At 41.8% G+C, this 71,867-nt stretch overlaps 1 protein-coding gene across 1 annotated transcript, besides 5 other annotated features; it reads left to right on the top strand.

Annotated features, from left to right (window-relative positions):
• Window positions 26,077-26,371: a silencer, noted in NCBI's record as "tiled region #8938; K562 Repressive non-DNase unmatched - State 22:ReprW". NCBI's record gives its function as "represses a minimal TATA promoter and a strong SV40 promoter by Sharpr-MPRA in K562 cells {active_cell/tissue: K562}" and the evidence as "EXISTENCE:reporter gene assay evidence [ECO:0000049][PMID:27701403]".
• Window positions 43,172-43,704: an enhancer, noted in NCBI's record as "H3K4me1 hESC enhancer chr6:137817156-137817688 (GRCh37/hg19 assembly coordinates)". NCBI's record gives its function as "activates a minimal SCP1, AML or CMV promoter by ChIP-STARR-seq in naive H9 embryonic stem cells {active_cell/tissue: H9 hESC(naive)}" and the evidence as "EXISTENCE:reporter gene assay evidence [ECO:0000049][PMID:30033119]".
• Window positions 43,705-44,238: an enhancer, noted in NCBI's record as "H3K4me1 hESC enhancer chr6:137816622-137817155 (GRCh37/hg19 assembly coordinates)". NCBI's record gives its function as "activates a minimal SCP1, AML or CMV promoter by ChIP-STARR-seq in naive H9 embryonic stem cells {active_cell/tissue: H9 hESC(naive)}" and the evidence as "EXISTENCE:reporter gene assay evidence [ECO:0000049][PMID:30033119]".
• On the top strand, window positions 45,329-47,524 carry OLIG3 (oligodendrocyte transcription factor 3). The gene has a single exon (NM_175747.2). It carries the CDS (start codon window positions 45,553-45,555, stop codon window positions 46,369-46,371), a length of 819 nt encoding a protein of 272 aa, NP_786923.1. The 5' UTR covers window positions 45,329-45,552; the 3' UTR covers window positions 46,372-47,524.
• Window positions 45,920-46,419: an enhancer, noted in NCBI's record as "H3K27ac-H3K4me1 hESC enhancer chr6:137814441-137814940 (GRCh37/hg19 assembly coordinates)". NCBI's record gives its function as "activates a minimal SCP1, AML or CMV promoter by ChIP-STARR-seq in naive H9 embryonic stem cells {active_cell/tissue: H9 hESC(naive)}" and the evidence as "EXISTENCE:reporter gene assay evidence [ECO:0000049][PMID:30033119]".
• Window positions 51,662-52,337: an enhancer, noted in NCBI's record as "H3K4me1 hESC enhancer chr6:137808523-137809198 (GRCh37/hg19 assembly coordinates)". NCBI's record gives its function as "activates a minimal SCP1, AML or CMV promoter by ChIP-STARR-seq in naive H9 embryonic stem cells {active_cell/tissue: H9 hESC(naive)}" and the evidence as "EXISTENCE:reporter gene assay evidence [ECO:0000049][PMID:30033119]".

The following is a 71,867-nucleotide window of genomic DNA, read 5'->3' as shown; positions in this document are numbered from 1 at the left end:
CTATAATGTTAGCTACCTACGTTACCAAAATGGGATTGTTCCTCCACAATTTAAAGATGTAGATCAAGTAAATACAATGCTTCTTTGTTAGTGGCAGGAGATATGAGGCACAACTACTGATACTCTATCTTACAGGGATTATCCCAGCATATCCAAGAGCCCTTGACCACTAATATTAAAATATTATATTACATGTCAGCCCCTGAAGCTTCATTGGATTTATCTTCTATTCTATAACTTTACTAGGATATATCTGGCATTTGCCACTCTCTTCTTAACAGGTCCAATTTGCAGTATGTCATCAGTATAATGGCCTAACATAATACTATGTGGACTGTGAAGGACTGGGGGCCTTGAAGACTGTATCATGATGGCAAGCAGGAGAATTAACTGTGCCCTGGAAAAACAGAGTGAACATGTACGGCTGCCATTGTTAGAGAAAGGTCAACTTTTTTTGATCCTCCCTGCTGATAAAATAAAAAATAATGCATTCAACAGGTCAATATGCTGTGTTGATCTATTGCTCTAAAAATACCACGTTTGTAATAGCATCTGCATTGTCCCCTTCAAAAATCAGATAGATCATAGCAAATTATCATAGTGATCCACCATCATTTGCTATGAGCTATCTGTTGTTTTTTTTTTTTGACGGAGTCTCGCTCTGTTGCCCAGGCTGGAGTACAGTGGCATGATCTCGGCTCACCATAACCTCTGCCTCCCGGGTTCAAGCGATTCTCCTGCCTCAGCCTCCCAAGTAGCTGGGACTACAGATGCACACCACCATGCTTGGCTAATTTTTGTATTTTTAGTAGAGATTTGTATTTTTAGTAGAGATGGGGTTTCACCATGTTGGCCAGGCTGGTCTCATGATCCGCCCGCCTCAGCCTCCCAAAGTGCTGGGATTACAGGCGTGAGCCACCGCTCCCAGCAGATACATCTGATTTTTGAAGGAGACAGAGTGACTACCAGCATTCCTTGACTTGTAGCTGCATCATTCCAATCTCTGCCTTTGTAATCACATTGCCTCTTCCTTTTATATGTGTAATCTGAAGTGCTACCTAAAAGTGGCTGGTAAGCTGGAAAATACTAAGTACTATATAAATGAAAGTTGCTACTATTATAAATATTTGGTGCTCAGGATACAGCAGATAAGCTGGCAGTCAAAAAGATCAGCCCTCATGTTCACATTCTAGTAGGAGAAATAGCTATGAGCAGATAAATAAGGTAATCTACACTGTAAAAGATTGGCTGGGCACGGTGGCTCATGCCCATAATCCCAGCACTTTGGGAGGCCAAGGCGGGTAGATCACTTGAGGTTAGGAGTTCAAGACCAGCCTGGCCAAAATGGTGAAAGTCCATCTCTACTAAAAATACAAAAATTAGTTGGGGATGGTGGCGCACGCCTGTAATCTCAGCTACTCAGGAGGCTGAGACATGAGAATTGCCTTGAATCTGAGAGGCGAAGGTTGCAGTGAGCCAAGACTGTGCCACTGCACTCCAGCCTGGGTGACAGAGCGAGACCCTGTCTTAAAAAACAAACAAACAAACAAACAAAAACTTGTGATAAGTGGGAAGGAGGAAAAAAATCAGATAAGGAAAATACAAAAATGTCCAGGAGGAATGTGTTAAAATGATAGACTTGATAGCCAGAGAAGCTCTCATAGACAAGACCAGTTTTGAATAAAAATCTGAAGGAAGTAAAGAAATCAACCCATGCAGACATATGGGAGAAAAGAGCTCTGGGAAGAGAAACTGCAAGTACAATGGCTGTGATGCAGAAGTGTGCCTGATACAACTTAGGAATAGCAAGGAGGACAATGTGACTGGAGCTGAGTGAATAAGGGCAAATATAGCAAGAGGAGAGTTCAGAGATGTCATGTGGTAGAGTAGAGATAGGTCAGTTGTAGAGAAATTGTTTTTAATTCTGAATCGGATGGGAAGCCACTAAAAGGTTTTTAGAAATCTCTCTTTATTAAAATGTAATCTATATAAAGAGAAACACACAGATCATGGTATGAGTTTTGGAGGGAGAAAACTCATTACTTATATTTTAACAGGTTCACTGTGATTGGTATGTTGACAATAAATAGTCCAAGGGGAAATGGTGGCTTGCACTAGGGCAGTAAGAGGGCAACAGTACGAAGGGGTCGCATTCTGGATGGACTGAAGCAGAGCTTACATGATTTGCTAATAAATTGGATGTGGGAAGAGAGAAATCAGAGACAATTCCAAGTTATGACTTAAGTAACTAGAGGAATAAAGTTTCTATTATTTACAAAATAGAAGTTTTTCCTTATTGAGAAGGGGACAAATGACAAGGAACAGGTTTTGAGTTGAAGTCAAGGATTGCATCTGGGGCATATTAAATTTGCAATGTCTATGACACATCCAGGGCAGATGTCAAATAGGCAGATGTGCTTACAGCTCTGCAGCTAAAGAACCGCGAAGCAACTGAGGTGATGAATGAAACAAGCTTGGATGGCCTAAACCAGTAATCCAAGGAATGCCTCCAGGTTCTTTGAAATTTTAGAGGGAGGAATGGTGAACAGGAACCAGGGAAATGACCTGAGAAGGAGCAACTAATGAGGTGGGAGAAAAACCCAGGAGATGGTGGTATCCTGAAGCCAACTTTGAAATGCATTTCAGTGAAAGAGGGTGATCAGCTTGGTTAAAGGTTGCTTATGAGGTCAGGAAAGGTTAAGATTAAGAATAGACCATGGATGTAGCAATGTAAAAGGCATTGTGATATTGATAACAGTACTTTTGGTGAAGCTGAAGGACAAAAACTTGACTGGAGTGTATTAAAGAGAAAAATTGATGTTGGGGAGAGAGGAGACAACAACGACAGAACGATCTTTCAAGGATTTTCGCTGTAAGGAAAAGAAAAAATCAACAGGCAGTAACTGAAAGAGGGAATGGGTCAAAGAGGGTCTTTTTTTCCCTGAAAGAAAAGAGAAATAATAATGTGTTTGCTCCTCATGGAGTGATTCAGTAGAGAGAAAAACAAGGATGAAGAGGAAGGGGAGAAGATTGCAGGAGTAATATTCCAAGCAGATAAGAGCAGATGAGATCTCGTGCCCCTGTGGAAGGGTTAGCCTAAGACAGGAAAGAGCAGACAGAATCTACCCTTCATAACAGGAAGGATGGGAGGGCACTTGGGCCCACAGACACGCAAATGGGTAGAGGTTATGGTGAGGGCTTTGCAGCCTTCTTTTCTGAATGTTTCGTTTTAGCTCAGTGAAGAAAGCTGAGAGTGAAGATGAGAAAAATGAAGATGTTGGAGATCTGAGGACAGTTGAGAAAATATGTGATAAAGGTCTAGGAAAGCTGAATAGACTAAAGAAAAATAGACTTGCCAGGCTACCTTAAAGTCTCCTGTAAGATTGGCAATTACTACTGCCTGGAAGAGTCCTCATTATGGCTGAGGCGTCTTCGCCAGTCACGCTGAACTTCACTGGTCTCTGATGAAGCCACAGAACAGGCAACACATTTTAGTCATTGCAGAATATTTCTGATATTCATTCCCAGTTTCTTTTCTGGTTATTAGAAGTTAAAAATTTGTAACAGGCTGGGCACTGTGGCTTATGTTTATAATCCCAGCACTTTGTGAGGCCAAGGTGGGAGGATAACTTGAGGCCAGGAGATCAAGACCCAGGCTGGGTAACATAGTGAGACCCGGTCTCTGCTTAAAATATATATATTTTAAATAGCCAGTCGTGGTGGTGTGTGCCTGTAGTCCCAGCTATCTGGGAGGCTGAGGTATATCTTGAGTTCAGGAGTTCAAGGCTGCAGTGAGCTATGATTATTACGCAACTGCACTCCAGCCTGGGAGACAGAACAAGACCCAGAAAAAGTCTCAACAAAAGCCCAAAACCAAAAAACCCTTTTAGCCAATTCTATAAACACTAGTTGGTCAGAATTTCTCTCTCATTCTCATTTCTGAAGTTCTCCTGACTGTCTTAAGTGTGTCCCTACAATTTTATCCCACTGTGAACTTCCTTAGAGTTGCATCTTTAGGTGATCCACAGATGGTAATGTACTAAGAAGGAAGACAGGAGAGGGACTGAGGAGACAATGACATAGTAAGTTTTGGAAATGGTAAATTTGAGATGCCTATGAAATATCTAGCTGGAGATGCTGATGAGATAACAGGATAGATGAATTCAAAGTTCAGGAGAAAGTCCTGGGGCGGAGAGAAAAGTTAAAATATTTCCCTGGTACCTATTTGCGGTAGTTGAATCCATGAGACTATACTCACAGTTGCTGAAGGCAACAGGTCCATGAGAAAAATAAAGAAGCCACGGCTGGGGATGTCTCTTGGGGATACTACTATGATAGGGGGAGATAAGGAAGGAGAAGAGCTCAAGGAGAAGAGATGGAATAATTAGAGCACCATGAGAAGAGTGGTGAAGAGTTTTGCAGAAGGGGGTGAAGTAAAGAGTTTCAAAGGGAGGGAGAAATCAACAGTCCAAACACAGCAGAAGACCCATGCAAAAGGTGGAGAAATGTTCACAGCATTCAGCTTGATTTCTGCTTATAAGAGTAGCTTTCAGATTGGCCTGAGCTCAAAATGGCATCTTCTACTCGGGAGGCTAAGGTGGGAGGATCGTTTAAGCCCAGTAGTTCAAATCAAGCCTTTGCAATATAGTGAGTCCCTGTCTCTAAAAAACATTTAAAAATTTTTAAAAAGTAACCTCAGTTCTATGAAATATATCTGTTTTTTTCATTCATTCATTCAATAAATATGTATTAAGTAATTAAGTGCATACTAAGTACCAAGCACTGGTCTAGGTGTGTGTTTAATTATAATTAAACTTTATGTTCCATGAGAAGGGAACACATCAGGGGTGTTATGGGAGTAGGGCCAGCATGCAAGGGTGCACTCCAGGGAAAAGCTGTGATTTGGAACTTGGAGCAGGTGAGAAGGGCTCTATGAGAATGAGACCCTGGGGCAGAAGCAGACCCTGCCAGTTTTAAAGAGCAGCAGGAAGGGAGAGAGGGCCAGGTCATTTAGGATTGCATGGGCCTTTTCCAGGATGTAGACTTTTACACCAAGTGATGATTGCAAGCTTTTATGTAGAAATTTTCTGATTTTAGAAATACCAGCTGGTGTGTTGAACATTCAGCATTTTGCCCCTTTACAAGCTAGACAAATGATCTTTCCTGATGGGCGGTTTCCTTGTGTGCACCACTCTTTTTTCCAAGTCTATTCTCAACCATTTCCTAGTTTCCTTTGGGCATCTTCCTCCAGAGCCTGGTTGGCCCTGATGTCTCACTGCTCTGGAACTTGGTTCTCAGGCTCACCTTACTTAAACTCAGTGTCTCCCTTTTTGGCTCAGCCCAATGACAGTTCTACTTTTGCTCAGTCTTAAGATAGATGGAAAAACTATAAAATACTCAGATTCTCCTGAGTCTCTTGAGCATTTAGTTTTTGTTGACCTGTGTCACACAGAGACGCTATAGTAGCACAAATTAGGTCAATGGCTTTCTTTCAGAAGTGCTTGTGTTAATTTCCACATATAAAAATGCGCATTGTGTGGTCATATAGCCCACATTTTATTACAACAATCTTATAGCAGTTTGCAAATATTAGGTGCACCAAAGTTTTATTTGACTTACAACCTGTACAAAGTTATGTACTGATTGAATACTCTCCCCTACATAAATATCCTCAACAACTTCTCTATTTTTCATAAATACATAGATAGAATGCTCTGTTCCCACAGTTCTGGCGAATATTATTTAGACTTTTGGGAATTACAATGGCAGAAAATATTGCTGATAACCTATTTCTACCGTGGCAGAAGACTGAAGTATGTTTTACTGGAAATACTCAGCTTGCGGGTCTGAAGTCTCACTTTTATGTTCCTTTTCCTATATTTAAAAGTTACATTTAAGCAGTATTAGTAAAATGTAAAATAAAGTGTGAGTGATGTTATTCTTTTCTTTAAAACAAAACACATGATAAGTTATAGCATCTTTCAGCTATAAAATATTGGGACCCCCCATAGGTATATCTATTTTTACATAAATTGAAGACACAAATATTTGAACAATTGATTTATTCAATAAACTTTTTTTTTTTTTTTGAGATGGAGTCTCACTCTGTTGCCCAGGCTGGAGTGCAGTGGTGCGGTCTCGGCTCACTGCAACCTCTGCCTCCTGGGTTCAAACGATTATCCTGCCTCAGCCTCCTGAGTAGCTGGGATTACAGGCACCTACCACCACATCTGGCTAATTTTTTGTATTTTTAGTAGAGACAGGGTTTCACCATGTTGGCCAGGCTGGTCTCAAACTCCTGACATCGTGATCAGCCCGCCTTGGCCTCCCAAAGTGCTGGGATTACAGGTGTGAGCCACCGCACCCGGCCTCAATAAACATTTTTAAAGTAGCAACATGTCTAAAGCAATGTGTTGGACATCACAAGGGACACAAAGATAGATAGGATATAAGATTTTTCCCTTAAGAGCTCATAATACAGTAGATTCATGTACAAACACAAATAACATGCAAAAGTAAAAATAAAATGGACACATTGTAAATACTCAATTCAAGAAAATGCCCTAACTTGGGTTTAGGAAGTCAGAGAGATATCTCAGATATCTCTTTCTCACACACAACGTAATGATATGAACAACCACAACAACAACAAAAAATAGATAAAGTCCATAGAAAAGTAGACCATCAGAGATCAAACCTTCGGAGAAGGTCCTGGTAACCAACAAAATTGTGAGATAGAACTTTCCAGAAATGTACCCTGCTAGGCTTGTTACTGTCTCATTAACAACAAACTTCATCAATCACAGGATTGGGATTAAGAGCTCTGATTTGTTGAAATCTAGACAAATCTTACTAATAACCTACAACTTAGAGAAAGCTAGGAAAGAGAAAGTAGGCCACCAAAGAAGAAGGTTTAGAAATTGCTAGTAGACGTATAGGACCCTCTCCCCAGCCACCTTTATGTTTGCTTGGAGACAGAAAAGAAAAGGAAAAAACAACAACAACAAACAAACAAAAAACAAAACACTGCAGTTCAACATTTTGTTACTTTGTGGAGGGAAGGCAGAGGGTTAATATTATTCACTGTTTGGGGCAATGAGTAGAAATTTAGTTTAAAAAAAGACACAATTTGAGGGAACAGATATTGGGAAAACTGTCCCTGTCCTGTTAATCCTATAAATAGGAACTGCCCCCTACCCCCTACCCTACCCCCGCCACACACACACCATTACCACCACTAATTACCTTTTCTAGACCCTTTCTTGGGGCTGGAGAGTAGGTAGTTGGGGAAAAAGAGATGAAACCAAGAAAGTGAAAAGCTTAGATTCTTCCCCAGAGCCACCCGCACCATCTCAGAGTAAAGGCACCAAGCCATATGACTTGAGAGAGTGAGCTAAAGACTGACAAAGACCCTGGGCTCATATGGCATCTTCTCTATGCAAGAAAATTTAACAAAACTTCAGAGGAGGAAATGCAATCACCTTTGCAAAAATTATGACAATGAGAAAAATTAGACATAGGAAAATTACGACAGTGAAAGAAATCTGACCTAACCACCACACCTTGCTTTTAACTGCCAAGCTGCCCTTGTTCATTTCTAGGCATAGGCTGAGCTAACTTTAGTAGGAATTTAGTTTACAGTTTAACTTTGAAACTAAGATGATAACAGCCCCTTCCCCAAACAAATCCTCTTCTTGCCTAGGGACCAGACCACCTTCGTACAACTAACAAATTAGCCACAAGATTAGAAACTATGGTGCAGAAGTGATGCAGCCAGAGGCCCCGAGATTCCTACGGATAACATCCATAGGATTGCTCCCCAATTGTGCATATGGATGACATCACCATTGTTAAACCTAAGATTGGTGTTCGAGATATTTTTCAGACTTTGCTTTCTGATAGACCATCTGGTGCCACCCAGACCAGTAGATGAGCTCAACTAGTTCTGTGATCCCACTCAGGAACTGAAGACAGCAAGAAGAACTCACTTTCACCCTCTGTGATTTCATCCCAGACAGAATCAATCATCATTCCCCACTCCCTAGTCCCCTGTCCACCAAACTATCCTTGACAAACTCTAACCTCTGAGCCTTCAGGGGGATTGATTTGAGTGATAACTTCAGTTCTCCCACGTGGCCAGCCTTTTTCTTTACTGAAATACCACGTTGTCAGTGAATTGATTTTGCCTCTGCAGCAAGCGGGAAGAACCTGTCTGGTGATCAAAGAAAACCCAGGCCTACCAACCAGATGAGGTGAAAAGGAATTCAAGCAGAAGATCAGAACTGTGTTGTCAATATTAAGAACTGGCAAGTAAAGAAAAAAGACAGACATGGCCTCCTTGTATCCATGTATTCACTTTTTGCTTCTGGTAGCAGGAGACAGAGAATACACTGACAGATAAATATAATCCAAGTCAGCCAGGAATAAGTGAGATGGAGAAAAGTGAAGCAGACCCCAAGGAATATAAATCATTCTATTATAAAGATACATGCACACATATGTTCATTGCAGCACTATTCACAATAGCAAAGACATGGAATCAACCCACATGCCCATCAATGATAGATTGGATAAACAAAATGTGGTACATATACATTGTGGAATACCATGCAGCCATAAAAAGTAATGAGATCATGTCCTTTGCAGGGACATGGATGGAGCTAGAAGCCATTATCCTCGGAAAACTAACACAGGAACAGAAAACCAAACACCACATGTTCTCACTTGTAAGTGGGAGCTGAATGATGAGAATGCATGGACACAGGGAGGGGGACAATACACACTGGGGTCTGTCAGGGGAATGGGGGGTGGGAGAGCATCAGAATAAATTGCTAATGCATGCTGGGTTTACTATCTAGGTGATGGATTGATAGCAAACCACCATGGCACAGGTTTACCTATGTAACAAACCTGCATATCCTGCACATGTATCCCAGAACATAAAATAAAATTAAATTTAATTGAAAAAAAAAAAAGTGAAGCAGAGGAGATGGATGGAGAAGATGGAGTAAAGTGCTGCTTCGTGAAGAGTTTTCAGGGAAGGCCTCTCTGCAAGGTGACTTTGGAAGAGACTGGGCCATGCAGCCACCTGGGAGGAAGAGCACTCCTGGTGGAGGAAACAGCAGGTGAAGAGGGAACATGCTAGACATGTTTCCAAGAACTGCCATGGGGAGCAGAATTAGCAAGAGGAGAGTGGGAGAGAATGAGCTGGGAGGTATCAGGCAATCAGCTCTACTAGTGATGGGAGGGATACTGGTTAAGGACCTTGCCTTTTACTCTGAGAAGCCACTGAGGGTTGCACAGAGGAATACCATGACCTGTTTCCAGCTGCTCTATTAAAGGAGCAGGAGTGGAAGCAAGAAGACAAATTTATGAAGCCACTGCAATAGTCTAGGTCAGAGGTCAGCAAACCTTTTCTTTAAAGAGCCAGCTAGTAAATATTTTTGGCTTTGCAAACCATGTGGTTGCTGTGACAAATACTCAACTCTTCCATTGTAGCAGGAAAGCAGCCACAGACAATAAGTAAACAAATGGGTGTCGCCAGACTTGTCTCTCCTATGGCCCTGGCTATATAGTTTGCAGACTCCCAATCCAAATGATGGGGGCTTAGAACAGAATGGTAGCTATACAGGTGTTAAGATGTAGTTGGATCCTGGGTATTTTTGAAATAACAACAAACAGGATCTAACAATAGGTCCCATTTAGGACATGAAAGAATGAAAAATGTCATGGATGATTCCAAGATTTTTGCCCTAAGACAACAAACAAACAAAGAATAGAGCTATCTTAGTACAGTTGTTCAGGCTGTATGCTGCACAGAGCAACACATTAAAGAGGACCCTGATTACATTATAGACACGCTCATTTGTATATTTATTATTATATTTTTCTATCAAATAGCACTAAAGTGTTTTTTCTAATAAAATATATATCACAATAATTTTCTAAAAGATGGAAATAAAGTACCTTGAGGTACACTACTACTACGGCAGCCAGAAAGTGTTAATACTCACTTTAGAAGTGAGGATACTAAAAAGCACATGTGCCACGGACTAATGTGGAACCAAACTTTTCACTTTAATACATTTTCTTTTCAAATTAAAATTAAAAAAACAAAATGAGTTGTATCATTCTATAACTTATGGAACTTAATTCTTGGGCGACCAGAGAAACCAAACTCTTTCTCTGTTCCTGTTTGCTGAGTTTTCTTTGTGTGTTTTTGTTTTTTGTTTCCTTTGTAGTGTCAAGTCAACAAGGTTGTATCTTTAGGATAATGTATATCTATCTGGAGTTTTATAAAATTATTTAGCACGTAGTACTACTAAAATCTGTTTCTATAGCCTCTTTTAAAGAAGAACACTTGTAAAAAATTTTTTTAAAGAAAGCATGTTATCTCATAAAAGGGAAAATGTGAGAGTGTAAACATATAAAGTATTATCAATAAACCAAAGACAAAAATGCTTGACTGATTCATTTTTCATCTAATATTTAAATTTAGCGAGAGTTGGTATGACTAGGTTATGTCACTATCTACAAAATAGAAGAAAATGTCTTTCTGCAAAACACACACACATCACACACATCCTCTTATTCTGCATGTCATGAAATGTTCTTGTTTTCTTGAGAGGGGGAAATTATTGCCTTAATGTGGTGTATGAAATCTGTATACATTATATGACACCCTCCCCCTAAAAAATCTAGAAAAAAGATGCCGTTTATGTGACTAATAGCTTTCAAATGGAAGTATGAAATCAGTGAGCTACTTATTTTTATACTTATTTGCAAGTTATATTAGCATTCATCGAAATATTTGGGTAGGTAAATCAGTTTTCTTCGAAAACGTTACTTGGAAACTTCCTGACTTCAGAATGTTTCATTTTCAAGATTAATGGTGGATTTCTAACCTATTAAATGGTGTAAATAAAAACTGCTTTCTGACATAACAATGATATCTTAATATTGTCATACTTGAAAAAAATTCCAGGGCAAGGCACAGTGAGTGGCTCACACCTGTAATGGAGGCCAAGGTGGGTGAATCACTTAAGTCCAGCCTGGCCAACATGGCAAAACCCTGTCTTTACTAAAAATACAAAAATTAGCTGGGCATGGTGGCACACACATGCCCGTAGTCTCAGCTACTTGGGAAGGTGGCTTAAACCTGGGAGGCAGAGGTTGCAGTGATCTGAGATTATGTGACTGCACTCCAGCCTGGGAGACAGCATGAAGCTCTGTCGAAAGAGAGCAAGAGAGAAAGAAAGAGAGAGAGACAGAGAGAGAAAGAAAAAAAGAAAGAAAGAAGGAAAGAGAGAGGAAAGAAAGAGAGAGAGAAAGAAAGAGAAAGAAAGAAAGAAAAAGAAAGAAAGAGAAAGAAAGAGAAAGAAAGAAAGAAAGAAAGAAAGAAAGAAAGAAAGAAAGAAAGAGAGAGAAAGAACGAAAGATTCCATTGGACTTTGTATTTCCACTAGTGGCTTCCTGCCAGGAAGAGCAGGGCATGACCTGGGAAAGCAGGTCATGGCTTTCCCTGGCTGGGAAAGCAGGAGTTGGGAAGTAGTTTCTGGTCAGCCTCTACACACTTCATTGTACCAATTTCTTTGGGATGAGATTCAGGTGGGAATTTGGTAAAAGTTCTATATTTTTCCTGATTAAAAACTAAATTAGATGAATATCCTAAAAGAGAGATTAAGAAAATTCCATTTATGTTAGTATAAAAAGAATTAAATACTTAGCAATAAATTTAACAAGGAGGTGAGACTTGTGCAACTACAGAATATTGCTGAAAGAAAACGAAGGTACCAATAAATGGAAAGACATTCCATGTTCATAGATTGGAAGAAATATTGTTGTCACTACTACCCAAAATGATCTAAAAATTCAATGCAATCCTTATCAAAATCCCAATTATGTTTTCTGTAAAAAATAGAAAAATCCAATCTAAAATTCATGTGGAATCTCAAGGGATCTCAAATAGTCAAAACTATCTAGAAAAAAAAAAACAGAGATTTCACACTTTCTGAGTTCAAAACTTACTACAAAGCTATGGTTATCAAAACAATGTGGTACTGGCATAAAGACAGACATATAGACCAATGTAATAGGATAGAAATCCCAGAAATAAACCCTTGTATATATGGCTGAATAATTTTTGACAAGGGTGCCAAGGTCATTCAATAGAAAAAGAATAGTCTTCAAAACTGGTATTGGGAAAACTGGATATCTACATGCCCCTGTCCCCCTGCCAAATAAAAAAAAAAATGAAGTTGGACCCTTACCTTATACCACATAGAAAAATTAACTCAAAATAAATCAAAGATCTAAATGTAAGTGCTAAACTATAAAACTCTTAAAAGAAAATATAGGGGGAAAGCTTTATGACAGTGAATTTGGTAATTATTTCTTGGATATGACATCAAAAGCAGAGACAATAAAAGAAAACTAGAAAAATTGGACTTCATCAAAATTAAAATATTTTGTGTATCAAAAGACAGTATCAACAGAATGAAAAGGAAACCCATGAAATGGGAGAAGTCATATGCAAATTACGTATCTAAGAAGGGGTTAATATTCAGAATATTTAAGGAACTCCTATAACTTAACAAAAGAAAAACAACTCAATTCAAAAATGGACAAAGGACTTGAATAGATATTTCTCCAAAGAAGATATATAGATGGCCAATAAATACATGAAAAGATACTCAACATCACCAATTATCTGGCAAACGCATTTTTTTCTTTTTTAAATTTTACCTTAGGTTCTGGGATACATGCACAGAACGTGCAGCTTTGTTACATTGTATACATGTGCCATGGTGGTTTGCTGCACCTATCAACCTGTCATCTAGGTTTTTAAGCCCTACAAGCATTAGGTATTTGTCCTAATGCTCTTGCTCCCCTTGCGCCCCACCCCCCAAGAGGCCCTGGTGTGTGATGTTCCCCTCCCTGTGTCCATGTGTTCTCATTGTTCAACTCCCACTTATGAGTGAGAACATGTGGTGTATTGTTTTCTGTTCCTGTGTTAGTTTGCTGAGAATGATGGCTTCCCGCTTTATCCATGTCCCTGCAAAGGACATGATTTTTGATGACTACATAGTATTCCATAGTGTATATGTGCCATATTTTCTTTATGGGAAACGCATATTAAAACCACAGTGAGATACCATTCACACCTATTAGGATGGTTAGCTTCAAAAAAGTGTTGGCAAGAATAAGGAGAAATTGGAACCCTTGTACATTGCTGGTCAGAATGTGAGACCACTGTGAAAAACAGTATTTTAGTACCACAAAAGATTAAACATAGAATTATGGTATGATCTAGCAATTCCCCTCTGGATATATACCCAGAAGAAAAGAAAGTATAAACTCAAAGAGATATTTGTGCATCCATGTTTATAGCAGCATAATTCACAAGAATCAAAAGATGGAAGCAACCCTATTGTCCATTAATAGATCAACGAATAAACAAAATCTGGTACATAAATACTATATTAGTCCATTATAATGCTGCTATAAAGAACTATCTGAGGCTGGGTAATTTATAAAGAGGCTTAATTGGCTCACAGTTCTGCAGTCTGCACAGCAAGCATGGCTGGGGAGGCCTCAGGAAATTTACAATCAAGGTGGAATATGAAGGGGAAGCAAGCATATCTTCAAATGACCAGTAGGAGAGAGAGAGTGAAGAAGGAGGTGCTACACACTTTTAAACAACCAGAACTCATTCAAGAGATCAGCAAGGGGGAACTCAGCCCCCATGATCCCAGGTCCTTCCACCACCAGGTCCCTCCCACCAGGTCCTTCCCACAACATTAAAGATTACAATTCAATCTGAGATTTGGTTGGAGACACAGAGCCAAGCCATATCACATATAGATAAATACTTTTGAGCCTTAAAAGGGAAGGAAATTCTGACATACACTACAACATGGATAAACCCTGAGGACATTGTGCTAAGTGAAATTAGCCAGTCAGAAAAGGATAAATATTGTATAATTCTACTTATTTAAGGTATCTAGAGTAGTCAAGTTTATAATGTTGGGGCTAGAGCATGATACCCCAAAGTATGGCACCTTGGCATGCTGAATGCTTTGAACAAAAGGAGGTTGAAAGGTCTCAGAAACAGTCTCTCTGACCCTCTCCCATCCTCCTGTTTCTCGCCTCTCTTTCTCCCATAAAGTGAGTCATAGAAACCAGAATTCCTCTTTCCCAAGGTGGGTCATAGAAACTAGAACCTCTTTTCCCCCAAGCAAGCCATAACCTAGAAAGGTCACTCTCTCTTAAAGACCTTCATTCCACAGGGGTCCTACCCAAGCCCAGGATGAAGGCAGACTACACAGAGAGACCAAGAAGAATCTGAACAGGCAGGCCTTGCTGGGTTTCCCCCTCAGCCTATCACCATTAGATCATACCCTTTGGTCCAGTGACATTTCTACATGGCTGTTCATTCTTCATTGATCCTAAGCATAAAAATAGGCAGTTTTTCCTGGATCTTTGGGTCTTCATTTCTGATGTTTCTCATGTCACATAAAACTTTGATTAAATAAATTTGTTGTACTTTTCTCTTGTTAACCTATCTTTTGTTACAGGAGTGTTGACGGTGACTCTTATGATGGGTGAGAAAAGGTACCACACTTTTCTGCCCCTTCAATAGATATAGAAGGTAGAATGGTGGTTGCCAGGAGCTGGGGGGAGGGGGGAACAAGAATTATTATTATTATTTTTTAGACAGAGTTTCACTCTTGTTGCCCAGGCTGGAGTGCAATGGCATGATCTCAGCTCACTGCAACTTCTGCCTCCCCAGTTCAAGCAATTCTCCTGCCTCAGCCTCCCAAGTAGCTGGGGTTACAGGTGTCCACCACCACACCCAGCTAATGTTTTGTATTTTTAGTAGAGATGGGGTTTCACGATGTTGGCCAGGCTGGTCTCGAACTCCTGACCTCAGGTAATCCACTGGCCTTGGCCTACCAGAGTGCTGGGATTACAGCATGAGCTGCCATGCCCAGCCAAGAAATTGTTTAATGGAGACAGAGTTTCAGATGAGGAAGATGAAAAAGTTCTGGAGATAAATAGTGGTGATAGTTCTACAATGATATGAATGTACTTAATACCATTGAGCTGTACATTTAAAAATGGTTAAAGTGGTAAGTTTCATGCCATGTAAACATGCCACTTAAAAATGGCTAAAATGGCCAGGAACAGTGGCTCACCCCTGTAATCCCAGCACTTTGGGAGGCCGAGGCGGGTGGATCACCTGAGATCAGGAGTTCGAGACGAGCCTGATCAACATGGAGAAACCCCGTCTCTACTAAAAATACAAAATTAGCCAGGCGCGGTGGCACATGCCTGTAATCCCAGCTACCCAGGAGGCTGAGACAGGAGAATCGTTTAAACCCGGGAGGCAGAGGTTGCGGTAAGCCGAGATCACGCCATTGCACTCCAGCCTGGGCAAGAGAGCAAAACTCTGTCTCAAAAAAAAAAAGGGCTAAAATGTGGCTGGGCAGAAGGCTCACACCTGTAATCCCAGCACTTTGAGACAGAAGTATCCCCTGAGCCCAGGAGTTCAACCAGTCCAGGCAACATGGTGAGACCTTGTCTCCACAAAATTTAAAAAAATTAGCTGGGCATGGTGGTGTGCACTTGTCCCCAGGAGTTAGAGGCTGTTGTAAGCCGTGATCGCACCACTGCACTCCAGCTTGGATGACAGAGTGAGATCTTGTCTCTAAGAAAAAAATTAAAAATAAAAATAAGAAAATGGCAAAAGTTTCATGCCAATGTATATTTTACTACAATAAAAAGAAAATGAAAAAAGCTGTATTAAAAGATCGAGTGTTTCTCTTTCTTAGCTGAAAACTGTAGGAGAAAAGAATGGTGGAACTTAGAAGTCACAAGAAATGTTCAGGAAAAAAATATGACTAAAAGCCTATGGTTTTGAAGCCAGCCAAAATGCAGGCTCCTTTCCAAGATTGGAGTTAGAGATAATTTCTTCCATAACTCTTGCTTCCTGGCATAGACTGCATAGTTGGGCCAAGTGCAGGAGATGGGGGCGGGGGGATGCAACTTCTTTCTTCTGCCAATGCTAATGGCTCTCCCACAGCTGTAGAAAAGTGATTAAGAATATAATACCATTTCCAATCAGCTTTCCTAAGTAACCTGCACTTAAAGAACAGTAAAAATTAAACGGAGCCAGTAAAACACTGGCTGAAAACAAAAGAGGGGAGCTGGTGTTTGGCTGGTAAGAAAGTGTTGCAGCCAAAAGCAATTTGACCAAACTAACCTGAGCCAGTCTTTTCTTTGTGATTCATTTTTGTTGTTATCTTCTGAATTCCACAGAACTGTGAGCCTGTCCCCTTCTTTCATTGCGCTCCCACCATATAGCAAAGCCCTCCCTTTTTGCCAGGTTGGATGGCCTCATTGGTGTGGCCATGACAATGGATGTTCATTTCACCACTATAAAAGGGTTTAATGATTAAAAGGCCACACCATAGCACTGGACCACAAAACTCTCTGGATCCCATGAAGCCCCTTTGATTCAAAATGTTCTTTTGACAGGATCAAGAGCAGTTCTCATTCTACTGGGCTGCAGAAACATCTGCATTTTTTATCTGCTACCTTCTACTCAGTGCACATAGTTAATGTGTAATTGATGAAACACCCTTTCTCCGAGTGACATACAATCAAGCCAGAGCTCCCACCAACCTCGCGCTGGCTCCAATAGAGCGGGCTGCCTTTGTATCCTTGTACCCTCATTCAGAGCTGGTAAGAAAACCGGTCACAGGCTTATCTAGCCAGCTTACGTCTTAATCTTTTTTTTTTTCCCCTCTCTTTCTCCTCCCTCTTCTGTTTCCTGGTGGTGGTAAGGTGGGGGCGGGGGTAGGGGGGCAGCAAGGGAATGACCAAAAAAAGTGAGTTTGGGGGAACAGAAGAAAAAAAACCCACACAGGAACAACTACTGACCTTTTCTTTCTCTGACATTATTGGGAGGGGGTGAACCAAACACATAAAAATATCAAAGCTGGATGAGGAGAGAGCTGAAACACAGCAGAGGAAAGAGAGAGAGAAGGAGGAAGAGAAGGAGGGATTAAAGGAGGGAGGGGGAAGGAAGGAAGGGAGGGAGGGAGGCAGGAAGGAAGGAAGGAAAGAAAGATGGCAGGGAGGGAGGGAGGAGATAGGGAAGGAAGGAAGGGAGGGATGAAAAGGAAAAGGAAACCCATTCTAACATTTATTTGATTTAAAAAGAGTAGAAAGAATTTTAAGGCCGACGTAGGCAGACAGCTAGTACAGGCAGCCAGTGTGGCTCAGGGTTATGCAACCATTGCAATATTTCTATTGTGTTACCAGACCAGGGGCTCTAGCAGTGACTGGTGACTCAAGAGATCTGATGACAAAATTATATTAGAGCCTCTTTAAGCATTTGCACAGACTTGACAGTAGGTAGAATTGGAAAGGAGGTATCCCACTGAACATCCTTACTGGAATGCACCTGAATTAGTGCTTCCCTTGAGTGTGACAGGTTTGTTATCTTAGCCCATGTGCACTGTGTCTCTTTTAAGCAGCTTTAAATTTGGATTATTTGAGAATATTCACAATTATCTCCTAGAAGTTGTTGAATAACAGCCTTTGAAAGTTAAATGCTTTTCTAAGATACATTGTGTAACCCTGTTTTGTGACAGGCTAGTCAAATGAACATGTTTTCATTTGGAAATGCTGAGGGAATTGTATGTGAAAATAAATGAGTTTGACTTTATTTCTAGGTCACATAGCAATTTAAAACCCAGCCCCTGCAACTGTAAAGAGCTTTCTTTTTGACTCTTCTGACCTAGACTGAGAGAATCTCATTAAACACTGAGTACTTAGAATATTCAATTGAACTAGAAAGAGTTGCAGTGTCTTGATATTCCATTTAATATTTAAATATTTCCTCCACTTAAATATTTTTATTTTGAAGTGAACCAACAATCAGAAAACAACATAAATGAGTCATGTATATATTTGATTCTGCAGTAGGGCTTAAGGGCTATCCATGCCTTCATTTTTTCTATAACTTAGCTGAGACTGGGTACCATTTGCTATTCTACTGTCTGAGAAGCTTCCAGCAAGTCCGTATGCCAAGGGGCAAATGGGAATCCCTTAAGTTCTACGGTCCTTAAATGGCTTTACAACACCAGCAAATGCCTCTACTAGAAACTGCAACCTAAAAAAAAAAATCACCAATCTCCCTTTAATTATAACGAAATATGATGGCAAATGCTGTGTATGTTCTCTTTACCAGTTGTGAAATCTCAGTAAACATCTTTCTGAAATAAGGCTGTTTCACCTGCAAAGTGAGACTAATAGCATTCGTAAAGGATTTAGGTGGTATTATACAAATGCAAAATATTGTTGAGTCTTTTCCTTAGTAAGGAAAACCTCCAAAGAATACCCTGGAAGAATGGAGCATTATTGCTATTTGATCTGAATATTTTTTAACACCAGGGCTCAGCAAAGGTTTATAACAGTCTGTATTTAATGGTCAGTGCTCTATTTGACTCTGGAATAGCGTTTAGTCTAAATTTCTTTTGTGACCGGGTAGGAATTTTTCTTTCTTTGAATCAAGTAACTTGCCTAAATTTCCTGGGCTAGGGTTTTCTCATCTGATACCTAGTTGATAAAAAATGGTTGACGTCCATCAGAATATACTCACTGTGTTTTAACAGTGGGTTCAAATTACTACAATGGAGCTATGAAGACATCAAAATCTACATACATTCATCCTACAGCTTAGACAATAGTAAATGATTCCTTATTCCACAAATATACTTTACACATCCAGAGCCACAAAAGTTATTGTCAACTTCCTGTTTATGACTTGCAAAGAAAAAAGGAATCGCCAGGGACCTTATATTATATTAATCCCTGAGCAATGTCATAAGTAAATTGTATTGATATATTGAAAAGCAAATTGCTTTGGGGATAAGGCACTTTTTTTTTTTTTAGTTGAAAGTGCTGTGACTAGCTTTGGAAAATGAATAATCAGCAGAATTTATTGGTGTGCTTTAAAATAATTGATGATGGTCACTCCACGAGTAACCGGATTTCTTAAAATACTGGGAAGCTTTTACTCCCATGGTTCTAATCTAAGCACTGCCTGCGAGAAAATAAAAATAGACTCACTAATTTAATATTCTAGTATGCTTGATATGAAGAAACTCTGTCTCCACAAGTCACCTGTCAGACTATTACTTGTTTATTTAATATGTTAATTAAGATAATTTGATATTATTTAGGCCTGATGTCAACCTTATCTAAACCAGCCTTCTTTGGCTGGGCCCGGTGGCTCATGCCTGTAATCCCAGCACTTTGGGAGGCCAAGGCGAGCAGATCACGAGGTCAGGAGATCGAGACAAGCCTGGCTAACATGGTGAAACCCCGTCTGTACTAAAAAAATACAAAACATTATCCTGGCGTGGTGGTGGGCGCCTGTATTCCCAGCTACTCGGGAGGCTGAGGCAGGAGAATGGCGTGAACCCAGGAGGCGGAGCTTGCAGTGAACCGAGATGCGCCACTGCACTCCAGCCTGGGCGACAGAGCGAGACTCCGTCTCAAATAAATAAATAAATAAATAAACCAGCCTTCTTATTTTTCAACCAAAACCAAAAAAAGGAGAGTTGGGTGGGGACATACAATCCCAGATTTCAGGCTCTTGTAAACTCACACACAACTGACACCCTCATGCTATCTGGGGAGAGCTGATACTGAAACCTTCTTGAATCACAGAGCATCTTCCCAGTTGGCCAAACTGAAACTCCTCATTGCCAAGCCGAGATTAGCCTACATTCTGAGGTACCCAAATAAAGAACGAAAGGAAAGCTTCAAAAGAAACTTCTTACCCTTGATTCCAATGCATACGAAGGTCAGGAGAGGATACAATGTTTGTAGAGGGGATTAACCCCCTGCTGGTTTCTCTACATCTGAGAACACTGAGCCCCACACCCCCACTCCCACCATGGCAGGGGCGGGGGGGCGGGGGTGGACAGGACCCTTCCAGAGCTGAAATTTTGCCAGAATAATTCAGAATAATTTCCTGGCAACAAATGCTGAAAGCACAGAAGTACCGTTGAGGTGTAATGTCTGTAAGCTCTACGTTCCTCCAAAGGTTTCTTCTCAGACAGAAAAATAAAAGCAGAGGTTGGGGTGGATAGGGCAGGGGGTGTTTCTCTGAGAAAGTAAAACGGTCAGGACAGTGCAGCCTTTAAAACAAAACTAATGACAAAACAACTTCACCCTTATATAAATCTTATAGTCATTGACTTATGGGTTCGTCTAGATAAAATGATAAAACAACTTCACCCTTATATAAATCTTACAGTCATTGACTTATGGGTTTGTTTAGATAAAACTGTGGTCTCAGAGCCTAGGATCCCTGGAATTAACTAAATACAATTGATAAAAACTGAATTCTTCAATTCTTCCTCTAGAAAAGGGGGGAGGGGTGCAGAAATATGCTTCTTTTTGGTCTTTTTTAAAAAAACAAACCAAAAAACCCAACCAAACAAACAACAAAAAACAGCGGTAGAAACTGACTTCAGGTGCTTGATGAATATTAAAAGGGCTTCTCCTGTACCACTGTCTGCAAAGCACTGGAACTACAGTGAGCTAGTTTAACTCACTATATATATAGTTTAACTAGTAATATGTTTGTCTCTGCTGCCCCTTCCTTTTAGGTTATAAAACCTCAGAAGGTCAAAGACTGTGTCTGTTTACCATGCTTGGTGTTGTATTAAACACAGCACTATACACAGATGAATGCCAGGTAAGTGCTTGCACACAGTTGAGATGTGGCGCTGATGGAGGTGGCTGAAGTTTGTTTTGTTCCAGTTGGCCAGTCTTGTGTTGAGTAGGCCATGCCTAAGCAACCACCAGCTTAAACCTAAAGCTGATCAACTTACAAGTTTCCCCTAAGGTGAGCTAGTTACTTGCTTTTCAGGCCCCCAACGACGTCATAGGTTTGGCTCTTGCATACGAAAGCCAGAGAGAGTCAATCATTAGCAAGTGTGAATGATGCCCAAATAACACCACCAGATTGTGTTTATCTAAAGTGCCAAAGTGAATTGTTCATTAGCATTTCTGAGAAATACCCGAATAACACCAACAAGGGGTGTTAAACCATTCCAGATTGCTGGTGAGTTTTTGCTTAAGGAGAAAAAAAAAGTGGGGGGGGTTTCTTGGATGACGGCCAGTGTCTCCTTCATTCTTACAGGCACAACCAAAACAAAATGTTGGAAAGAGAGCAACGGGATTAGGAGAGCCTCAACTTCCCTGTGAGTTCATTTTCTTCTGTCTACATGTAAGGAGCTTGGAGGAGGGAAAATGAATGCCCAGTGGCTTTTAATTTCATTTCCTTCATTAAAATGTCATATTTTTCTTCCTTTAGATGTATTTTTACATAGGTAATGATGAGCTTTCAGCTTTACGTTATTTGTATTAAGTCTCTTAATTTGCCAAAGAATTTTGTTCCCTAAATTGTACATTATTAATAATGTAAAACACAAAAAATGTACTTCCTTGATACATTCTGAAGGAAAAAAGGCCAAGTATGTAGTATTAGAGCCACAAATTGGGAACTTATTTTGCTTCAAGGTGCTTTGAAACATATGATTATGAACGTAACTCTGCTTTTGAACTTGTCCTCATGAACTCAGTAATTAGCAAGATATTGTTTGATCTTGGAATTTATTAGCATTGCAGCTGGAAAACTGCTTCACTTCTAACACAACCACAATCACTTTTAACACAGCAGAATCAACAATTAAGGTGATAACAAACAAATCAATGTAACTTTCCTGCTTATTACATCTTTCCAAGGCTGCACTGTGCCCAATTAGACAGTGTTTTATATTAGAAATGCTTTTGTTTTTAAGATAGCATTATCACATTTATTTTAACATAAAGGCAGAGTAAACTTCAGCTTAGAAAAATTCTGTCACCACTTAAGTTATAGGGAGGGTTCTAGAGCTAAGGTCCTTTCCTCATCTGCTCAACATGCAGTGCTGCTTGCAAAGTGCAAGGATGAGAAAAAGTTGGGAGCCGGCAGGTGGATTTCAGAGAGCTCCTTCCCGCCTTTAAATTCTCAAAGCAACTCCTCCATATTCTAGAATTCCATTCAAAACACCACGTGCAGTCGGGTGCGTCTCAGTTCTAGTCTAGTACTTGGCAAATAACTTCAACTCCAAAACTCCTCTCATTAATGGAACAACTTTGACGATTCTTGCCGCTTCCGCTATTTGTTGCAAGAGTGAATTTAGCTCATTCAGAAACTCATTTTCTCGTTTTGTTTCAGGGTCAATTTTTTTTTTCATTTTACTCATTTTTGTTTGTCAATTTCTGGCACTGTTAAAAACCTCATGTATGTTCTGTGAAAGAATGTTAGAACTCAGGCCAGATTTCCATCAGGAAAGCCGAGTTTTGAGTTAAAGCTACAATGTACTTTCTTCTGAAAGTCAAGTTCGGCCCATCAAAGGGTTCCCTCTGTGAGCTCTGTGCCAAGAATTGTTCAGTTCTTTCTGATTGAGAAAGCATGCTACCTGCCACAGCAATTTTCCTTTTTATCTTTTTTAAGTTTTGAGCTGTTAAACATTTCTTCTAAAATTGACTTGATAAAGTTGTTTTTTTCCACCCATTGTACGCAGATTCTTCTAATATTTAATGATATAAATTATGCTCTCTGATGAATACTATTCTGCAGAGTACTATCTGCTGGGTTCCGTGACATAGCTTTCAGTTTTTCCAAATTCTGGAGGCTCCCTCCTGGGCCAGTTCTGCCTGTCAATGCCTTCTTCAGATGCGGTGGCAATGCTAAGCATAGAGTTTTACCCTGGGGCTGATCAGTTTATGAAGGAAGTTACTATCCCCTCCCTAGTTCTGAACATCATATACATCTATTGATAGAGTCTGACTGCACTTGTTTTAAGGAATGTCTTAGCCAAGATTGTCCTAGGAAACAGATCTGAGATAAGAGCTTGTACATAGATAAGAGGTTGTGTGCAGATGTTGTATTTGGGGGAAGTAGAACCAAAACAAAATGGGAATAAGCAATGAAAAGAATAAAACAGAATAAAGAACAGCCAATACAGGTGTAGGAGAGGAAAAAAAAATGCTTCTTTCTACCCTTCTACGTTGTTTGGCTGATTTGTGATTAAATTAATATGAGACAGGTTAACAGGAGAAAAACCCAAAAATAAGACGCTGAAAGAAGTAGCTGGATGATTGAGGCTCAAATATTATCCTGAGCTACCGAAAGGAATTGGGGCTTAGGCTTCTAAGACGTGGTGGGGGCAAATTATGGGAGGATGAGGGAGGAAATATAGGATAAATAAAGGTTGCCTGGTTACAAAGACAAAAGTCTCTCAGATGATAAAAGTTGTCTTGGAGCAGCTCTCTTCCTGGTAGATATTTTTACTAACAAAAGTTTCCTTATAGATGTGTTAAATCAAGTTTAGCCTAAAGCTGCCTCCTTACATATTTTAAGCTTGGCATAAAGGTTTCTCTGTACATCATGAACTATAACAAGTGGAGATGTAAACAGACCTTAGCCTACACTTGTGCCAATCACCAAATTTTGGCCAATCAAATGTAGCCAACTGTTCTAACCATGTTCAAATTGCCAAGTTATAACCAATCCAGCTGTTTCTGTATCTCACTTCCATTTTCCGTTTGTCATTTTCCTCTTTCTGTCCATAAATCTTCCACCACATGGCTGCACTGGAGTCTCTGAGCCTACTCGGGCTTGGGAGCTGCTCAATTCACAAATCGTTCATTTCTCAGTTAAATTCTTTTGAACATAATTCGGCTGAAGTTTTCTTTTATCAGATATAAATTTCTCTTATGAAAGGGTAACTTTTCAGTTACTCTTGTGTCTGCAGTTCCTCCAAATAGCCAGCTCAAAATAATCAATATGTCTAAGAGGTATATTTTGAGGTAGCCTATTCTGGTCTTCTGCAGCCATATTTTGGGGTGGTAAGTCCTGAGCTCCAACACAAGGATGCAAAGTCCAGCTGGCCACTACTGTGGATCCCAGGGGTTCTGTCTGGCCAGGATCCTCTGAAGAGTTGTATAGAATGCACCTCGAAATCCTTTGCCAGGGAACAGAAGAGGAGCACAGGTATCCACTGGATCCCACACCTCATTGATCCAGGGTTAGCCCAGGGGGTGTCAAGTCCCTTCCATGTCCATGCATGAGCAAAACCATTTCTGCCATTACAGGAGCTTTGGTGCAAAACACAAGATATGAGAGGTATGGGATACCCCAGGTGTGAAGCTGCCTACCAACAGCAACAGCTTAAGGAGAAGGTGGCCTGAGAGGAGGTGAAGAAGGACAAAAGGTGTCAGGCTGAGGTAACTGAATCCCGAGGATAAGTCATATTTAACTTGCTGTATACACTAACCCCATGAGCTCTTTATTTATGGACTGCTTGGTTTATTGTTGTTATCTGAAATTACATAAGTTCTAGAATCACAAATATTTTTGGGATAGACTGGACCTTCAAGATTATTTTAGACATGAGGAAACTGAGGCACAGACTGAGGAAACAGCTCTCCCAAGGTCACAAATCTATTCTAAATAACTACCTCAATTTTCTACTCTGCTTTGTGGAAATCTTTCATAATACTCATTGAGAAATATTCATTAGGTCTGTCGGACATACAGCACTAAACGGGATTTAAATTTCATCAATCTTATTAGAAATTTCTTCTTGGAGTTTTGTTCTGCCAAATCAGGTAGAAAGCTTTCTAGCTCACTGAATTTCATGTTTGTGCTCGAATTTGCTGCCAGGAGATGCAAGCCAATCATTGTCTTGATTCTGCTTTTCTTTATCTCTCAACAAACTACCTTAAAAATGCATTTTACGTTCGTTTGGGTTTTCTCATTGCTGTAAATTTGACATCTAGCAACCTAGATAGCCACGTCTTCAGAGTGGGTGTCTCAAGAACAGAGGCAGCTGGGAGAGAGGCCAGGAGTGAGGACTGTAGACGCTGGGATGCCTTCCAGTGTGGCTCAGGGGCCACGTGCCTGGGGCAAGTAACCAAGTCCCTTCAAGTCCCTTTTTCCTCATCTGTAAATGGAGGCAATGACAGCACCCACCCTATAGGGCTATTATGATGCTTCAATATTTGTAAGTTCCTTAGAATAGTGCCTGATACATAACAAGTTTCGTTAAGTAAAATAATTAGGATCCTTAATATCTGTCTTTTTGAGGGAGGGTTGTTTGTTTGTTTCACATCAACAAAGCAACGTTTTTCATTCAAAACTTTGTTCTCTCAGGTGTGGAAGGAGGATACTTTTGTGGTTGCTTATTTTATATATTTAGATTGTATTATATTGCATACTCTATTTCATTTACATTTATGGCACCACTAACCTTCTAGTTCAGTATTAAGTACAGTCAGGCTATTTCCCTAAGAGGACCTGGGTTTTGAAAATAATGTTTGCCTAAAATGTTTTGCATAGTTTTAAATAGCAATTAATATTTTATAAAACAAACAAATAACAAATGAACAACGAACATGAGTTGAACAAAATAGAAGAAATAAATATGTTTGAATTGTAGCACCTGATACAACTTTAAGTTGTACTAACCACCTGGATGGGGTATTGTGTTGATGGTTCTTTTAAAATATGTCAGGCATATTTGGGTTGAAAAATGTATGCTTTCAGATCAGTGAACTTTCTTTAATATAATTATGATATCTTTTCCATCAAATGGAGATTGCAGTATTTACATCATCTTTTTCACAGGGCTTGTAAAACTGGAAATGCTTTTTGAAAAATGTAACTCTTATACTGTTAATCAGCACTCAGCCCTTGTAACATGATTCAAAAACCGGTATTAAATATTCCACAAACTTTAAAATACTCTGTTTGCAAAAGTTATTATTTGTGAATGGATGGATTCACGCATTCTTCACTAGGAGGAGAATGCGGCCACATTTCCTTTAGAAAGTTCAAAAGCTGCGGTGCCTCCTTACGGACAATTGCAACCAGGATGGTCAGAGTCTCACAAGTTGCCTCAGCAAAACGGAGTAATTTAGAAACTCACTGTGTATCTCCTGCTTCTATTTGAAAAGTCTTGACAAGATAGAGTCTGTAGGATTATTTTATGTCTTGGTTTTTCTACTGAAATTTCCGCCACTCTTTCCCTTCCTGTTTGAGAGGGAGCAACGGCTCAGAAATCCGTAAACAGGCCGGCTGTCTTAAAGGAAATTCTGCAGCATAATGAAGCCCTCACGTCGTCGGGCCCCGGCCTGCTGGGCTCAGGCCACTGAAAGCAGCCGCTGGGTGAATTTCCCAGCCTTTGGAAACTGTCTCAGTTCTGTTAAGTTTGCTCAAGTGTACCAAGGCTGTTTGCAAGGGAGGACTCCAGCTGGGTGGGTTTGTTCTCCTCCCAGGAGCTCAGAAAAGGTGAGAGGGCTCCTTCATATGTTCCCTTGAGCCTCGGTCCCCCCTCTTTTTCCTTGAACTGACACAATAGCTTCTTCAGCAGGTCCCTCTGCCAGGGAGCTCTCCCTCTCGCATCTCTCACACTGGGACATTTTTCCACATTTCCAGGATTATGGCCACTTTTACTTAGATCTATGTGTGCTGCCTCCACATACAAAGAAGCACTTGGGGACAGGATTAGTAGGATTAGAAGAGATTCACATATGTCCAGTTCAAGCAATTGGTATTCAAAGCTTTACACGTTCAAATGCCACCAAGAGAGAGAAAAGGAGTAGGGAGCTTGCTTTGCATTTCAGCACCTTCAAGAGAGGAACAGTGCTTTTTATTGGTGTTTAAAGCAGAGGGGATAAACAGATTCCTCTTCTGGTTTAATCCAGTCCAACATACCACTGCCTGTAATCTGGGTAACCAAATAGCGGTGCTCCCAGGCTCTAAAATCACAAACTTCTGCATTTTGGTGATTGCTATTGTTCCAAATGACATAAAACAGAGCACACGTCTCCAGCAAGTTTCTTTCCCAGTTGTGATTTACTATTTTGTATACAGACATTCTTGCAGGATCTCCCTTGCAAAATATTCACAACTTGATTTGCATGGGAGAAACAATGAAACTCAGCTTCTTGGCACTGACTTAGAACAGAGGTTTGATTTGGTAGTGGTGGAGGGGGCGTGTTAAGGGGCTTAATGGGTAATAAAAAGTGAAGGAAAATATAGTAGCATTACACTTGAAATCTGAAAAACAGTTGTTGAAATAGTGGAATTGCTTTTTACACTTGATGTAGAGGCATAAGTACACACCTTCTTCTTATTCATGCAACATAATTATTTTTCTTATCAATCACTTCTGTTCTCAGGTTATGAAGCAACCCATTTCTTTCTCCCTTAATCTCCCATTTCTATAAAGGCCTATTTTCCTTCATCAAGCAACAGAGCATCTATGGAAAACAATGGCTGTATTTTTAGGTCATATTGTATTACCACTGATTCCATAACTCCCATTAGCTAACACATAAGAGAAGTTTTGCTAGAGATGATAACAAATTTTTTATTTTATTAATATTTAGCAACAGGAAACCTTAATTATAAAGTTATATTTTGATGTATTTTGATTGTTTTTTGTCATCTTTCCCAATGCTGTGGATTTTTTTGAAGTTAACTTCTCATAAACTCCAGAATATTACCTTCAGTAAAAAGATGGTGCTAAAAATTTTATTGTTTCTTATGGTTAAGTGTCTCTTTTAAAATTCTTTTGATTAATGAAAAAGATATTTACATGAGTTGTTATTGGACTGGAGGCCCAGTCCCTCTGTCATTAACTAGCTGTTAACCTTAAGTGAGTCACTCATTTTCTCTTGGCCTGAAATTCCTCACGTATGAAATAAAGGGGTTGGAGTAAAATATTAATAGCTTCGGCCGGGTGCGGTGGCTCACGCCTGTAATCCCAGCACTCTGGGAGGCCGAGGTGGGCGGATCACGAGGTCAGGAGATCGAGACCATCCTGGCTAACACGGTGAAACCCCATCTCTACTAAAAATACAAAAAATTAGCTGGGCGTGGTGGCGGGCGCCTGTAGTCCCAGCTACTCGGCAGGCTGAGGCAGGAGAATGGCGTGAATCCGGGAGGCAGAGCTTGCAGTGAGCCGAGATAGTGCTGCTGCACTCCAGCCTGGGCGACACAGCAAGACCCCATCTCAAAAAAAAAAAAAAAATAATAGCTTCCATTCCTAGCACTGTACAATTTACAAACTGCTTTTACATACTTTTAAAAAGTATTTTAGAACCTAAACATTCTGTTTCACTTTGTAATCATTTTGAAGGAAAGACATTTATATTATGTCTTCCATAGAACAGTCACACCTTTACAAGAAAAAAAAATGTTACCATTAAACAATTTAACTGCAATAGCTCTGGAACAGGAATTATTTAGGAAGTGACATTTTATGATGAGGCACCATCCCTATAAGATGTGATCTCAAGTGTTTGGTGCCAAATTACATTTCACCCAATGTAATCATTGTTTGCTCAGTCTGTTTTCTCTCTTCAGTTCAGACTGGGTAAATTCTATTGTTTTATCTTCGGGTTCACCGCTTCTTCCTTCTGTCTCCTCCTTTCTTCTATTGAGACCCTCTAGTGAGATTTTTATTTTGGTTACTGTATTTTTCATCTCTAAAATTTCCATTTGGGCTGGGTATGATGGCTCATGCTTATAATCTCAGCATTTTGAGAGGCTGAGGTGGGAGGATTGCTTGAGCCATGGAGTTTGAAGCCAGCCTGGGCAACATAGGGAGACCTTATCTCTACAATAAAACAAAAATGAGGCTGGAGGATTGTTTGAGTCCAGGAGGTCGAGGCTGCAGTGAGCCATAATTGTGCCACTGCATTGAGCCATAATTGTGCCACTGCACTCCCACCTGGGTGACAGAATGAGACCCTGCCTCAAAAAAATAAAATAAAATACAAAATTAAAATTCCCATTTGGTTATTTGTTTCTTTGCTGAGGTTTTCTATTTTTCTCATTGGCTTCAAATGTGTTCATAATTGCTCATTGAAAAAGATATTTTTTTAAATGTTTTTAGAGAAGGGATTCACCCTGTTCTCCAGGTCAGAGTGCAGTGGAGTGATCAGAGCTCACTGCAGCCTCAAACTCCTGGGCTGAAGCAATCCATTCTCCTCAACCTCCTGAGTAGCTGGGACTACAGGCATGAGCCACCACACCCGGCCAATCACTGAAGCATTTTTTTTGATGGTTGTCTTAAAGTCCTTATCAGTTAATTCCAACATCTGTGACATCTTGGTGTTGTTGTCTGTGGATTGCCTTTTCCTCATTCGAATTGAAGTTGTCCTGGTTATTGTTATGAAGAATCTTTTTTCATGTGTTCTGGGCATTTGGGGTATTATGTTATGAGACTCTGGATCTTACATAAGTCTCCTGTATTAGCTGGTCTCTGTGGAAATCATTCTGGCAGGGGGAAGAAAGGCACCATCTCTTTACTCCTGGGTGAAGGTATAAGCCCATGATCCTGGTTCCCAGAATCACACTTTGATGACAATTATTTAGAATTGTGTGGGAGATAAGATATAGGTTTTGGAGTCAGACAATGCCGAATTGAATCCTGGCTCCCATTTACTTACTATGTGTCCTAGGATATGCTACATAAACTTGCTGAGCCTCAGTTTCCACATCTCTAAAGTAGGGATAATCATACCTTGGCAGGCTGTTTCTGGGATTAGCAGTACTACTTGTGAAGTACCTAGCACGCAGTAGGTGTTCAACACATATAAAGTGCCTCCAGTTATAAAGTAAGTATCAGTGTATTGAAAGAGGACAAGCTGAAGAGGACACCACTCTGTGAGTCTCCTAATGGATAAAAATCTCACAGCTCTATCTTCTATCTCTCTTTTTCCCCAAGCAATCCTGTTTTCTAAAAATTGTGGAGTCATTTTGTTTGGTTTAGTTTTGTTTTTCGAGGCAGGGTCTTGCTCTATCGCCCAGGCTGGAGTGCAGTGGCATTATCATGGTTCACTAGAGCCTTGACCTCCTGAGCTCAAGTGATCCTCCCACCTTAGCAACTGGGATCACCAGCACATGCCACTGTGACTGGCTTTTTTATTTTTTGTAGAGATGAGGTCTTGCTAAGTAACCCAGGCTGGTCTCAAACTCCTGAGCTCAAACAGTCCTCCCAATTTGGCCTCTCATAATGCTGGAATTACAGGTATGAGCCACTGTGCCCAGCCCTAAAAATTGTTTTACATGCGGTACTAATATGATATTTGTAAAAGCCTCTTCCTAGTGTCAGTGGCAACACTCTGCAGGTCAACAGGCTTTCAGATTGACTTGTTCTTCCCTTTGCTTCCTCCTTGAAGTTCTCCAACTTTTTCACACAATTGAGTGATTGGAAGAAAGAAAAGACTTCCAATGAAAACTAGTCATAGTAAAAATCTCCCTGTAGTGTGTTTGATTTTCATAGATGCTATATTTCTTCATAAGACTTAGGGATTTTTTGTGTGTGTGAGTTAGCCTTATCTTGTTTCTCAGTAGTATTTCTATTGTTACATTAATTGTGCTAAAATACACATAACAAAAATTTACCCTCTTAAGTGTACAGTTCATTAGTGTTAAGTATATTCTCATTGCTGTGCAACTGATATTCAGTACTTCTTTGTCGGGCAAAACTGAAACTCTTTAACCATTTAACAACTCCCCATTTCTCCCTTCTCTGAGCTCTCAGCAGCCACCAGTCTACTTTCTATGAGTTTGACAAGTCTAGATACCTGACTGATTGATTGACTTAGACAGGCTGTCACTTTGTCACTCAGGCTGGAGTGCAGTGGCAGGAACATGGCTCACTGCAGCCTCAACCTCCTGACTCAAGTGATCTTCCCACCTCAACCCCCTAAATAGCTGGGATAATGGGCGTACACCTTCACACCTGGCTAACTTTTTTGCTTTTTTTGTAGAGATGGTCTCAAACTCCTGAGCTCAAGGGATCCACCCACCTTGGCCTCCCAAACTACTGTGATTATAGGCATGAGCCACTGTGCCCGGCCTCTCTAGATATCTTATATAAGCAGAGTCATATAGTATCTGTCCTTTTGTGACTGGCTTATTTCACTTCTTTCGTGTCTTTCCCTGAATGGCTGATATGGATAGAAAAATGTTTATATTTTCATTTGGACAGGCATCTCAAACTTACCCTATGCAAAATATCTCCTCGCTCAGTTTTTCCCATCTCAATTGCCAAAAGATAAGTGGCAAAAATAAAAAACAATAAAAACCACGACTCCAATACAGATATAAAATAAAATCAAGTCAAATATTTTATTTAACTCATTAATTTATGAGAGAAACCAGTAATATGTTACAACCAATTCAAAGAAGCACTCAAAGAGTAGAAACACATATAGAGAACGAAACATTCTGAAACAAATTTACAAATAACATGCAAAATGGTCTACCAATAGGCAGTCATCAATTAAATTCTACTAAACACACTCCATATGCTCTTCTATGGACAAGAATAATTTTCTACAATTTACAGAGCTACAAAACACCTTCAAGACAACGAAAGGCAAGATAACCTGAATGAGTGAGTTAGATAGGACACTCATTCTTCTTTTAATCTCTTCTTTTCCCACTTCAGAGTCCTCCACTGTTTTTCTTGACACAGTTGATTGCATCTATATCCTTCTAGATATCAATTCAAAAACTTTGAGGTCATCTTTAACCTCTTTTTCTCATACTCATGTCCAATCTCAGCAAATCCTGTTGGCTCGTCCTTCAAATTACATTCAGAATCTGACCACCTCTCACCACCTCCACCAAACAAGTGGTACAAGGCACCATCACTTATTTCCTGACCTGTTGCTTGCAATGGCTTCCTAATTGATCTCCCTGACTTTAACCTTGCCCCTTTCTGTCTCTTCTCAATAAAACAGAATGATTTTTCTAAAGTATAAGTAGGCTGAAGCCACTCCTCTGCTCAAAACCCTCTCAGGGGTGCCATACTTACTCAGAGTGGAAGCCAACGCGCTCACTAAAGAGCAGAACTTAAAATTTCCTGCAAAGCGCTGTACATTCTGCACCTTCGATTGCTGTCCCCAACGCAAGAGCAGTTTCTCTCTGATATTTTTTACTCTTTCTTTCTTTTCTTTCTTTTTTTTTTTTGAGACAGAGTCTCTCTCTGTCGCCCAGGCTGGAGTGCAGTGGCGCGATCTCGGCTCACTGCAAGCTCCGCCTCCCGGGTTCAAGCCATTCTCCTGGCTCAGCCACCCAAGTAGCTGGGACTATAGGAGCCCACCACCACGCCCGGCTAATTTTTTTTGTATTTTTTAGTAGAGACAAGGTTTCACCATGTTAGCCAGGATGGTCTCGATCTCCTGACCTCGCGATCCACCCGCCTCGTCCTCCCAAAGTGCTGGGATTACAGGCGTGAGCCACCGCGCCCAGGCTACTCTTTCTTTCACCCTACTTCAGCCACATTGGCCTCACTATTTCTCTAACATGCAGGATTGCACCTACTTCAGAGCCTCTTTGTATCCGCTGACCTCTCTGCCGGAAACATTTTTTCTCTGGGTCTCTAAATTACTTGGTCTTTTGCCTCCTGCAGGTTTTAATGAAAAATCGACTTCCTGGACATCTTCCTCTCCATTATTTACTGTTGTCACTACCAGCATCCCATTTCTCCTTCCTCAGTACCCTCTACTTCCTTCCTTCCTTCCTTCCTTATTTTTTCTGTAACAATTGTCATCATCTGATACAACGTGCATTTTGCTCATTTATGTGTTTCCCTTATAATTCAAGGCAATCAAGGGAAGGAATGAGGTTATTTTGCTCATTTAAAAACTCTCTGTGCCTATAATAATACCTGGCATGATGCAGTTGCTTAATAAATATTTTTAGTGAATGAGTTATTTCTAGCCCTTATGAAATAACCTGTGAACATTGTATCAGGATGATACTGGTAGTCCAGTAAGAAACTGGATCCAAAACCCAGATATTAGGTGCAAGATGAGACAACGCACATCACGTCAATATCCTGAAGTTTCAAGGTGCTGTGGTCAAAGGTATGAGGCTAAGTAAACCTCTGCTTGGGGCTTAAAGACAAGACAAGGGCCGTTCCCTGTACAGGCTGAATATTATCACCACCAATCTTAGCATGTCACCTGTGAAGAACAGAGGAGACAAAAGAAGCCATGTTCACCAAACATTCCTCAGCCTGTCTCTTTCTGCTAAGGTTTGTTGACAATATGTGACAAGCTAATCATAGTAGGGTATATGTGCTACTCACATTTTATTCAGAGTGCTTATTGGTGCCAAGCCTTAAACCTAGTCATCTGCAGACTACTTCACACTTGGGACTAGAATGACCTTGCCAAACTTCTTGGAAGTATAACCATTTCCACATGTTATATCTCATAGTAGCATAACAGTGTGGCCTTTCCACTGGTCTTAATAATGGTTATCAATTTTGTAAATTTTTTTTAAATCCAACTAAGCAGAGAACACAGTTTACTTTCACCTGAAAAAGGCAGAAGTCCACATTTGTGGAAAAGGCAGAAGTTCACATTTGCCTAGATTATTTAGCTCTCTGACATGATTTAGTCCATCTAGCATGTCTCATTATTATATTTAGTGACCCACTTGAAAATGTTTGATGTGTATCTACATAAGGTAAGATTGCTTAAAAAAAAAGCAAAAGAAAACAAAAAATAAAATAGGATAAGATTGTTATATAGGCAAGGTTGCTCTAATGAAGAAAGCCAAAAATAAAATGACTTACAGAACAAGGGAATTTCATTCTTGTCCATGTGATAGTTTCAACAGTAAAAGTCCAAGTCTTGAAGGCAGTTCTGCTCTACACTATAAGTGGGGAGCCTAGAATCTAAGTTATTGTTTTCCGAAGACCTAACGTGTCCTCATGATCTGCATGGTTCAAGTGTGATCAGATAGTAGACAGAAGGAAGAAAATGTGAAAGAGGCATGCCCTGTATCTTAACTCCTAGACTGCTTAGAACTTCCACTCACATCTATCACCAATAACTCACAGGGCTGCTTCTAAGAGTAAGAACATCTGGAAGCCAGGAAGGGGTGAAAAGGTTTTGGTAGCCTGCTATCGGTCTCTGTCACACCATCCTCATTGCTAGTTTCCAGTACTAGTTTCCATTACTAGTTAACAGTCCTAGTTACCAAGGAAGAAATGCTTCCACAGGAAGACACACATTTACTTCTAATAAACTGGAAGTTGAGACTACCATCTGGCCATTTTGGGTTTTTCACACCACTCAACCAAAAGGAGAAAAAAAGTATATTGTTATGTTGGCTGAAGTTATTTTTATACTAAATATCAAGAAAAAATAGTTTTGCTACAGAAAAGTGGGTAAAGGAGAGTATATCTGCAATACAGGAGCTCATCTGGGGACATGCTACTACTTTCTAATCACTAGTAAAAGTTCCTGGATGATCATAGCAACATTTTACATGCAGGACTACCACGGAATGTTAGCTTGACTTACTTCACCGAGAAGCCTGGTCAGTTGAGATGTTAGCAAAAGACAAAGGGAATAGGAAACAGATAGTAGAGCAAAGAAATTTAAAACTATAACTATACATTCATTAACAGTTGCCCATACTTTTTCATACTGTGTTAAATATATATGATATATATGAATATATATTAACCCATTTCCTTTTTTCTCTTCTGTTGTTCATCCACTATTTCGCATAAGTTGTCTTCATGTGTGTGTGTGTGTATTTTTAAAATTTCTTTTAGAGATGAAATCTGGCTTTGTGACTCAGGCTGGAGTACACTGCTGTGATCACACATAGCTCACTGCGGCCTCAAACTCCTGGACTCAAGGGATCCTGCCACCTTAGCTTCTCAACTAGCTGGGACTACAGGTGTGCACTGCCATTCCTGGTTGTATCTAAATGAATAACTTAATCTATAGAATGCCTTATATGAAGTAGAATTGACTAAATTAGAAGAAGAATAAAAATTACTCAGTGATAGACTTAGTGAGTGGTAGAATATTAAGTTTCCCAGTAAGTATATTTTTGTTACTGTTGTTCATTTATTTTTATGAGTGGTAATTGAGTTATGTCAGATGCAAGTGTGTTTTTATTGTAATAGTTGCTATTTGGAAGTTCAGCTATGGATAGGAGGTGTACACAGATATCAGATAACCAAAGGAGTAAACTGTGGTGGGCATGATGGATTAGCTTTTTCAACTTCTATCCTCTATCTAATTAGAGAGAACAAAGAGTTCTCTTCATTTCATTGATTATTTTACAAGTGAACACATATTAGACCTCCCCCCGCCTTTTTTTTTCTTTTTGAGACAGAGTCTCACTCTGTTGCCCAGACTGGAGTGCAGTGGTGCAATCTCGGCTCACCGCAACCTCCGTCTCCCAGGTTCAAGCAATTGTCCTGCCTCAGCCTCTTGAATAGCTGAGATTACAGAAGGGTGCCACCATGCTGGGCTAATTTTTGTATTTTTAATAGAGATGGGGTTTTACAATATTGGTCAGACTGGTCTCGAACTCCTGACCTCGTGATCCACCCGCCTTGTCCTCCCAAAGTGCTGGGATTACAGGCGTGAGCTACTGTACTCGGCCCTAGAAAGTACTTTTATCATTGGTCCATTCATGTTTGTGTCTATTTTGAATAATATAATGAACACCTGTGAACGCCCATCCCAATCCAGAAACTGAAGCCTTGATTATAACTTTTATAACTCTGTGTGGTTCTCTCCCATCCTATACCCCTCCTCCTTCACTTGAAGTAGCTCCTATCCTGAATCTATGCTGATTCTTCTCTTCCTTGCTTGCTTTTTCTTTTTTAAATGTAGCTTTTCCACTTCTCTGTGTAATCTTAATAAGTATATTAAGTATATGCTTAATATGCATTATACAGTTTAGCTCTGTGTCCCCACCCAAATCTCACCTTGAATTGGAATTCCCTCATAATCCCCATGTGTCAAGGGCGGGACCAGGTGGAGGTACGTGAGTCATGGAGCCGGTTTCTCCCATGCTGTTCTTGTGATAATGAGTGAATCTCACAAGATCTGATGGTTTTATATGCGTCTGGCGTTTCTCCCGCTTGCGCTCATTCTCTCTCCTGCCGCCCGGTGAAGAGGTAACTTCCACCGTGGTTGCAAGGTTCCTGAGGCCTCCCCAGCAGAGCTGTGAATCAATTAAACCTCTTTTCTTTATAAATTATCCAGCCTCAGGTATATCTTCACAGCAGCATGAGAATGGACTAATACAGTAATATATTAATAAGTATATTGCTTTGTTTTAGTTGCTTTTAACCTTACAAAATTTGTTATCATTCTCCATGTAACCTTTTGGGACTCTCATTATTTCTCTTAATTTTTTCTTAATAGGATTTATTCATATTTTTGCATGGAGCTATGGTTCATTCACTTAATCTGCTGAATAATTCTGTGCATGTGCTTTAATTTACTTATGTATTTCCCTGTCAACAACTATTTATTATTGTGAATAGTGATACTATGAACATTCTATTGCAGTATATGTCTTTAGGTATGTAGATTCAAGAGTTTGAGGTGGAGGCGTACAAGCTAGGAGTAGAATTTTGGGGTCATATAGTACATGAATGTTAAATTTTACAAGACAATATCAAGCTGTTTTCCAAACTGGCTATGACAGTTTATATTCCTACTAGAAAGGCCTATGGAATACTGTTGTGCTACAAAGATAATTTCCAAGTTTAAAAATAACTATTCACTATTCACAGTCTTTCAGTGTGTTTTGATAAAGTATCATTATTTTATGTAGTCACACTCGTCAATCTTTTTCTCTTATAGATAGTTCTGGTTTTGCCTAATTGAATAAATCCATCTCTATTTCAAGATTATAAATAAATTTATTTTTTATTAAATGTTTTAAAATTTTGCTCTTGAAATTTATGTCTGATCCATCTAGGTGAATAGCTTACAAACACCTTGCAAAACTCTTTTATTTAATCCTCACAATGGTATATGTCACAAGTATCATTACTTTCATTGTGCAGATGACAAAGCGAAGATTCAGAAATGGCAAGAAACTTGTGAAAGTGTGCATACCTGGTAACTAGTAAATCCTATCTGGAAATTCTGATGGGTTGTGAAGTCTTTCTTTCTCTAATATCTGCCTCTGCCCTTCATACTATAGGGAGGGTGCTCCTCCAGTGCAGAAGTGACATCTCTATGTTTACAACATAGGAGTTATCAAAAAAATAGTTTATATCTCTCCAAGAGCTCATCTTTTCTATGATCCCAGGGTATTTGTAAGCTTTAGCCAGCAGACAACTTATTAAAGAAACATATGCAATATTTTTGTGCTGATGTTAATTTTGTTCCCATGGTTGTTGGTGTCTTTCCCAAACAGGGACATGTGAGACACCACAACAGAGAGGAACTATGCCCTTGTTACTATAGACCTATCTTTAAAATGTTTACAACTCCAAGCTGCGTAGGCCTATGCTTACTAGTTTTTAGTTCCTACAGCTACTTAAACTTTTGAGTTGAGTTTGTTATATGCTCTTGGCCCATATCTTTCCTCCCATACATACCTTTGGCAACACTTTTCTATTGGGTGTCTGTTCTTGGCATTACCTTCCCAAAGGCATTACTTCTCATTTAATGCAATTACTTCAATTAATATGTCTAATGGGAGCAAAAGAGCTATTATCCCCTGCTTTACTTTCATGAGAGGTAAAACTTTGACGCAGATGAAGAGATAGAACAATTGTAGCGAGTATACTTGAAATTATACACATAACAGCATCTGATTTCCTCTCAGGCAAATAAATCACATATAAAAGCTTTCCCCAGAGAAAACAAATTTTTCTCTGGAAATAATTAATAATAGGCTTAGAGATCTATGTCAATCAAATGAGAGTTGTCTTTTTCTGAATACAGATTTCTAGTATTGCATTCTTATTTAAGTAGATGCATTTTTGCATGATGAACAACTATGAGGCCACTTTAATTGTCCCTCAATATAGAGTTAAAGCTTTCTTTTTTCTTTTTAGCAACAGAGGAAATTAAGAACTTATTTGAGAACACTGTTCCACAACATTAGGCTATCCACAGTATTCACTTTAAAAATTCTATTTCTATTCTATTGTATTTCTTCTATTTTATTTCTTTTATTCTGATTCTATTTCTAGCAGAGTTTCAGTCTGATGGTATTCTCAGTTTTTCACTTTGCCTCTGCAGCACAGTTTCTGAGCTGTCCTTATACTCAGGAGTACCATCCCTGAAGGATTACTCAGTGTTTTCATTCTTCTCACAGCTTTATCTCAGGCTATTTGACTGGTTCAACATATTGGAGGGTGTATGAATGGTGAATGACAGTGCCACAGAATCCATAGGGTATTTAAACATGATTGACAAACTTGCTATACATTTGCCTTTGGAAAACGGCCACAAATGGGTTCTTTATTAAAATGTTAGAATCAACATTACAATTTCCATGCATCTATAAAGTTAACATATATTTTGCAAGTGCTTTTGCACAAACAACTCCATAAAATGCACTTAAGGGTAGGATTAAATTTATATATTACAAGCTAAGGATACGTGCATAGTGTTTTCTATTCCTCCTTCTTTCTTTTCACCCTCATTATAAAGTTTTATTTTTCTAAAAGTCTACTCAAATGTATCACACTTGCCATAATAAAATGAAGAAAAAAACCAAAGTTCTTTTAAGGTTATCTAACTGAAATATTCACTTCCGTGGACAAATGCTCCAGTATTCTGCTATTTCTTTACTACCAAGCATTATAGGATGGAACGATCACAATCACTAGAAAAAAAAGACCTGGAAAATTATCAACTTTCTTTCATGAATACCTTAAATGATATCATATTATGTAAAAATATTAATTTCCATTATTATTTTGTTCTAAAAATTGACGTAGCTCAAATTTATAAGAAGCTTTTACTAACAGCTCTTGATAGTACTGTTGAGAATATATTTCAATTGTTAAACAGGAGATTCAGCCTGGTCTGCAAGTAAAATATAAAATGATAAATATCTAGAAATGTTAAGTGAAAATTTGTTTCCAGCCTGCTTCCTCTCTCCCTATCTTCCTCCTCCCCTCTGCCCTGCAAAATAAAAGAAAAACAGGACCTAACACTTAAATTACTTGGGCAATTGTTTTAATTTTAGTATATATTATAATATGATGTAAAAATGAAAATGAAAATTTAGTCAATATTGTAAACAGTGATAATTGGGTTTTATATCGTTTACATTCAGGCTGTTGGTGTTATGCAAACCAAAACCATATCTATAGATAGAAAAATACAATGCACTAATGAGAAAGTACAATTTATTACATTTTCATTTGTTTTCAGAAATGATGAAGCAAAATCCACCTGGTCCATACCACAAATGGTATATAAAATGAATCAACCATTGAAAGGCTGATTTTAGAAAATTGCCATTTTTATTTTTCAAGATTCAGTAGCAGAATCTTATTTACAATTTTCTCAAAATAAGATTTGTAAATCTATATTTGTTAGGAGTCAAGCCAATGTGAGAAGATTTCAAATCCAACGTTACTTATAAACAGATATTTAATATGTTTTCCATTGTCTTCATTAGACAGCATCTGAAAATAATTTATTTATTTTTATTTAGAACCCAAAGACTTCAAGGAAATATTTTAATGTATTTGACTCTATGCTAATATACATATAAACTTCAGAACTTACATGTATAGGTACCTATAATAAAAAAGCAGTGTAATAAATTGTTGTCATAGGTGTAAACATTCATTTTATCTGCTGTTCCTTTATAGTTAGATGCTATACCTATATTCTAATCTCTTTGTGGTATCTATTTACTTATATACTTTGTGTGTGCATAAATCTGAATATTACTGAAGTCAAAATGAGGTATACATATGCTACATAAGATAACTCTAAAATAAAACTAAATTCCTTAAGCACTTCAGCAAAGAATACAGCAATATGTGTTTAACTATCTAATAGAATATAGCCAGGAGATGATCAAATAACCTCCAAAAGCAAAAAGTAGAATTAGTATTCTGTGTTTTTATATTGAGATATCAAATTGTATACGGTGGCTGTAACTATCAATTCATAAAAGAAATAAGTTAATAACAATAACATACTGTTAAAAAATCATCTGCTTAGTGGTTCTTAAAGTATTGGTATTAATGGAGCCACAAATCCAGAATGTCAGGGCACATGCCAAGAATGTGCATATAAGTATGCAAAGTTTAATATAACTCATCAGTTTATGTAATTGATCACCAGTGATATTTAAATCAACCCAAACATTTCAATCTTGAGAAAAAAATTATTTTCCATTTATTGGCTTTCTACAGGAGGAAAACTCGGTTGAGGTTTTGGCAATTGAGCAGATGTTACTAGAAAGGAAAAAAAAAAAGAGTACTGAAGGATGCTCACTAATTGAGCTAAATCCTATAAATGAAGCCCAGAACTTCATATTTCCTTTGACTTTCGTGAGTCTTTAAATAATTATAATGAATTTGTAAGTTCTAGCCAGCCTTGGTGCTTATGCATCATTAAAATCAAACTTCTAGTTCTGCCAGTGTATTAACTTGTCTATATATTCACATAATTAGCACCTCATCATTTTGTGCTATTCTGGGACTGCCTGGCATCTTCCAGCCTCACATCCAATATTGTGAAAAGCAGTTACTACCAGCTCATAAAATTCTGCTGCCCTTCCACTTCTGCTATTTTCCCCGTATGAAAACTGGATTTTAATAAGATGAGGAGGAAGACTGGACAGATCAGTAAGTTTTCAAGATGTTATTTAAAATATGGGGAAACCCAGAAAATGGAATCGCTTTAGTCAGTCTGTCCAGATCCATCTTCTCTGGCCCTTGTATCACCTATTTAATTGCTGGAATTCTGATTTTGGCATCTCCCAATCTAGGGGCTCAGGGTTCCGTGCCCTAAGCCAAACACTATCACTCGGGATGCGCTGCTGCAGGAAGAGATTATTCCTGCTTGACTGCGATTTATGTTGATATTTAAATTTTTTTGGTCTTATTATTTATTTATTTATTTATTTATTTATTTATTTATTTATTTTCTTTTTTGGTACTGGCTTCTTTGATCAACCTAACGGCCCTGGTGACCGGACCCCCACTGCTATTGTTGTGAAGTTATCGTTCTACTCTGCTAAAGAATGCACTTTTTGAGAAGTTTCTCCGCGTGGTCAACTAATTTTTAGGCTATTCCTTGTTTGCACATGAGGAAACATAGTTAGAAATGTTTAGGTTTCCTTTTTTTGTTCTGTTTTGTCTTGGAGGGTGGTTGGGTTGAAAGGTGAAGCCCACAGGGCAGCCTCCCGCCTTTCGGTCTCGGCCAAAGTTTCTGCTGGTCAAGTTTGCTGCTTGATGAGCGAGAGGAGCCCCTGGACGTTGCTGATTGACCTGCCTCTCACAGTAGCTCTTCGGCAGGTCAGCTAGCGACATTTGCTACTGGACTCTTGCGGGGGTGGGGGTGGGGGTTCGCTCCTGAGCCAAAATCGCCGCGGCCTCAGGCAGAGCCGGCAGCTGCTGGAGAGGAACTCGGTGGCTAAGGCTGCGGAGCAGTGGGCGTCGGGCACCGAGCGGCGCGCACTGGGTGTCAGGTAAGAGACGATCCCTGGTGATCTGGGAGGCACAGGGGGGTGTTGAGCACAGCACAGCTTCCCGAGTGCGCGGTCCCCGCGGAGCGCCCTGGGCGCGCGGGTACAGCAGGACGGCTCTTCTGCCCCGGTCCACGCGCCGACCCGCTGTTTTCATATGTTGTAGGAAGGCTGAGAAACTCCAGGCTCTTCTCAGAGCCAAGACAGGCTTGGAGGGAAGTAGCCTGCCTGCCTTGGGACGCACCTGTTGCCGGAGAACGATCCCCGCCTCCGCGGCGCAGCCCGCCCCAGCCGCGAGGGCGCGGGGTGTGGCCCGAGAGAGCGCAGCCCGAGCCACCGCAGCAGGGTCGCTCGCTCCGGCTCCTCGCCGGTCTGAGCCCTCCGAAAGGGGTCTCGGCCAGGGCCAAGGTCATGGTGCGTCTCCGGCTGAGCCTCTGTAGGCTGCTGCAGCCTTGGCCAGGCGGCGACTCCTTTACTCTCTCCTTCCGTACAAGTCTGGGGTGGGCGTTGGTAGTCAGCCCTCAGAAAGAAATCCGTGTGCCTGCCCTCCTGAGCTCCGGGCCTGCTCCTTCTCGGGTTCAGGGCTCAATCCGAGGAACTGAGCTGCGGTGGCGGGGGTCGAAAAGAGACTCCACGAAGCAAGACGTGCGGGGCGACTCAGCCTTTTGGGCCCCGGCGAGTATTAACCCATTTTACGGTAAGCAAAGTTGTGGCACCTTTACTCACTCCCCTCGTCTAGTTGTCAAGCCCCGCAACGGATGGGAAGTGGGGGAACTAGCTTCTAAAAGTACTTACTGGAAGGAGGCCCTGAACCTTGGACCACCCACACTCACGCATTACGGACCTTCGAAAAAGCAGAGGGTGACCGAGGAGCGGAGGGCGCGCCACGTCCCGGCCTCGGAGCCAGGGAGTCCCGGCCTGGTCCCCGCAGATCTCCCATTTCAGGCACCTCTGTTACTGGAGCTGAAAACCCTTAGGGAAGAAGGAAGGGAATGTCCTGGTCTGTTCGGGCAAAGGCCCAGTCGCCCCTTCCCGGCCCATCGCAGCCCCCTCGGAACCGGCTGCGGCAGGCGTCAGCCCCCTCTCGGCTGAAAGGCTGTGCTGAAGGAGAGTGGCTTCTGGTTTGGACTCCCAGAACCCTGGCCCCGGACTTCCAGCCCCGCAAGCTTGTATTTCGAGGGCTGCTCTACCCTCCTTCCCTCCCCTCCCCCCGCCCACGGCTTGCCACCTTCGTTACTAATTTGGGGGAGATTTTAAAACTTTATTTTACATTGTCCACTGGGAAAATCAAGACTTTTTTTAAAGGGTAAAATATCTTGTAGCAACATGATTTTTCCACTCCTTCATTTGCAACCCTTCTGCTCTGACCAGACAATTCTACTTCCCCAAATCAAAACTCAGGTGCAGCGTTTTCAGTCTGGGTGTGGGAAGGACAGACGCCGCCGACGACCTAGGGTCAGGGAGGTGGCTCAGGAGGACGGCGGGGGCCAGACCTGTGCACCGTCCGCAGGGCGGGGAAGCTGCTCTTCGTCCAGTCCAGTGCTCGCTCCCAATGCCCTCCCCCGTCCGCCTCTCTCTCCTCACCCCATTTGATCAGCAGGGGAGTCGCAGAGGGTTGTCGTTAGGACTAGCCACTAGCTTCCTCCCATCACCTGGGACTGCACAAGTTCTGGAGCACTTCCCCCCTCCCCTCCTTTTTTAAATAACCAGGAAGACTTAGTGTATGTCACTATCTTATTGGCGAGTCTGGTGAATTAAGAAACATTCTTTATGCTTGGTATTAGGAATGCTTTTGGACATTAGTCTTTCCACATCCAATCTAACCTCTTGAATTAAGAAACTTTCCTTCCACCGAGATGAAGGTGGTAGAAGAGGCTCCTGTCCAATCTGCAAGAGCACTAACTTCCTGGCCTTGACGAAGGGCTGTTGGCCATTTTTCCCCCATTACAGAAAAACAAAATTCGGTGTAGCAAAAGCATCCATGCCAATGTTGCGTTTGCCCATCCTTCTGGTATTGGCCAGAGCTGCCTTCGCAGCGTGACTGTCAGTGGGGCACAGCCTCAGAGCGTGCAAACTCCGGACCTGGGCGCGCATCCCTCTCCCACTGACCGCTCGGTTTGAGTCAAGGGAAAGGGGGGCATCCTGTTCTTCGAAGTGACTCAGCGGCGCAAGAGGCCCCAAGTGCCCGAGGTTCCGCGATTGATTCGATTTCACACTTCCACCGAGACTCTCAGTCACTAGCTAGCGTTTGTTTCCCGTTCCACCAAGCCGGGAGAGGGGCGGTGTCCGGGTTCTTCTAGAGACCACTCCTGGGGCTCTCTCCCTTCCCGGGATTTCTGCCTTCCCGCCCCTCGTGCTGCTGAGCTAAAGTCTTGATCACAAAAACACAGCAAGGGGGAAGAAAGATCTACGCCCACCTCCGCACTCGCACCGAAGGCTCCAAACTCCGACCTCCTCTTTATTCCCAGAAACGACTCTGCGCTGAACCGCAGTGCCCGGGCACGCACAAGGGGCTTTCTAGGTCCTTTCGTTGTTTCCCTTCCCCCGTGCTTCTTTGCCCACGCACCCCACCCCCCCGCCCCACCACCCCGACATCAGATAGTTTATTATGAGCTTCTGATTTCCCTGTCCGACGCCGTACGGCGGCCCCAGCCTGGTGGACCCACCCGCGCAGGCCGGGGTGCCGCTGAGTTCCCGGAGCTCGGGGCACGTCAGCACAGCGGCCAGAGGAGGCCCGGCGGAGCTTCGGGCGCGGACCGTCCCACCGTTTTGCGCCAGCGCCAAGGTCCAGGAAGCCTGGAGTGGGAACAATCTCTCTGGAGCTCTCAGGAACCTAACAATCTCTCTCTCTGCCTCCTTGGCTCCTTTTCCTTCCCATCCTCCCAAGTTGCTTTTCTTGTGACATTAACATTTTTTTTTCGCAGTTTTTGGTCTAGGAAGTTAAAGAATTGTGCAAAACTGAAATTCTTTTAGAAATCCATGTTTTAAAACGAAAGAGAGGACACAGAAAATAAGAGACCTCTCCGCCACAATACTGCCAGGAGCAAAGCCATCACCGAACATGGACATCCCGTTGAAACCACACCAGAAGGGCCCAATAAACAAAATTGACAGAATGGAAGTGTTTAGGAAAAGAGATCTAATGAAAAAAAAATATTGAGACAGAGAAAGTCGGCATGCAGTCTTCCCACCACCCCCAGCCCCCGCTGGCAGCACCTTCCCTCCGACCGCACCTCTGTCCCTCAAACCTTTCCACTGAGACCTATTTTTGCCCATATTTCTCTAAACTTGGGAGCAGCCAGGAAAGAAAGGAGAGCGAATGTTTCAATTCCTCTCTCCAAACTCAGAGGAACCTCCACCAACCGCCTGGCCACCTTCTCTTGCCTTCCTTCCGTTCCTGATGTGTGATTTGGTTAGAGAAATTGGGAAGGGGGGTGGGGTGGAAGAAAGTTAAAAAAAAAATCAGGAAGGCGTAAGCTGGAGCGGTGAGTGTGTCAATCAGAGGGTTTTGTGCCTGGGGGCTCCTAGCGGTTCGGAGCAGAGGTGTCCCAGGGCGGCCCCACAATGAATATGAATAGGAATCCTTGCTAAATGGGACAGCAAAGCGCACCGCCCTGAATGATGGCACGTCATCCTAACCAGCCCAGGATAGATAGGAGGGCTCCTTTTGTCTCTTTTCTCCGCCGCAGCTCTATAAAAGCCCCTCTTTTTCAGCGTGAGGTTAGTTCAAGCACACACCAACTAGCTGTCCAGGAAGCAGCCTAACCAGAGAGAGGGGCGTGGGAGGGAGAGAGGCGGGGAAAAGCAGCGTCTCCGCTTTTCTTCTCACGTCTTGCCGCGGAGAAGTGGGTTCCTGGGCAGTGCAGATTTTTTTTTTTTAATTCAAGATTTTCTTTAATTTCCCGCCTAAAGCCTCCCCACGGTAGGGCCGCATCCCCTGTAATAAAATGAATTCTGATTCGAGCTCTGTCTCCAGCAGAGCTTCATCTCCGGACATGGATGAGATGTACCTGAGGGACCACCACCACCGCCACCACCACCACCAGGAGAGCCGTCTCAACTCGGTCTCGTCCACGCAGGGCGATATGATGCAGAAGATGCCCGGGGAAAGCCTCTCGCGGGCTGGCGCCAAGGCCGCGGGAGAGAGCAGCAAGTACAAAATCAAGAAGCAGCTGTCGGAGCAGGACCTACAGCAGTTGAGGCTGAAGATCAACGGACGCGAACGCAAGCGGATGCACGACCTGAACCTAGCCATGGACGGGCTGCGCGAAGTCATGCCCTACGCGCATGGGCCGTCGGTGCGCAAGCTCTCCAAGATCGCCACACTCCTGCTCGCCAGAAACTACATCCTCATGCTCACCAGCTCCCTGGAGGAGATGAAGAGGCTGGTTGGCGAGATCTATGGGGGCCACCACTCGGCCTTTCACTGCGGGACCGTGGGCCACTCGGCCGGCCACCCCGCGCACGCGGCCAACTCCGTGCACCCGGTGCACCCCATCTTGGGCGGCGCGCTCTCATCTGGCAACGCCTCGTCACCGCTGTCCGCCGCCTCACTTCCCGCCATCGGCACCATCCGGCCTCCCCACTCGCTACTCAAGGCGCCCTCCACGCCGCCCGCGCTGCAGCTGGGCAGCGGCTTCCAGCACTGGGCTGGTCTGCCCTGCCCCTGCACCATCTGCCAGATGCCGCCGCCGCCGCACCTGTCCGCTCTCTCCACAGCCAACATGGCCCGGCTGTCGGCCGAGTCCAAGGACTTGCTCAAGTGAGCAGCGGGCGGGCCCGGCTGCCAAGGAGGAGGGAGAGCGGCGGGAGGGGCCGCGGTGCCGGGCCGGGAGGGAAGAGGGAGGCTGCACGCTCGGCCCACGGGAGGGCAGGCTCCGGGGCCCGCAGCCTCCCACGCTGTCTGAGAGATCTCAGACTCCACTTGACCCCCGGAGGGAAAGGACCAAAATCAAACCGCAATTTCTAGGTGGTAGCAAAGGGGGACTCGAACCAGATGTCGTGTGTTTTGCATGCATGCTTCTTTTCCCCATGCCGCGCCAGTATTTTTCACTGCCATATGCTCTTGTCAAAACTGCATTTGTTGTATAAAGATGGGATCGGTGTAGTTAAAAACTTGCGAAGGGACTTTTGAGTTGGCTTTCTCTGACTCTGTGTTCTCGCTTTGGAAAAAGACGGCCATCCCTTTTGTGCAAAACAAATGTAAATATTTTCTTGAGATGGATGCGATTATGATTGTCTCTGTCCTTGCCACAGTTTTTCTAGAGACAATGGAGAGAGAAAGAGAGAGAGAGCGCGAGAGAGATCAAGACCCAAGTTTTGAATCTCAACCGAGGTCCAGGGCATGACACCTCCTATGTGGGTTTTCCTTTCGACGCAGTGTAGGTCAAAAGAATGCATGCACGCTTCTAAATGAATCTTGTCTGAATATGTCGTGCAGGCTGTGGTGCCGTTTTCCTTGTAACAAGGATTTATTAGTGAATTATCCCAAGTACTCCATATATCTGTCTGTGGTTGTATGAAATGAAAAAAGGGGCAGAGTGCAAAGACCCACACTCACGCACACGCGCTTCTTCTCCCACCCCCACCCCCTTCAAACTTTATTCGGAACCTTCCTTTGCTGTTCTGGGGCCGCTATTGTAAAAGCCTGGGCTCCCTCTAGTAGCTTGCGCCACCCCCCCTCGCTCAGTTATTCTGCATGCGGGGTTGGCTCTCTCTATTATCAGCTTTGAAAACTTATCCTGGTTTTGGGAGGGGTGCCGTTTTTATTTTCCTGAACATTTGCTTGAAATATTTTGTTAGGGCCTCAAAGACGATACCTGTCTTTATTTTTTATATATTCTTGATAACTATGATATATTTATTAATAACCAGTGTTTCTGGATGAGATTTCAAATAAAAAAGAACCTTTAAATCGTGGCTTTGCCTTTGCCTAAAATCTTAGCAGATGGGGGTAGTGGGATAGGAAACACGTGGACCAGGTAAGGTGTATCTGGGTGAGGAATTTGGATGGGTGGGCAGATGTGAAGGTTTTCCGTGATTACGTACAAGTAAACAGGATGGGTAAATTGGTGCTGATTTTTGGAACTAAATGTCCTTCAAGCGGGCATTGCCCACATTCATAGTATTATGCTATTTGAGCTCATTTCTCTGCAGTAATCAGACCCTCATAAACTCGAGAATTGAATTTTAAAAAGTAATCTGGAAACTTAAAGTGGCAGGAAATGAGAGGTGGAGTGTCACTACGATGACTGTGTTGGCAACAAACAAGGATGAAGCAGTACGTTAACTTCTTTTCACTTTAAATTGAACTTGTGCTTTTCCCCCCATGTTAAAATCTAGTATACATTTTAAAAGTCAACAAAGAGTGGTCTTAGAAAATAGTCAAATACTCACCCTGCTTGCCTGCACCCTCGGAAGCATGGCCTACAGAGAAAGGGAAGGCTTCTCTGCTTTGTAAGGTGAGCTCCGGGTGAGTCAAACCACCACCCAAGTCTCAGAATCTTGCAGATTTATAGCGAGAATCCTCCCTTCTTTCTTCCCTTAGAAGATTGCTGGTCTGATTAGCTATATACATTGGGCATCTTCTACAAAAAAGTCAGCTAAAACGGGAGTCATTTTAATAAACTACTTTTCTCTTTTCACCTCCCGCCATAACACTTCTAAATGGTTTGTCTAAGCAGGAGTAATCCAGCAAGACAGTTTTGTCTATTTGTTTAAAGGGGACAATAAATCGAGCTGTAGTGAGGATAGCCCCAACAACACAAGCCTCCATTTCCCTCTGAAGAAAATAGAACCCTGATTGAAATGCAACACCCCAGGATTTGCTTCTGAATAAGTTGTAACATCACCTAGATGTTGGTTGAGGCCAAAGCTCCTCTCCAATGGGGGGAGGCTTGTGGTCTCTTTCTAGAATCCAGCAAGGAGAGCACGTCTAGGAAGCATTTGCGTTTGCCCTGTCTTTCCTGGGTCCCTGATGCCTACCCAGTACTGCCTCTGTCAGGCAGAGCATCTCTGTGGGTTTCTCTTCTATGCAAATCATCCCCCTCCATCCCTTTTTACCCTCCCATCGCTACCCCACTCTCAGCCAGGCGAAAGACCTAAGTTAGCATCTACAGTGGAGGGTACTTGTTTCCACTGGTTTTAGGCAGACAAATGGGGGAATAATCGTCTGTTTCCCAGGGGTGATTCATTTCTCTGGGTGAGGAAAGAGCCTATTGAAGATTTATTTGAAACCAACACAAGGCAGCCCTCCAGTCTTTCCCCAGAGTTTATTATTTAGAAAGGGGAGGGGTGGGAGAAGTTTCATCAATCAGGAAAACGACTTTCTCCTTAGCCACTTGCTTCTTTTGAGTCCTGTTTCCAAAGGCCTGGTTCTGGGGAAAGACTCAGTGCCTTACAGTTGGCCTAGTGGTGGGCCTCATGCCTTCTCTAAAACTGAGTCTTAAATTGGGTTATGCAAAGGAATAAAGCCACATTCTTTACACTAGGACAGTCGTGGATTTTGTGATTGTGCTGCTGAGACAGGAAATCCTTGATTTACAGCAGTGGTCAGTTTAAAGAGCTGTGATGTCCACTCACATAAGCTGAAAGGAAGCTTGAGCACAGGGAACTCTATTGCAAATTTTGCAACTAAAATGGGAAATAGACACCACTTCCAATATCGAGAAGATCTCTTAAGTGAGCAGAGCTCTTTTCTGGGATACAAAAATTCTTTTGGCTTCGAGACCAGAAGAGAGGATTTCTTTAAGTACAGGACAGGAACCCAGTGAGGAAGGTGATTTGAGAGCCACGTCATCTGAGGTTTCTGGATTTATTGGGAAGAAATAATCTCCATTCGCTCTCCGGGAAGGCCCTTCCCTTGATGCCTAGGCGGGTCTGCTGGGCATGTGAGTTTGCAGGCAGACTTTTACTGTCATTGCACTTCCCTTTAAATACTCGAATTATCGACGCCAGAAAAAAGATTTCATGACCGCAAAGGTGAAAATGGGTTTCGGCCGGGATTTTTTTTCGTTGTAAACTTGTCACTTTCTCGAAATTTTGCAAGTTTAGTTTTTCATTCAATCTGGAAACACCACGACGATCCTTTCATTCCAGATTAAACCCCGCCTTACGTTTAAATGGATGGCGAAATCCTCCTGGGCGGAGACACCTTGAGAAGCCCACACTAGAAACCTCTCGGCGCTTTCCCAGGCGATGACCTAATTTAGAGGGCGGAAGAAAGTGACCCTTAGAAAGGGAAAATGAGGCCGGCGTCGGCTGGGCTCACTAGATCTTTGTTTCTGGGACCGCTGAGGCCGACAGCCCGCAAACGGGCAGGGAGAAGCGGCCCGAGCTGGCCAAGCCCAGGGTTTCCTCGCTCCAGCAGCAGGGGGCCTTGTGTCCCCTCGAACTTCTTTTTTTCCCAGCTGCTAGGTCAAGCAAGGTTTTGTGCCTCCACTGACGCATTCAGCAGAAATTGCAAAAGCCTCCTCACTCTGGGAGGACGCTGGAACCCCCTCTGCCCCACCAGCACATCGCTCAGACACCAACATTTAACTTCGCGTTCCACGTCCCTTCCAGAGACTCCGGGGCCCTCTGTTCCCCTTTTCTCACCCTCCACTGGGGAGGAGGAGTGACTGCTAAGGGTGGGCTCCCAAGTCTCCGCACCCAGGCTAGATATCTTAAGGCCACCCCAGGTCCACCCCTCCCTGCACCGCTCCAGGCCGAAGCCGAGAAAGGGGAGCTGTGAAGAGAAGACAGCGGGGCCAGGTGTCCTCCCGGCCGTGCAGGATCTGGGCCTGTCCTCCCGAGTGCAGCCCCGCTGGGTCCAAGCTCTTCACGTGTAGGCAGGAATCGAGTGGAGGAGCCGCCGCTCGAGGGCTGGGAAGTGTCTTTGGACAGAACTAGGCCAAGGGAGGGGCCGTGCGGGAGGGAGGTGGCCTGCATCTTCAGCTCGCCTCTAGGAAAACTTGCGGGAGAGTGAGTGCCCTTCCCTCCCCGTCCCTGCAGAGAGTTGGGGCCTCTCCTGTACCCAGTGCCCGTTTAAGGGGCCCACAGAAATCAAACTCCGAAAGCTCGGGCCTGCAGAGTCAGTTTTCCGTCGAGCGTCTGTTTTCAGTGAAGCCTTCCCTGGGACACTGCGGGGCGGGAGAGGATGGGGTGCGTTGGACGACGAAGGAGCCCGCCAGCAGCCGCAGTCCGCGCTCGCGGTGGCCCCGGAGCCCCTGTGAGCGATCCCCGCCGAGCGGCGCGGGTGCGCGACCTCTCCCGCCCTCTTCCTGTATCCAGGGCGGAGAGCTGGGAGCCGGAAGCCCAAACTCCAGCTCCGCGACGGGCTAGGGGGTCCCCGGGTTGCGGATGGGTCAAGTGGCAAGCATGAGTCTCTACGCCCTGACCCCGGACTGTCTCGGGGTCCCCGCAGGACACAGTCAGACAGGCTGGCGCGCAGAAAACAAAAGGATGCGTGGGAGGCAGAGTCCAACGAGGCCCATCATCACCTGCGCCAACACCTGCAAAGTGCCTCGAAATACTAAGCGTTTATGGAAACTGGGAGGAAAAACAAAAACGGTAACAACAAACAAATTCAAAGTCGGGCTGAGCGCGGCAGGTGCTCTTTCCTCCCCGGTCCCAGCGCCCTCACGCGCAGCCCTGGGCTGACACTCTCAAGAATTTGTCAACTTTGCTAAGGAGAGGCCCGGTTAGGGTGGCGCAGGGGGCCCGGGGGCGGCGCCTTCCCCAGCTGCGTCTCTTCGCTGGGGACCTCACAGAGGACCCCGGGGCCTCGCTCTCCCTGGCCGACCCGGATCACAGCCCCTGGAAGAGAGCCGTTGCTTCTAACCCAAGCCCCTGGACTGCCCGTGGCTCCCGAACGAAAGTACGGACGTTTGTCCTCGCAGCCAGGCACCGGCAAAAGGAATTTAACTCGCCTCGGTTAAATTGCAGCCCCCATTGCAGGCCATCGTGCCTGGCACCCTGGGACGCCCAGGGTAGTGGGTCCCTCTGGGGATGGGTACTGGACCTGCTGGGGCCAAGACCCCAGGGAGCCAGGAGGGAGGGATGCGCAGACCTGGGAGTTCAACGACGGGCCTTGATTTTACTGTTGCGTCCTGGGGTTCGGGTAGAAGCAGAGTGGTCGGGTTTCTCGCACCGCAGGAGGACAGGGGCAAAGAGGGGGCAGCGCCTAAGGGTCTGTGAGGCAGTGTTGGATAGCTGTCCTCGTAAGTTTTGGAGTTCTGTCCGGCCCTGACTTGAGTAAGACCCCTCTTTTCCTCGTGGTCTGCAACAGACACCTCCGAAAGTGCAGGAGCCAGGGCCTGATTCTGGGGGTTGCCACAGTTTACACGCAAGCACCCCTCACCTCCACGCCTGGAAAATTGCGGAAGCCGGGTACTGAGGCCCCCCTCCCCAGCTGCGGGGCTGTGGTGCCAAGAACGCACTTTTGCCACAAGCAAGATCCTCAATTCCACTGGGGGACATGGAGGGTGGCGCGGGTGCATTTTATGGCGACTCCTTTCTCCTCCTGGTTATTCAGCCTCCCACCATCTCGCCTCCCTTCCGTCTACTCCGGGAAAGGACAAGGAAATCCACACCATCATTTGAAACCAAATGTAAACATATAGCGTTCTAGTGGACTCCTAGCAACACAAGCCTTGGCATTACTTCTTTTGGAGTTTCTCTCAATCTTCCCCCAATTCAGCAACGAACATTTTCTGAATGCTTCCGATGTGCCAGGTGCTAGGAGCGACAACAGAGGGGAAAAAAAAAAGTAAAACAGTAAGAGAAATAAGGCATTCACATGCATAAGAAATAGCTCCTGTCCTCTGTGCCCTCAGAGCCTAGAGGGAAAACATCGGTTACCTAAGTCACCTAAGTCCTAGGGTAAAAATTCTACTGGCCGCACAAAACACAAGTGCTGTAAACACGTCCTTCCAGGCGCTTTTTCAGATGCTAGAAAACTCACTGCCCATTCCCTCTACTGGAAAGGACAGGAGCAGATGCTTTTGATTAATATGGAAATAAAAAGAAGCAATGGTGGCAGTACTTGGTTTCGTGGCAGTTGTTTAGAGATTTATTGACACAGAGATAAATTTCAGTCTGGGGCATCTCTGTATTTCATGTCCCTATTAGTTATTAGCAAATGAGCAAATCGTTTTTCTTTTAACTGTTTTTTTAAAGAAAAAAAATAAAAGAAGAGGAGTTGGGGGAGATATTTTTTTAATGGGATTACTGTCATTATCCTCCTTGTCTCTGTAGTTCCCCCAGCTACAGAAATTTGCCTCTGGACTCCAGAGTACACCAGGCTGTGGTTCTGAACATAAAACAATCCTGTAATTTCCTTCAAGAACAAAAGTTTTCAAAGAAATGACCTGCACAGTATCCCCTTCAATAAAGCAGAAGTGACTTAATGGTCTGTTAATTACTCCATCCCTGCAGGGGGAGGGAAGCTTCCGAATGGATCGCTACAAACCCTCTGTTGACTGAAGCTGTGGTCTGTCCCCAAATGTACAGCTGGGGCCGGGCCATTGAAAACCCAGACAAAACAAAATCCCTGATAAATAATCCCACCTAGAACACAAAGATTCAGCACTCAATTGTTGGATCTGCGCTGGATCCTCAGAGAAGACCGGAGGGAGCTCCTTTGGGGCTTCCGGTAATCTTTAAAGCTTGAGGCCAGGGGTTCTTGGACAAAAGTTAAAAAAAGAGCTTGTTTGACTTCTCTGTCCCCTTATCCTTCTGTGTTGAATTTCTTTCTCTTTAATTTGGGGCTTTGACTATATTTTATTTATCCAATCTTCTTTTGTATTAATTAGTTTGTTCCATCACGTAATAAATTTTTGGTTTGGTTATTTCTCCAGTTGTTTCTCTATTAATAATTTAAATCTAAGAAGACAGGATTTGAGTGTCATAAGAAAGACAAAGAAGAGAATAAAAATATAGGAGGCAGGTTTGGGTTGTTAGTCTCTGTGTCTTTTCACACCTGTAAGGTGAAAACTGCATGATGTAATTAAATATATTTCTAAAATAGAACAGTTAATCAGATATACTGGAGCCCAAGCAAACTAGCAGTCATTCAGTTAACTTTGCATCAGAGATGGTTAATTGGAAAAATTGAATTTTCAAAGCATCTCTTTAAGAAAAAAATATAAACATGTCCTACACTAATTAAAAAGATAATAGTTTCAATTTGGTATCAGTTTGGTCATTGTGGGTCCATTTAAATAAAACATTGCAGAAAGGTGAAATCTAGCATCTATAGAGATGAGTATTATGAAGGTGATCAAGATGTGGATATTAACTGTTTTAGAAATTAGTTGTTTGCTTGAACTAGGCAATGGCAGGAAGAGTCTATGGAGCCACACAGTTTGCCAAGTCCACTATTACTTCTTAAGGAAGTGATGCTGAAGGGTCAGGCACTGGTTAAAGCCATCCTTTGCCTTTCGTGCCACAGTTGACTGGACCAGATAGTGGTATACGAGCTAGTCAATATAAGGTAAACACATGAGGGAGGCCGGCTCATAGGCAATTGGCATTAAATGGTGCTTCATGTAGAACGGTGGCACTTTTCTCACTGGGAAAATATAAAAATCTAGTGAATCAAAAGGGACTCACCATTTAAACTAAGTTTGACCATAGTCAATGCTGGACTCTTGTTCTGGTTTTCTGTATAGCTAACTGTTCATTCCAGTCATGCGAAAAATGGGATCCAGACAGATGGACAGACATTGTGACCTGTGTAACGCAAAGAGTTGCCCCTTTTGATACTAAAGGCAAATCTATGCAATGATGTTCTCAAAATCTGACTTCCCTACAGTGCTGTAGAGACACAAACATGAAAAATTAGAAGCCATTCCCTCTTGCTAAATAGTCCATGGGGAAATAGAAGAAAGGGAAGCAATTTGTTTCCCATTTTTACTAAATTATATTATTAATAAGTCAGAGTGAATTAAGTACAGTTTTAGAAATTCTACTGTCTGACCAGGTAGAGGTGGGTTAGTTTCTTCCTCTCTCCTTTGCAGAGACTAATGTGCAACGTCTCTTCCCAAAGAGCATTTTGATATAGACATTTTTTTTTTTCATTTTTTACCCTTAGGTACTTGGTTCTCCAGCATTTTCTTCATCCTGTGGAGTGTTTGCCAGGCTCTTAATTGAAACATGTGATCTCTTCAGGGCCAGAGAGTATATTAACTTGACTAGTAACTTTTCTTTTTTTTTTTTTTTCAATTTTTATTTTAGTTTCGGGTGGTACGTGTGCACCTTTGTCGCATGGGTGAATTGCGTGTTGCTGAGGTTTGGTGTACGAATGATCTTGTCACCCAGGTAGCGAGCATAGTACTCAAAAGGTAGCTTTTCAGCCCTCGCCCCACTCCCACCCTCCCCTCACTGGTAGTCCCCAGTGTTTGATGTTCCCATCTTTATTTGACTAGTAACTTTTCATCATTATTGCTATCAGCAGGTTTTTAAGTAGAAAATACTAAGAAACATTTAGTGTATTTTTCACAGTAAATACTAGATCTCAACACAAGAAATTACATTAAAAATGGAGAGACCTAATATTTTTTAGAAATAATTTTATTTAAACCTCAGCCAGGTTTCATACTAATTTGGCCCTGAAGTGGCTGATGCTGACAGTGCTGGAATACCTGGAGGAAGGGGTAGAAGAGATCAGCAGGACAGTGCTAAATTTTCTAAATTTTGGTTCCTATGAACTCTCACTGCAGAGAACCTAGACTTCATCTGAGGGAACATTGAGAGGTGAGATGTTTTTCTTATAATTATTTACTTGACCATTATAGATTCTTTTCTTTTTCTAGAATTAACTTCCTTTGAAATTTTATATAAAGGTTGCTCATCTAAAATACATACCATTATGGTATGCAAGGATGTTCTACTTTGTTGACTCTAGAATATTCAATGAAACATTCCATGTTTCCCTATACTTTAGGCTTGAAAGAAAGAGGTCAGAAGTAAGCAATGGCAAGGCAGAATCTGCAGGGCAGGGATGAAAAGGATTAAGTGGGGCAGGTAAGGCAAGGAACGTGGTGGCCACTTTTTAAAAATGGAAAACATTTCTGGTGGTAACTTGGCATCAAGAATTACTCTTATTGGTTTATTCTTCACTTATATAGGCTTTAGGTCATTACAATAGTACTTAGAAAAAGGACCATGCCTACGTACTTCCAAGAGATAAAAGATTTATGGGAGATTCCCTTTTTCTCCTTGTTCTTCCTCCTCAGTTTTCCTTTCTTCCTCTATTCCTCTATCTTGCTTCTCAATTATCTAGTCATCTTTTTGCTATCTTCTCTACCTCTCTGCTTCCAGCCTTTATTTTCATTCCATGTGATCACGCCCCTCTATTTGCCCACTTCCACTGGCTACTTCATTGCTTTAGGGAAACATAGGGTTTACATTCTCCTGGCCTTCTTGCAAAGTCCTTGCACACACAATCTGCCTGCTCTTCCAACTAGTTTTGGTTTCTAGGAAGCCCCCAACCCTCTTTTCATATCTTCATTTCCAGCCTGTATTGTTACAAAAAAATGAGCTATGCAGAAGTGTGTTCCAGAACCAAAGCCATTCAGAGGTGCTTTAGCTTTCAAAAGCAGCATTGTCATAAGAGTGCTTTCCTAGGTGATAGGGGTATTATGGTAGAGGCTATTTATGCTTTACCAGCTTGTGTCGACTTAAGGAATGTATTTATATAGATAATCACAGCAAACACAAAGTGCTTAGTATGTGCCAGTCATGGTTTTAAACCCTTGACACATATTAGCTCATTTAATTCTCACTGCAAGCCTGTGAAGTTGGTATCATTATTCTCATTTTTTCAGATAAAGAAACTGAGGCACAGAAAGTTAAGTAACTTCCCCAGGCCACACATTTGGTATGACTTAGACCAGTGGTTATCATGTTCTCTGGCCCAACAGCATCAACATCATCTGAGACCTTGTTAGAAATACAGATTCTGAGATTTTACCTTACTTGCAGGTTCAAAAGACGACTGCTGTGGTTTCACAGATGCTGGCAGAAGACATGAGACTCCTGGGTCAGAAACAAAGGACTTGATTTCTCATGGCACAGAAAGTATCATGAGCTTCATGTTTACACTCCTCTTGCTCCTTAATTCCCAGGAAGGCAGTACAGAGGGAGATGCTGCACATGCAGTGGATTGAGTTGCATCTGAGAAAGCTTGAGCTTAGAAAACCCCAAGCTTTTATAATGGGCTTCCAACAAATCTGCCCAACATTTGCTTTGGAATGAGACATTATCTTTAGTATCCCATGTAGCAAACAAACATGCCTTCTACCCCAGAGGGAGACACTGTCTCCATCTTCTAAGGCTATTTCCTATACAAGCACCTATGAGTAGACAGTCCAGAATGAAATTTGTCAGTGTCTCTGATCACAATATTCACAGAAATGCAAGAGACCTTTGGAGGGTTGTCTCCTGACAGAGGGCTGAGATAAGTGCGTTCATCTCAGTGTTTGGCACCCTGTCATCATCATTTAGGACAAGGCCACTCTCTAGTCCCATTGCCCTCTCCCCCAGACATGCTTCAAATATGTTTAATATATATCCATGAATGTGTATGAAATGTAGGAATCTTTATAAAATAAGCAGTGTTGTTTTGTGTGTGTATCTATTTTTAATTTATACATGAGTTGTGGTATAGCCCTTCATCTGTTTAATACTTTTTTTTTCCACTCAGCGTTATGTTTTAAGATCCATCCACTTTGCCTTTCGTTAATCTTGTCCCTAACTCTTGACTTCTGCAGAATGCTTCATACTGTGTTTCCATCACATTTCATTTACTTTTTCCCTAAGGATGAAACTTACCTTCCCTCTAGCATCCTGTAATGATAACACTGCAATGAACATCTATATATATATGTCTCCTCTTGTATCTGCCCAAGTTGCTCATCTTTCTATCAGGTCACCCATCTTTTTCTGTTGTTTTTTTTTTTTTTCAAGAGTTTATTGTATAGTTCATATATTGAAAGTTTTAGATGTAACAACTGTCTTCTCCCAGCCTAATATCTGTACACCAATTTTCCCAACTACTGACTACTGCACAATATGTCATTTCCCTATTAATTTGTGATGGCATCTTTATCCTATATCAAGTTCCTGTATTCATGGGTCATTTCTGAACTCTCTATTCTGTATCACTGGTATATTAATCTATTTCTATGCCACTATCAGTATATTGTTATTGCTATGCCTTAGTATTATATCTTAATATCTGGTAAAGTGGGTCTAAGGAGGATACATTTTTACTTTTTAAAAATATGATCATATTTGTCTTCTAATTGAATACATTCTAAGTTAACTAGAATAATTTTTTTGAATTGCATACTAATATTATTACAAGATTTTCTTTTTCTTCTCTTTTTTTTGAGACGGAGTCTTGCTCTGTCGCCCAGGCTGGAGTGCAGTGGCACGATCTCAGCTCACTGCAAGCTCTGCCTTCCGGGTTCATGCCATTCTCCTGCCTCAGCCTCCCAAGTAGCTGGGACTACAGGTGCCCGCCACCACATCCGGCTAATTTTTTGTATTTTTAGTAGAGACGGGGTTTCACCATGTTAGCCAGGATGGTCTCGATCTCCTGACCCCGTGATAGATGGAGTCTTGCTCTGTCATCCAGGCTGGAGTGCAGTGGCGCAGTCTCGGCTCACTGCAGCGTCCACCTCCTGGGTTCAAGCAATTCTCCTGCCTCAGCCTCCTGAGTAGCTGGGATTACAAATGCCTGCCACCATGACTGGCTAATTTTTGTATTTTTAGTAGAGACGGGGTTTCACCATTTTGGCCAGGCTGGTCTCAAACTCCTGACCTCAAGCAATTTGCCCACCTTAGCCTCCCAAAGTGTTGGGATTACAGGCATGAGCCACTGTGCCCAGCCTATTACAAGATTTTCATCACCTTTCTCTTAGGTGGTAGAGTGTTGGTAGGAGAAGAGATATGTGTATATGCAGGCCTCTTGGAGTTGCTATAATATTATCTTTTTACTCTATTTCTTCAACCTTGAAATTATGAAACATAAGTTGGAATTCCCAAGCTTTCTGACTCCTGACTTGAAGAAATTTAGTGCTTGATTACTCTGGGCTGAGAAGCAAGTTCCCCCCAATCATAAAGCCCCAGAAATAGTGCTCATCATTACATTTTACTACATTATATATTCTACAACATTACATACCTACCGTTCAGGGTCTTAAACAGTAGGTAGTAGGAAATCTCTTCAAGAAGGAGCTTTTTGATTATCCTGAAAGAACATTTTGCAGATGGATTCAAATTTAAATGGAAGCCTTTCCGGCATCAGTACCCTCTTCCAAACCTTCAGGCCTGTGCACATGCCGTGCCCATTATGGAAAGTGCTTGTTCCCACCCCATGCCTCTCCCTTGCCCAGCCTATTCTTAGTCAGACTTCACTTCCCAGCTTACTCTCACTTCACTGGGAAGCCTGGGCCAGTGGCAGTTTCCCATCCTGTGTGCTCCCCCAGCAAGACGTACTTCCCCTCACAGCACCCACCACCTGGGCCAATTGCCTGTCCCTCTCCCACTGGAATGTAAACCCCTTACAGCAGGTCCAAGACGGTAGAGTCTGGAACATGATAGGTGCATAAAGAGCATTTTGCAAATCAATGAATGAGAACTGCTCTAGAGAAGAGTCAAGCTCTGGATGGGTGGTTGCATAAGATGACCTGTAGTTAGCCTTCCATCTATGAGATTTCAAAACCATGTAATACAAAAATCACAAAGTCTGTATACATTTATTTCTGTTTTTTAAAAAAACATAGCTACATTGAATACGGTTTTTTTTTTAACACATGTGACTCTAGACACATTTTGGAGTGGAAAGTAACTTTGTGACTTAATCACATCATTAAGAGGAGTCACCCTATTACCCTGAATGCTCTATTTCCATGTGTTATGTTGTTTGAGAGTAGCTGCCATTGATGAGAAACACCCATTGTTATATCACTGGTTTCTCGCAACAGTTTGGCAAGATAGCATAAGTAGGTCCCTTCCATAGGTCATGAGGGTGAGGAGTAGGGAGGTTAAGTAACTCGGAAAAGGTGTACAGCCAGTAAATGGTAGAGCTGAATTTTGAACCCCGTGCTGTCTCACTCCAAATCTGTTGTTCCTAACAGATGTCCTAAATCTTCATGAATATCCTTTTAACCTTTTTCCTTGACTTCTCCCTCTCCTTTCTCTAGGTGGCCATGTCCTGTTGCTGGTCACTTTCATAATGCTGTGGCAGTGTCCACTGCCTCCATGGTGAGCTCTTGTTTCCAAAGGGTCATCAGGTGTCCTAGCAATTTTTTTCCTACAGTTGTTCACCCATTTGATGAAACTTGCCCTGCTCTGGGCACTGTGTTAAGTCCTGAGGGTGCAGTTGGGAATGAGGAAGATGTGATATCAGCACTCAAAAAACTAAGGTCCCACAGAGGGAAATAATCAAGCAAATGGCAAAGCAGTGTAATAAACTCTATGATAGAGGTTACAACATCAGCATCCGTGCGTATTTAACCCTGTCTAGAGGGATTTCAGTGGAGCTGTTAGTCAGGTCAGGAAGCAGGGTACCAAATAACAATATAGAAAAAGGCCTAGAAGCAGAAAGAGCAAAGGGGATTCGAAAGATGATTTAGTACAATGGGAGTGTAGAATTCTCATGTTTGAGTGGAGTTCGAGTGGAGCAAAGCAAGATATGGTGATGCACTGGTTACCCAGTTGCCAAGAGGCATTGCAATCCATTCACTTACCTTTTTGAACATATATTTACTAAAGTCCTACTATCATAGTAAGTAGATTGCTCATGTAGCACTCAACCTTATGCCATGCCCTCTTCTATATCCCTCAACTCATTTAATCATTGCAACAATCCTTTGTGATACCATTATTATTCCAGGTTTTTTTGTTTGTTTGTTTTGACAGGCTCTCACTCCTTCATCCAGGTTCTAGTATAGTGGCGCAATCACGGCTCACTGCAGCCTCAACTTCTGGGGCTCAGGTGATCCTCCCACCTTAGTTTCCCAAGTAGCTGGGACTACAGTCATGCACCACACTCAGCTAATTTTTTGTAGAGTTGACGTTTCGCTATGTTACCCAAGCTGGTCTCAAACTCCTGGGCTCAAACAATCCTCCAACCTTGGCCTCCTAAAGTCCATGGATTACAGGTATGAGCCACCGCACCTGGCCCCCTGTTGCAGTTTTAAGGATGACAAAGCCAAGGCCCAGAGGTTGAGTAACTTTCCCAAAGTCGCACAGCTATTTTAAGGGGCAAATGTAAGATTCACACTCATGCAGCCCACCTTCACTATCCATGCTCTTAACCACTAGAGTAAACTGCCTCTGGGGATAAAGTGATGAGCGAGACAAATAAGGCTCCCTGTCCTTGTTCTAGGGAGGAGATAGAAAGTGAGCATGTGAACAATAAATAAACTGCAGAGGCAGCAGTAAGAGGTATGAAGAAAGCCAAACAGCATGACAACTTGAGTTTGACTTGGTTGACTAAATTTAGTCATGGAAGTCAGGGAGGGCTCCACTGAGGGGTGGCACTGAGCTATGACTAAAAGGACAAATGGAGGTCAGAGAAATCCAGGTTGTGGGAACCAGCATAGATGGATTTAGATGCTGGAGATGTGTGATAGTTAATTTTATAGTGGCTAAACACTACATTGAGGTTGCTGTGAAAATATTTTGCAGACTTGATTAATATTTGCAATCAGTTGACTTTAAGTAAAGGAGATGATTACTCCCATCATTACAGGTGGATCCCATCCAATCAGTTGAAGTCCTTAAGAGCAAAATCTGACGGTTCCTAGAGAAGAAGGAATTCTGCCTCGAGACTGTAACACAGAAATCCAGTCAGTCGGCCCTGCAGATTTCTGACCTACCAGTCCCCACAATAGTATGAGCCAATTTTTTAAAATAAATGTCTCTCTCTTGTTCTTTCTCCTTATATATCCTGACTGATATGGGATGATCAGCAAAGACTCAACCCCTTCCCTCACAAAGCTTCATTATAGGGAAGGTAATAAATGTTGAAACAACTGATTACATAATGCAGAATTCAATTCCAAAGGCAGAGACTGTCTCTTTATTCTTCCTGTATTTCCTTAAGTGCTGGGATCAGAGCCCCAAACAATAGAGACACAAGGAAAATGTTTGCTGACTGAGGGAATATTTGCTGTCAGAAGAACAAGTTACCAGTGCTAGTTCTGCCCCAACACAGCTATGTGACCTGGGTTGACACACTTCATTCTTCTGAACCTGTTTCCTTCTCTGTGCAATGAGGGCATTGAAATAAATGTTCCTAAGGTTCTGTTTTCTAATCGCCTGTGATTCTTTGAGAGCAAGCAGAAGACAGATAAGGATAAATGGGTAGCTACTGATCTATTGATGAAAGCAGCAAATGTCAGAAATACAACTCTAGAAGATGATTTTTGTTAGTCATGCAACACGTGAAAGACTGCTAGGATTTGTTTCTTGCCTCCATTCCCTTGAGACCCACTGCACTAGTTTCTGTACTAGTACTAGTACTAGCTGTTGTAACAAAGTGTCACACACTGGGTGGCTTTAAAAAACCATAAATTTATTTTCTCATGGCTCTGGAAACTAGAAATCTGAAACCAAGATATGGGCAGGGCAGTGCTTCCTCTGATGGCTTCAGGGAGGAATCTGAATCCTTCCTTGTTTTGTCCAGTTTGTGGTGGCCCCAGGTATTCCATGTTTAATGGCAGGGCGACTTCAATCTCTGTCTCCATCTTCACATGGCTTTCTTCTCTCTGTGTGTCTGTGTGTGCAAATTTCCCTCTTGTTTTAAGGACACCAGTCATTGATTTAGAGCTCACTCTAATGCAGTGTGACCTCATCTTAACTTGATTACATCTGCAAATACCCTATTTCCAAACAGAATCATATTCACAGGATCTAGGTGGAAACAAATTCTGAAGGAGGATACTATTTGTCTAGTCCTTTTGTGCTGCTGTAACAAATATTTGAATCTGGTTAGTTTATAAAGAACGGAAATTTATTTCTCAGTTCTGGAGGCTGGGAAGTCCAAGATCAAGGTACCAGTATTTGGTGTCTGGTGAGGGCCTGGTCTCTGCTTTCAGGATGGTGCCTTGTTGTCGTGTTCTGTAGAGGAGACGAACACTGTGTCTTCACATGGCAGAAGGAACGACAGGGCAAAAAGGGACCTAAGCCCGTTCCCTCCAGTCCTTTTATAAGGCATGAACCCATTCACAAGGGCACAGCCCTCATGCCTTAATCACTTCCCAAAAGGCCCCATTCATAATACGATCACAATGGGGATCAAGTTTAAACACGAATTTTGGAGGGGACCCCTTAAACCATAGCACTACTCAACTCAGTACACCCACCCTACCATCATTTCACCTCCTGGGCAGGCCCAGGCTTGTTCCACTAACTGCTCAGGAAGGGAAGATGTGGAAGAGAACTTGAGTGGAGAACCATTGCTGTGTGAGAGCACAGAACGTCGTTCCATTCTGTCCTGGTCATAAGTCCTTTAATATTTTTATGGACAAGTCAGCCTCATTTTCTGTGAACTGATTTCTATACACTCTTGCTTGTTCCAGATAAAAGCTTGCTTGCTTGCTTGCTTATTTATTTGTTGCGGGGAGTATTGGGTGAGTGGGAAGGAGTGATGGAAAAGATGAGGAGGGTGGTAAACAAGGGAGGGGAAAATGTTAATGCTCCTTGGTATGATCACAAGTGAGGAACAGTTCTGACCTACTCTTGAGATAGGAAAGGATTAGAAAAAAAAAAGTTGACAATTAAGTGCCTGACTGACATCTCTTTAGTTTCACTCTAAATCTAATTCTTATGAAAATAGCAAAGCTGCCCAGTATAGAGTGTTTTATACCTTTAGGTTTATAAAAGTTCAAACAGAATGTGTAAAATTAGATTTTTTGGATCTCTCTTTAAAATAAATGTTAGAGAAAAATTAGAATGTTTCTTCCCATTACAAGATGAAAACTTGCCATTTGTCTGTATTTGTATATTTTAATCTTTCTCAGAGTTTCACTATTATAAATCAGCTAGAATAAACAATTGTGTGTATGTTGATTTTTTTTTTAAGTAACAACTACTGTTTTCTTATCCACTTGTTTAAAATTGTATTTCTTTGATAGCAAAGAGGAATGATTTTGAGGGGTATGTTGCTATGCAATAGATTCTTTCCTAGATTTCACAGTAAAAAAGGTTGACAGAATTCCAGTGCCATGTAGAAGTTAGACTCTGGTGTTACGATGATCAAAAAAAAATTTCCTTTTGTGGGAATTACAGATTTATGTTTTTTACTGAATTATTGGTTGGAACCTTAGTATTTTACTAATTAATTTGTGAGATGTCCAAGTAAAAGGTGGCAAATCTTAAAAATATCTTGTTAAGTTTGTTCTTGTCTTAATTTTGGTTACTTTGTTTAATGCATAGAGGACTTACAGTTATATGTAGTTATATAAGTTATATATAGTTATAGTTATATGTAGTTATATCCATAAATTCCTTTCATTCTGATTACTTTCATGCTTTTAGCAAGGGCTCCCATACCCAGATAAATGATATTCATTAATCTTTTATATTAGTAATTATATAATGTGACTCCATTATAAGTACTATTACTAACCAAGGGCCAAACTTACTTTAAAAAAATTATCATATTTCAACCTTAAAACACTCCCTTTCTGTAACTAAAATACTTGTCCCCATTTTTGTGAATGAGCAACAGAACAAATGATGCTTAGAGAAGCAAATAATCTTGCCCAAATTTAAACAGCCTCAGATCAGATTCAAGCTACAGCGCCTCCACCTGGGGAATTATTAATGAGGATGGTGCAGGGTGGGAATTGAAACTGACTTTTTCCCTACATAGCTAACTGCATTCCCCCAAAATGATGTATTGATTTTCCCGTCCCTTTCCCATTGATTGAGAATGTCTCTATAACCTATTAAACACTTATATGTAGTAAGAACTTTCTTGTATGTAGTTAAGGAGTTTTTTACTTCTAAACACATTGTGCGCCTTCCGTTTTGTTTTGTTTTGCTTTGTTTGGGGGTGTGGGGAATAAGAAATATGTTTAAAAATATAAATTTCCTACTTTCTTTGTTAACTCCTTCTTTTAGAGATCGTTAAAGAAACTTCTTTTAGGTATAGTAGGTGCATTCAGACTTAACGTTTTAGGAAGAAAACAAACATTTAGGTTAATTTTGTTGCCTCCTTCCTTCAGAGATGGTTTTGGACTAAAAAGATACTGTTGGGCTCTTTAATTGTAATCCGACTTCTGACTTAACCTATAAATATCTAGCAAGTTTGGTGTTTGATGGAAGGCATTTTGCCAGGGTCTCAGAGAAGAGTTAAGACTCACTCTGATTTCTGTCCTTTTTCAAAGAGAGTTTGGTGAACTTGAGGCAGCTTTATGCAGATGAATAGTGTAAATGACTCAATTGTGTCCCCTGGTTCAAGCCCCACCTTTTTCTTTAGCCCCATTAATCTTCAGCCAAAACAAAATGACTGCCACAGAGGAGAGGGGGAAGACTGCTTGTGATAGATTTGAAAAGAGGCAGCTGAGGGTGCATTTTGCCCCCAGATAAATATAAGGGTGTTTCTGAAACTAATAGGAAGAAATAATTTGGCTCCCAAAGAGAACTTCTGTAATATCTTAGTTTTTCTGGTACTAGAGTTTGGAAAAGGAGAACATTTTCAACTGCATGTATGCCTATCACCTTCTGCTGGCATGTTGCTGTTTCCGGAAATTAGAAGCCTTTCAGAGTTTCAGGTGTAATTGGTTGACTATTGGCGGACCACGGGCTTTTCTGTGCGCGTGCAGTGGCTTCTCACACCTCTGGTATGTACTGAACTTTGACCCTAATTCTATACAAATCTACATACGAATATATTTAACACTTGATTTGATTTAAAAACAAAACAAAACAAAAACAAACATGTCTCTTAAATCTCTCACTCAAAAAGGTTGCTTGTTGCAGTAAACCCAAGGAAGTCAAGACATTAAATCTCACTTTCTTGTTTTAAAAGTACTTTATATATATCACCACCAACCAGCTTGTAAATTTTGGTCAGTCCTCAAACTAGTCTTTTAAAGGAGCTGAAAAATATCCCTGTGCCCTCAAAGGACACACCTGTTATCTGAAACAGTTTTTAACCAGCTTGTTAAGCAGCTTTGACAGATCAAAGACCCCAGACAATGGACACAAACTTTAACAATAGTGTAGCCTTGAGCAAAAGGTCCTGTCAAAGCCAGGCTTGTGTCCATGGCATTATGGCCGGCAATTGAAAATAAATTTTACTTGAATAAGTACCTCAGCCTGATCAGAGGCACTGCCGCTGCTGAAACAAAAGCAGTTGGGGATAAGTTATTGACTCCACTGACAGCCTGAATGAACTTCATTATGCCAGCCCACTCTTGGTAAATGTGTCAGGTTTTAAACTGAATTAGGTGGCAGGTGCATGGACTATTTCCCTGCTCCCCCTGAGACAGCCGACAGCCAATCATCACCTGATTCTACAGACAAATGTTTAGATTTGTTTTTCATATTGCACGGCCATAAGTGAAAGCACATTTAAATCTTTTTTCCTTATCCTCCATCACTGATGTGTTATGTTCCCATGAGCAGGTCATACCCACGCTTTGGTGTAATGGGATTCATAGAGGCCTGGCCTGCCACCTCCGCCCCTCCCCTCCCTCTGAGGCACAGATTTCAGGGACAATCTGGGATCTTCACTGGAAGGTTATTGGATTTTAGCTTTAGAACAGCAGCTCCTCTTCTGCTGTAGGAAACAGAAATGCAAGGACAGACATTCACCATCTCTTTCATCTTAAAAACTTCAAAAAGACCTAAGAATGAACATTACAATAGGTTTTAACCTATTAAATTTTTAGTTGGGACTGAATTTTTACTTGGGAACTAGATTACATAAAGCAGATATTGTAATCTGTATTAAGTATTTGCCTCCAGCAAACCTTGTAACCCCTGCCAGGTGCCCTGTGTTCAAGCAAAGAATCAGTAACTCTGGCATTTTTCTGCTGTGAAAACATGTATGTATGTATGTATGTATGTATGTATCTATCTATCATCTATCTACCATCTATCTAATTTGCTTGTATATTTGACTTTAAAACATTTGCTTTATGATCTTCCTTAGGCCTATAAGGATAAATGCAAGATCAGCTAAACTTCAGATACACTGATGCCAGCTCTCATTACTTAATCATGAGACAAGACTATTAAGACTCCTAAAAGTGAAAGCCCAGACTTCCACCCAGAGAGAGAGAGGGTTGGCATACACTTTTGGCTGTATGCCTTATTAAAGTTAATGAGCAAGAAGATTCTTTTCTCCTAAGTATCTTGAAGACCTTAACCCTCCCAGTAAAGTGTCTTTTTGCTTCTGAATAATGTTTCCATTATTCACGATGAAGCACCGTACATTTCTCGACATATATCTTGAATTGTAAAGTAGAACTCTTTTCACCTCCATCCCTAGTGAGGGAATAATATAATTTTTTAAGTCCCATATTAAAACATCAAAGACCTATCAGTTCAGCCTTTGTTGTTCTTTTAATGATGTCTAAGCACAATTTGGTTCAGATCTCCAGTGGAACTTTATTCAGTTCTGGACTGTATTCACTTCCAGATAATATTGTTTTACTGGATACAGTGGATTCATGTGTGCATTTGAATGTAAAGATGGATTTGAATATTTGCACTTCTAGAAACACATCAACATTCTAAAATTTATATATGTACAAATCTGCATGATCTATGCTATTCAGGAGTACAAAATTGCTTTTCATGTAGGACTACCTAAAGTCTGCCCTGAGTTAACACAGGAAAAAGGCTCTACAATGTCTTTCACTTGCTGGAGCTGTTCCTCCCCCCAGCCACAGCAGATGGTGTTTCATAGTTGGTCACAAATGGCTGTCAGTGAGTGTTTGTCTGCCTGCCAGTAACCTGTGGCTCAGGGACTCCCTCAGAGAGTGTACCAGCTCTGACTTCGCTGATAACAGCATCTGAGAAAATGATCCGTCCTTTCTTGTCATGCACAAAATTAGCCATCTCACTTTCAAACTGTTGACAAGGGGGATATGAAAGAAATAAGAACTGTGCCAGCCCAGCTGATGTTTCCTCAGCTCTGGTTCTGTGGGCCTCATGCAGACGAATCCAGAAGCAGACTTGACGAGAATGGTGTTGTCACCGAATAGATGGTCTTGGAGCAACCCCAGTTCTGGTACCAGCATTTCCTGCAGGGACTTGCTTGAACTCTCCATTGGACTAGTACTGATCTTTAGAGCAACAGCTATTTTCTCACCCCAGGACCTCAATCAGACTTCATACTGAAATGACCTTTGGCGGCATTGCCTTGGATGAAGCGGTGGGGAAGAGCTGAGTGTGGCAAAGACTCTGAGCACTGTTCTCGAAGCTCTTGGCACCACCCCCAGCTGGAAGGCAGGGTGCCAGCCCTGATGCCTTTGTGGATGCAAATGGCCCCAGAGCGCATGAGGCAGCCACTAATGAACCAAAGTGGGGGAGGATAAGAGAAGAGAAAGCAAGAATGACAGAGAAAGGACGGGGAGAAACAAGAGGGGAAATAGCAAGGAATTTGGAAGGAAATGGCATTTGCTGAGAACCAATTATGGGGGAGGCAGCAAACATGTCGTTCTTGCAGCAATTTCATAAGTTTTGTATCATCATCCCTATCTTACAGATGAGAAAAATATGACTCTGAAAAAGTAAGTAACGTCTTTTGGGTCACAAAATTAGAAAGTGGCAGAAACAGGATTACAACTCTGGCCAGTACATCCAAGATGAAGGGGCTGGGCTCTCATGCTAAGCTCCTGGCTCTAAGTCTGGCTTCACAACCTACTGGCAGGGTAAACTTAGGCACATTGCTTCACCCCTCAATGCCTCAGTTTCCCTATTTGTAAGATGGGTCTATTAATAATACCTCTCTCATGGCGTCATTGAGAAGGATGAAATAAGTTAACATAGAAGTACTTTAAAGAGTCCTGGACAATAGCTAACATTCTGCTAGAGTACTTTTTTATTCTTTATCATTCTTGTGTTTTTCAAGTATTTATTTCACTGTTAGATCACTGTCTCCTTACTTGTAAATAACCCTTTAAGAACTCTTATTATAGCAAATTATTTTTCTTCCAGTACTCTTACATTTCTATTTTATTGTTTATTTCCTTGTTTGATTTTTTAAAGTAGGTGACATCTATTCCTATATTATCAATGTAGTGTATAGATGTGAACAAGGTAGCCATTTTGGCGTCATAAATTGGTTGAATCCTATTTACAATGTTTCCTAACTGTGTCATCCTGGTCAGCCTGCTAAATCTTTCTAAGCCTCAGTTTGCCCATCTATATAATAAAAAATATTTAACAATTTATAGAACTGCTCCAATGATTAAATGAAAAAAATTATACAGAGTGCCTATCACACGATAGACATTCTGCCATTTATAGTTGTTGCTAGTTTCCTAAATAACTAAAAATGGGTTTGCATTGTGCAGCTACACGTGTCAACTCAAATGTGAGTCACAGATGTTGTACCGGAATGTCTGGGGTATGTGCGCAGATAGATGAAGCTGATGACTGAAGCTGACCTAAACGTATCTCTTTCTCCTTCTATGACATTGCTGACATTTAATTCCCCTGAAGCAATATTCTGGGTAATAATCACCAACTGCCATAACCATTTTATCTGGCAAAAGAATTTCATTTCTCCACCATAGACTACACCCCTGCTGCTCAGAGCAAAGGGGTGCTTGGGCATCAGGGAGCTGAGAAGGGGGCTTCCTTCCAGATAGCATGAGCCTTTCAGGTGAGGTCAGCATGACGATTAAAGGAAACATCTTTCAATCCCTTCTCTCCAGGAGAAAAGAGAGGAGGCTCCTGCCAATTGTTAATGATAATGGCCTTATAATTCGAACACCACGTTTTACCCAGGAGGATCTCAAATGCTTTATAGATCTACAAATAGCTTCACCCACTCTGCCCAGTAGGCATTAGGTGGACTAAGCTTGGAATGCAGCCACTGTGGGGAGGATTCCCCTCGTAGTTTAAAAAATCTGCAAAACCAAAATGTATCCTAGTACCTATAAAAAATACACATGGAAATGCTTTACTTGGTAGATAAAATGAGTGAGAACAAGAGAGAAGAAGATTTCTATATTACTTTTAATAAAAAATCATTCATTTTGTTGCTTTTTTAGAGTGAAACTCCCAAATGAGCATAAGCTTATGTTTCCAGCTCATCAGTTCCTTAACAGGGGGGCTTAAGGGACAGCAATTCTTAAGGTTAAAGTACTCACCAAAAAGAACAGAAGGCAGCTCTGAAATCATGAAGCAAATTAAGGAGAAATTATGACAGACTTATAAAAATAGTATTTATCAGCAGCTTTTCAGCCATACTTCTTATTCTGATGACCTATGGCTGTGTAACAAACTATCCTAAAATTTGGTGGCTTAAAACTACAACTACATAATTATAGTCATGCATCACTTAACAATGGGGTTATGTTCTGAAAAATACATCATTAGGCGATTTCATTGTTGTGCAGAGATCATGGAGTGTACCTACATATACCTAGATCGTATAGCCTACCACACACCTAGGCTCTAAGTTATAGCCTATTGCTCCTAGGCTGCTTACCTGTCCAGCAGGCACAGAATACCGTAGGCAGTTGTAACGTAATGGCAAGTATTTGTGTATCTAATGTATTGTAGATACACAAATACTTGCCTAATGTAATGCAGGCAAGTATTTGTGTATCTAAATGAAGAAAACGTACAATAAGAATAGGGGATAAAAGATTTAAAATGGTATACCTCTAGAGAGTACTTATCATGAATGAAGTTTGCAGGACTGGAAGTTGCTCTGGGTGAGTGACTGAGTGAGTGAATGGTGAGTGAGGGAGAAGGCCTAGGACATTACTGTACACTACGGTAGATTTTATAAGCACTGTATGCTTTAGACTACACTAAATTTATTTTTTGAATTTTTCTTTCTTAATAATAAATTAACCTTAGCTTACTGTAACATTTCTACTTTATACACTTTTCAACTTTTTAAACTTTTTGACTTTTGTAGTAACGCTTAGCTTAAAACACAAACACATTGTACAGCTGCACAAAAATATTTTTTCTTTCTATCCTTGTTCTATAAGTTTCTTCCATCTTTAAAATGATTTGTTTATTTATTTATTTTTGAGATGGAGCCTCACTCTGTCACCCAGGCTGGAGTGCAGTGGTGTGATCTAGGCTCACTGCAACCTTTGCTTCCCGGGTTCAAGGGATTCTCCTGCCTCAGCCTCCCGAGCAGCTAGAACTACAGCACGCACCACCATGCCCAGCTAATTTTTGTATTTTTAGTAGAGACGGGGTTTCACCATATTGGCTAGGCTGGTCTCGAACTCCTGACTTTGTGATCCACCCACCTCGGCCTCCCAAAGAACTGAGATTACAGGCATGAGCCACCGTGCCTGGCCTAAAATGATTTATTTATTTTACTTTATAAGGTTTTTGTTAAAAACCAAGACACAAACACACACAGTAGCCTAGGCCTACCCAGGATCAGGATCATCAATGTCACTGTCTTCCACTCCCATATATTGTCCCACTGGAAGGTCCTCGGGGGCAATAACATGCATGGAGCTGCCCTTTCCTATGATAGCAATGCCTTCTTCTGGATACCTCCTGAAGGACCTGCCTGAGATTCTTCTTGGGAAGATATCATTCATTCCAGAAATATATCCATGTGGTTTGTTTGGTTTGTTTCATTTTTTATCATAGATTTGTGTGAGTAATGCCTTGTGCTGTATTATGACAGCTACAGTATCACTAGGTGATAGGAATTTTTCAGCTCCATTATAATTTTATGAGACCACCATTGTATATGTGGTCTGTCATTGAAGCATCAGTGTGGTGCATGATAGCATATCCATAATTTTGTGTTTCGGGCATTTGATCAGAACATGGTTGGTTAGTCATTTGCTTGTGGTGCTGACTGGGGGTCATTCAGTGGTATTCAGCTGATGGCTCGGTCTGGTCTAGAGGGTCAAAGACAGCCTCATACATATACCTGGAGTCTTGGAAGGAAAGGCTGGGAAACTGGGCCCACCTGGACCCCACTCCATGTAGTGGCAGTGCAGGGCAGTTCTTCAGGGGCCTTTGGATGGGCCTGGTTCTCCCCCATTCTTGCTTGCTGTTCTAGAGAGTAACTGCAGAATGTGCTGGGAATGCA

The sequence above is a fragment of the Homo sapiens genome, chromosome 6 (assembly GCF_000001405.40).
Source record: "Homo sapiens chromosome 6, GRCh38.p14 Primary Assembly".
In the NCBI taxonomy this organism is placed as follows: Eukaryota; Metazoa; Chordata; class Mammalia; order Primates; family Hominidae; genus Homo; species Homo sapiens.
This window is presented reverse-complemented; position numbering and strand designations above follow the sequence as displayed.

What these genes read in the sequence shown, in the direction of transcription:
- OLIG3 (NM_175747.2), top strand. Translation starts at nt 45,553, where the DNA reads ATGAATTCTGATTCGAGCTCTGTCTCCAGCAGAGCTTCATCTCCGGAC.